The 72089-nt window shown below is 39.0% G+C and overlaps 3 protein-coding genes and 3 long non-coding RNA genes across 7 annotated transcripts in view; 3 read left to right on the forward strand and 3 right to left on the reverse strand.

The window, feature by feature from the left end:
* Nucleotides 1-23: 23 nt before the first annotated feature.
* On the reverse strand, nucleotides 24-796 carry LOC5571375 (cuticle protein 19). The gene is made up of 2 exons (XM_001659607.2): nucleotides 660-796; nucleotides 24-588 (listed from the first exon to the last, which is right to left on the reverse strand). Exons 1-2 carry the CDS (start codon nucleotides 666-668, stop codon nucleotides 148-150), a joined length of 450 nt encoding a protein of 149 aa, XP_001659657.1. The 5' UTR covers nucleotides 669-796; the 3' UTR covers nucleotides 24-147.
* Nucleotides 797-21714: 20918 nt separating this feature from the next.
* On the reverse strand, nucleotides 21715-23099 carry LOC110676229. Its single transcript, XR_002500192.1, has 2 exons — nucleotides 22620-23099; nucleotides 21715-22559 (listed from the first exon to the last, which is right to left on the reverse strand). It is a non-coding gene; the product is annotated as an uncharacterized LOC110676229 (long non-coding RNA).
* An 836-nt stretch (nucleotides 23100-23935) lies between these two features.
* On the forward strand, nucleotides 23936-25611 carry LOC5563964. Its single transcript, XR_002500190.1, has 3 exons — nucleotides 23936-24088; nucleotides 24226-24421; nucleotides 25553-25611. It is a non-coding gene; the product is annotated as an uncharacterized LOC5563964 (long non-coding RNA).
* Nucleotides 25612-30786: 5175 nt separating this feature from the next.
* LOC110676228 lies at nucleotides 30787-32171 on the reverse strand. Its single transcript, XR_002500191.1, has 2 exons — nucleotides 31692-32171; nucleotides 30787-31631 (listed from the first exon to the last, which is right to left on the reverse strand). It is a non-coding gene; the product is annotated as an uncharacterized LOC110676228 (long non-coding RNA).
* Nucleotides 32172-46235: 14064 nt separating this feature from the next.
* On the forward strand, nucleotides 46236-47117 carry LOC5571376 (adult-specific cuticular protein ACP-20). Its single transcript, XM_001659608.2, has 2 exons — nucleotides 46236-46313; nucleotides 46376-47117. Exons 1-2 carry the CDS (start codon nucleotides 46305-46307, stop codon nucleotides 46931-46933), a joined length of 567 nt encoding a protein of 188 aa, XP_001659658.1. The 5' UTR covers nucleotides 46236-46304; the 3' UTR covers nucleotides 46934-47117.
* A 21878-nt stretch (nucleotides 47118-68995) lies between these two features.
* The window catches only part of LOC110676230 (glycine-rich cell wall structural protein 1.8-like), a 3601-nt gene continuing 507 nt past the window's right edge, over nucleotides 68996-72089 (forward strand). The window contains exons 1-3 of one of the 2 annotated variants that reach the window (XM_021843275.1): nucleotides 68996-69153; nucleotides 69306-69666; nucleotides 70791-72089. The exon at nucleotides 70791-72089 is cut by the window's right edge and continues 507 nt beyond it. In XM_021843275.1, coding sequence (XP_021698967.1) covers nucleotides 69144-69153; nucleotides 69306-69666; nucleotides 70791-70854 — 435 coding nt within the window. In that variant the 5' untranslated portion in view covers nucleotides 68996-69143 and the 3' untranslated portion in view covers nucleotides 70855-72089. The remainder of the gene's footprint in view (nucleotides 69154-69305; nucleotides 69667-70790) is intronic. The other variant, XM_021843276.1, reaches the window with a different exon arrangement.

Genomic DNA, 72089 nt, shown 5'->3' on the forward strand with positions numbered 1-72089 from the left:
ATTTAAATTGAAGCAAATAATGATTTAAATAAAGAACACATATATTATTCTGGTTTCACGGCAGAATGGGCTACAAACTTAACAACATTCTTAATAAATATCAAGTCTTTCAGGATTGAGTATAAATAAGTTTGAATGCTCATCCGCTTATTCCGAATGCTTGTGCTCGTGATGATGCTTTTTCTCCGGCTCATGATGGACTAGTGGCTCGTGTTGGACTTTTTTGACGACTGCTTTGAATCCGTGCAAAGGATCCGCAGTGTACTCAACAATCCGAGTGCTGCCGTCGGCATCGAACAAAGTGTAAGCTCCCTTCACGACATCACCGTCACGCTCTTCCCAGTGGGTCTTGTGATCTCCGGTATGGGGGTCCTTAACTCCGTAGTCGAACTTGTACTTGGCATGTGCGAAATAATCGTGCGGGACGTCAATGTGATCTTCGTGATGGTGCTCGATTTTGTGATGTTCGACTTTGACGTGTTCAGCTTTGTGGTGTTTCTCCAATTCCGCATGGTGCTCCTCTTGATGGGGAACGTGCACTCGATATGCCGAAACGGCCACCGTCACACAAGCGATAAAACAGATAAACTGGTGAAAGAAGAAATAGAACAATAATTAGCATACGTGAATTGCATCGCAAATTTATGTATTCCACTCACTTTCAGCATGGTGGAAGCAGTTGAGTACAGTCCGAAATGAAACTATGCTAAATACTGTGCAAAGTGGTGTGTCTTCTTGGTACGTTGTCCGATGTTTGATGACTCTCGATCGAATGATATAATTAAAGCTCCACGGGTAGTTTTTATAGTGAAAAACAATAGATTCCGAACCGCCACCGCATTCGGTCAAACAGGGAGAAATGGTTCAATTCGTGCCGATTCTGTCTCGACGCCACCGACCGCCTCCGACCAGCATCGAGGCAATCCGTTTAGAGCTGTAAGCTTCGGCTAGAGCGGGAGAGGCTTCGACAGGTTGCTAATGTACCTAACCTAAGATATTACATAAAACATAAAATGATCGACAGGAAAATCGCTCACCACACGGATTAACTTGAGCTGGCTCACTATTGAACCGGTATACCATTGTTGGGGTCTAATGAAGTCACAATAATTTAATTAGCACTCGTTTACAATCAATTTATGTGCTGCAGAACGGGTGTCTGCGGCAGCATTCGCATCACCGAAGTAAACTGCACTGATCCGAAGAAAGGAGCCGAAAAAACGAGCATGAAAATTGAAAAATTACCAACGGCGGCGCCGGATGATGTGCATAGTAGAGTGGTTCAAAAAATCGTTTTTGCTCCACACCGCTCATTCGATTCAAGATCAAATTCTGAGTATCCTCCCAAAATTTGAGCTCATTTGGATGAAAACTGAGACTGCACAAGCCCTTTAAAGTTTATATGGGAATTACTATGAGAAAAGCAACCAACTCATTCTATCGGTCATAGTGTTTGCCCATGTGCTCTTGGAGATTAGAACTACGTTGATACTGTGAGACACATCCATCAGCTACAACTTTGCCGAAGACCGTTTTCAAATCGGACGCCTCAGTAATTAGTTATTGATTTATATCCAGTCACAGATTCTTCAGCAGTGCTCATTTAATTTCTGAACAGGCAACATTGCTGCACCTGGCGCGAAAGATAGCATGCACAAATCATGGCTACTATGTTTTACTGCATACATCCAGTGATGCCTGCAGAGCAGCCCAATAATTATAGCCAAAGTTTTACAACTCATTCGAAAATCAATAACTAATTACTGGGACGTCCGATGTAAAAACGGTCTTCGGCAAAGTTGTAGCTATTGGATGTGTCTCACAGTATCAACGTAGTTCTAATCTCCAAGAGCACATGGGCAAACACTATGACCGATTGAATGAATTGGTTGCTTTTCCCATAGTAATTCCCATATAAACTTCAAAGGGCTTGTGCAGTCTCAGTTTTCATCCAAATGAGCTCAAATTTTGGGAGGATACTCAGAATTTGATCTTGAATTGAATTAGCGGTGTGGAGCAAAAACGATTTTTTGAACCACTCTAGTGCATAGGTTTGCCGGCCCATTCACATTGCGAGAGGTAATCTCCTGCTCGGAGGGCGATGTGCAACAATGCAACCACGTGGGAAACGGTACATTATTTCGGCGGTATGCAACAGAACAATTTAATGTTGGAACTATACGGTAGATGTACCGGTTTGGTCAATAGTACTCGTATGGCCATTAGGGCGGTTCAAAATTTAAAAATGTTTGAAAATCCAATCTCCCATATGCTCCTTACCATCCTTACCATAAAAATAGTGTTCTGTGAAATTTTCAGCTTTCTAGGTGGTGATTTAAAAGTGGCCCAAAGACAATATACGTTTGTATGGAAATTACTATGGAGAAATTTTGAGATATGTTCCAAACATGGTAGTTCTGTAATATTAATACAAACTTATTATCCCATATTGAAAATTCGTTCTTCAAACCATAATGAAGAAATTGGCTGAAGAGAGAAATTCAATCCAAAGGATAGCAGCAGAGATATCCATGAGTTAGTTTGCTATTATTTAGCTTAATATGGGATTATAGCCCTGCAAACATGTACAAAAATCCCAAACAAAATTAGCTCAAAAGGGATTTGTTTCTTCAGCAACATCCTTCATTAGGGTTTGAAGAATGAGTTTTCAATATGGGATGATAAGTTTCTACTTACATTACAGTACTAGAGTGTTTGTAACATTTCTCTAAATTTCTCCATAGTAATTTCCATATAAACCTATATTGTCTTTGGGCCACCTTTAAATCACCACCTAGAAAGCTGAAAATTTCACAGAATACTATTTTTATGGTAAGGATGGTAAGGAGCATATGGGAGATTGGATTTTGAAACATTTTTAAAATTTGAATTGCCCTAATGGCCATCTTTTTGTTAGGTACTTCAAATAACACTATTGTATAGAAAAAAATGCATTTAGAGCTTTAGAATGGAACTTTAGACACAATCTGTCTGCTACAAAGTTATTTTTGTTTAAGGCCTTTTGGGCCTTTAGGTGTTGTTGAATTTAAAAGTGGTTCACATTTTCATTAAAATGAGCTATTTTATCGATCCTATTTGTAGAAATTTCAAAAAAGGTCGTTCTAAACCCGTATGAGCCTAAGTGAAAAAATAAATGCTAAAAATCTCACCCCTCAGCGAATAAATATTGTTAATATTTTTAAATATTGTTTGTCAGTATACTTTTACACATATTTAGTTAAAGTGGCCAAAGGATCTCGGGAATGTTCCTGTGTTCGGAATTATTCCGGTGTGTCACTGGGTCAGGTCGAGTGAAAAGCGCTTTGTGCTTCTGTGCCCCTGTAGATAGGCAAATTTCAAGTGATAGGTAATTTTCGGAATCGGTTATAATGTGGCCACATATCATGGAATTTTAAGAAAAATGCATCAGCATAAAGCTTTTGAGAATAGATTGGAGTGAATAAACATGTGTCATGTATTTGATGGACCCTACAAATGACCAATTTCGGGTCTCTGGTACGCACAGTGCGTTGCTCCATAGGCAAAAATCAAATTTCAAATTACTTTATCCGGTGATAATAAGTATCCACAAGTGTTTATAGACAACATCCGTTTTTGAAACAAGTATTGATAAGCTATACAAAGCACTATAACTACTACAACAAGCGTCGAAAGTGACAGTTGTAGGAGTAGCAGAAAAACTAAATTTTGTCGCATGTATTCGGCATGGAGGGGAAGCAGCTTTTTTCCCAAAAACACAATTTGACTCTGAACAGCTCCGAACACGTTCGCGAATCACTTTTTGCTTCGGTTACTCGGGAGCACGACGGATGCGAGTAAACCAGCGCTCTGACGCTCGGGAGCGTTTGGTTTTGTTTTTGTTCTAGTTCAGCAGAAATGTTCTCCACTTTCCATCACTGATTATCTTCCGCCGTTATCAAGCCGATTTTGTAAATACGTCGAAGACGAAATATCTGCTGGCTGGAGCAACCGAGCGCGATAGAGCTTACATTGGCAGACGCGTGATGATCGACGGGGATGAGTTCTAGGTGGTGGACGAATTTGTCTATCTCGGATCATTGATAACGTTGGATAACAACAGCAGCAGAGAAATTAGAAGACGTATCATTGCCGGAAGTCGTGCTTACTACGGACTCCACAAGACCTTGCGGCCTGGTAAACTTCACTTCCGTACTAAGTGTACCATGTACAAGACGCTGATAAGACCGGTAGTCCTCTACGGGCATGAGACGTGGACAATACTCGAAGAGGACCTGAAAGCGCTAGGAGTTTTTGAACGACATGTGCTTAGGACGATCTTCGGCGAAATATGTGAGAACGGCTTATGGAGGAGAAAAATGAACCACGAGCTTGCGCAACTCTACGGTGAACCCAGTATCCAGAAAGTCGCCAAAGCTGGAAGGGTACGATGGGCGGGACACGTTGTGAGAAAGTCGGACAACAATCCCGCAAAAATGGTGTTCACCTCAAATCCGGCCGGTACAAGAAGAAGGGGAGCGCAACGAGCTAGGTGGTTTGACCAAGTGGAGCATGATCTTGGAAGTGTGGGGCGATAAAGAAATTGGAGTTAGCTGGCGTAACATTGTGGCGCAGGTCATGTCTTGAAGGACGTAGAGCCAGCAAAAGTAAAGTAAGTTGTTCATAGAAAAACTTTTTTATCAAAAATTTCTCCATCATGAAACTTTATCCATCTGTTCACTAACACGATTCTATGGTGCAAATTTAAAAAATAATAAAAATGGGGTTTTCGTGTAATTTAAAATTAAAGTTGTTTTTTATGAAAATAAATAAAATATTTTTTCTCATAGTCCAAACGGTTCACTACAACTTCTTCATAGAACATTTTTCTCTAAAATCAACAGTATCGGAGTTAGAATTTTTTAAATAAGTTGCATGCAAAAATTTATAGGCTATTTTCGAAAGTTATTCTTGAGTCAAAATGATCAATTTTTCTATGGAAAACACTTATTGTATCATACTTTAAAACATGTGCAAAATTTAATCCAAATCAAAGACTATCGAGCACGATTTTTATTTTTTTCGGCTCACTCTGGATGGAATTCGTCAACAATACAATATTTATTGAAATAATGAATACTTAAATTTCAAGAATTACGCGGAAAACACCTAAATGTATGCAATTTCTTAAGGAATTTCCGGATATATAACAGAAATTTAATTATTTCGACCGAAAGTTGCAAATTGGTACGAGTTTTGGTGATAAAATCTGGTTTGGGGATATATCTTAAGCATCCTCACAACTTTTCAGGTTTATTCCATGCGCAAATCCTTTTTAAGGACTAGAAGATTATGGGTGTACGTCAATACTACACCGTACATGATTTTGAAAGTTTACATTATTTTCTTAGAAATAAAAGTTCTTCAATGCTAAAAAAATTACAACATATAGTTCGACAATAATTACGACAAACAACGTTCATTCACTGCAGGTTACATTAATATGTGTGCTCCATTATGAAGCAATAAAATCGTGTGACACGGTGATCAATTTCATCCGAATTTACGGTAACTCCTCAATCAAGCTGATGTCAGGACAACAGTGCCCAGGCTGCATTACCAGCTAAGTACACAACGCTTAGCTAGCGGTAGTTGCCACCGTTTGACCCGCGAAAGCGAGGTAGGAACCTGTGTGGACCGCTCCTTCCTAGCTGTCGATTCACCGTTCTGCAGCCCAAATGTATCATATTGACCCCAAATTTAAATCGTAATAACTTTGCGAAAATTTAACGGATTTTCGACTTTTCTGCAGTTTTGTGAAGAAAATTTATTTTTTTTTAGTTTTAGTTTTTTCGAGAATTAAAAGTAAATTCAAAAGAAGGATGGTTCATCACGGAGAGGTATTATTGTAAAATATGGCCCAGAAAGAGCGATATTTTTAAACTTTGGACGCTCATATCTCAGAAAACGTACCATATAATATTACTAATTTTCTTCGGTAAAAATTTGCAACAGAGAAAGGACCACCATATTATATTTTTACTTATTTAGTTTGATTAATATGCTTTTTATATGTTTATATTTATTAATTTATTAATTAATGATGTAGTGCTAGGAACTTCCATTTTGGATAATACACTCGTTGAATTCATGGAATGAAATGTCACAAATCCGAAACTAACATTGGAGTAATGATTTACAATACAAATCATAACTTATTGCTGATGTTAGCTACTGAACAATGTGTCACAACACTATTGCCGGAATCTACTCGACAATAAATAGGCAATCTAAAAAAACCGCAGCGTATGTTTTCACAAATACCTACCAATATTATTTACTTCACAAATAAATTGCTGTTCTAGTGATATAATCCATTATAACTACAGATCCAACAGACTGTCAGAAAGGGATTGTACACAAATGATGTCACGCTAAATTTCAACTTTTTCGACTCCCCCTCCCTTATCACATTTTTTGTATAAGTCCTCAAAAAAATTATAAGGCTTGACACCTTCCCCCAACCCCTTGGACCGTGAAATAACACTGTTCGACAAAAAAAGTCGATCTGAATGCACAGAGACCGGACACCCCGGGCTTGAAAGTATAAAAATAAACAAAAATAATGGCGTTTTCAGAATGTTCGTGTCTGCCCCAGGTCATTTTTAAAATATACTTGAACTTTTTGCATTTTTTATTTAAAAATCTAATCTAATCAATAAGTGTTTTATATTCAGGACAGCGGAATTCATGTGCCATATTATGTTTTCAACTTTAAATACAATATGAAGAGTTGTAATAAGATTTGCAGGGAGCCCTCCCACCTTTTTTTGTACCCTCCCCATTTTTAAAGCATCGCAAATGATGGAATATTTGATATACAGGGGGTTGTCAAAATAACTAGAACAGGCAAAAATTGGGCCAACTTTGGAATGCTGTAACTTTGACAAAAAATGACCGATTTCAATTCTTTAAGAAGTAATGGACGGGTCAACTGATCTAGTTTTGAGGTGCATCCACGGAGATGAACTATGACCACCGGATACCGGTGATAATCCGGATTTCCGGAAGCATGTCTTATGCAGTAAAATTATGTCGTGTTTTTAGCAAAGGTCTCGGCTAAAAAATCAAAATTTTACTACACATGAAGACAAAAGATCAAATTCTGAAGCGATTGGGGCGCCGAGTATTAGGATCGGTCCAGAAACAACCAAGATATGGCCATTTCCCTGGAATCGGTGCCGGTAGTGGATCCGAATTGGGATCAAATAATTTATTCACTCAAAATATGTCGCGCAATATTGTTTTCTCCCTAGCTTATCATAAAATACCCTATTATAAATTGAAAATGAGTCTTGTACAGATTTGGCCACTCATGGCGCCGCCAAGTGCCCCGGGGGAACCTTGCACAGGGGACATTTCGATTTTGACACCAAAACATATCATGCGACGGTTCATTCTCCATGCCTTGTCGTAAATAGGGCAACTGTAGACTCAAAATGGATAGTTGACTACAGTGGCCACTTTTGGGACCACTGGATATCCCTGAGGGAGGCTAAAGCTAAACGGAGGGAGGTGATGTTCGTTCATACATCGAACGAAGTTCTCCGACGATCGTCATAAACCGTCGTAAGTTCACCTCCGAGAGAGCGATCCCCGTAGGGGAACTGGGGGTAATATGCCCATAGGGGGCAAAACGCGCCACCATCGATTTGGACGAACGATGTGTTTTAGAATGCTTTTTTTGACCCTAGATCATAGAAAATGTATAAAAAGGCTTTTGCTAATATGTTTTTATGTGTTTTTCTCAACCAAATCGATAAAATCGTATAAAAACGTTTTTCGCTGTTTTCGTCGCAATTTTGGACGATTTTCAATGTCATTTTTTAGGTCGATAAATAACCCAATTTCTGAAACTATTGCCGAGAGCCAACTTGTGCACTGTCATAGTTTGTATTACGTGCAAAACATATGTTAAATTTGCCCTCAAAAAGCTTATTGAAGGACCTAAACTTTAATCAACTCTGGGGGCAAAATGCCCACCCCTCTTTCATAACACCATAACAGCCGTTTGAATTCAAATTCTACCAAACGTAATGCCACGTTGAAGTTACGCAAAAATTGGAACCTTACAAATGTACATTTTTCGCATCAGCATGGATACTATTATTGAACAATAACATCTGAACAACATATATTAGCTGATTTAACAATATCAAAAATTGATAATCAAACCATAGCAAACAATTAAACAAAACACTGGTCTTTATTTTCACAGTTCTTACAACTGACAGTGGGCGATATTCACTTATCGCCCGGGACATCCTGGCTACGAAGAACACTGTGTATCGATTTATGGTTGTCATGGGCCTGATGCGGTCGCTGTTGGTTCGTGAGCGTGTGAGCGTGAATCCTGCTTAGTATTGGTTAATTTTGCGCAAACGGCATGATTCTTTCCACCACTGCCGTACGTAGCCAATCGTCGTACGCCGGATCGGACCAAATCAGAAGGTAAGAGGCTTCATTTCATCGCGTGCGGTCAGAGCCCCCTAGGCAAACCTGGGAAGCACGAAAAGGAGGAGGAAGATCAAATCGGAAGATTTCCGTCCAGCCTCCACCTCCTCCGCAACGATAATTCGGCCATACTCTCCGAGCTCAATCCATTCATCGCTGCCGCCATCACAGCAGCAGCTTCAGCTGACAAGCTACATCCCCGCCATTGCTCCGAGGAGCGGTCAAAAACGACGACCGTCCTTTGCCGGCAACCGCCGGATGCGCCAGACTACGTCATCGAGTCTTCGTCACCAAAAACGCAGGTACCTACAGTGACTCAATTTCATTTTCGTACGGGGCAGTGTTTTCATATCAAATTGGTATAAAACTATTAAATGGTGCATGGACTTCGATATACTTTATCAATAACGAAGGTCATGGGTGTCATCTATTGTTTGGCAATGACAAACTGTATACATTTGCTTAGATCTTTGGAATAATGAAAAAGTATTGAGTTTGTGTCTATAATTGACCCAATTCCCCAATTCCATATGTGTACACCTATCAAAATATAAATATACAACATTCGAACTAATTTTTAATGGACTAGATGATTGCTCAAGTTTTTCGTTGTGTTGTTCAGATGTAGCAGAGTACATTTGGAAAATTTATAAGCGGATATATTTGAAACTTAAGTAAATTTAAGGAAAATTCCACTTTTCCCATGTTTTTTTTTTTTGCAAAAATACTCGATAAGCCGAACAATTACTTACATTTTTTTAAGATCACTTCCATAAAAATGATAACTGCGAATATTGCACAAGTTTCAAATAATTAGTATCAGTTTTAGAGTAGCTAGGAGTGGATATCGACAACTTATACTTTTGGATCTGAGGTAATATAACATTTATATATATAGAGATTTTTAGAATAAATATTTTTGGCATAACCGCAACACAAACGTTTTTTCAAATGATGAAAACTACATGATATATTCTAGTAACAAGTATAGCAATGCTCTCTGGTCCTTCAAGTTATTTTGTATATTTCTTATTAAATCAATAAATTGCATAATAGTGTGCTATTTTGAATATAATTTGAATATTAATTCAAAGATAATTGTATATTGCGATAACATCAAATATGTGGGGGTATGTACAGCGTAACTTAGGGTACTCCATTGTAAAACGAAGTTCGTAATTCAAATTATTTTTACATACAAGTTCAAAACTAACCTTTACCCGTTGTTTGGAATGAAAATTTGGTTAACATTGATGAAAAATATCATTTAAGAAGAGTTTTGAAGTTATGGCACAACAATTTTCTGAACTTAAAAGCAATAAAAACTGTTTATGATTTCTGTAAACTGTATACATTTCAACTGAATTTCTATCAGAGCTAACGAATATAATTAATAGATTGGATCCAATGACAAAAAATTGAACGTTATTGTTCGAATTATTGAACTATATAGCAAAATTCATTGTAAAACTGGCATTTATCATAATTTTACCTAAATTTCATATATGTCCGCTAATAATCCAAATGTACTTTATTACATCTGAAAATTATAATAAAGAACTTCAGCAATCAAATAGAGCTTTTAAATTTAGTTTTGAATGTTGTACGTTTGAATTTTGGTAGGTGTACGAATATGGAATAGGGTAAATTTTAGACACAAATTCAATACTTTTCCATTAATCCAAAGATGAATGTAAATGGAAACACTTTGTGATTGATAAATAATAGATGACACCTATTACCTTCAATGTGGATAAAGTATTTTAAATTCAATACATAATTTAATCCTTTTTTACTAACTTTATGTGAATACAGCATCCTGTACCAATATAAAATTGGGCCACTGTACGTGGAAACCTTTTTCATAGCCATGATTGTTTTTCTAACCATCCGATACCGTCAATAAATAAGTCCAACCCGAATGAGTTAGATATTGACGTTAAATAAAGTGTAATGATGATCCGAGGGCCCAGATAGCCGTAGCGGTAAACGCGCAGCTATTCAGCAAGATCAAGCTGAGGGTCGTGGGTTCGAATCCCACCGGTCGAGGATCTTTTCGGGTTGGAAATTTTCTCGACTTCCCAGGGCATAGAGTATCTTCGTATCTGCCACATGAACATAAGTTTCGTGGCAGATGTATTCCGGGATTCTGGGTACAGTGTGACGTTAAAATGTTCGTCGAGGTAAAAAATGTCAGTTTGTTGAAGCCGTAACGTAAGACAGAACAATTCGATAATCTTTCTCCAAAAACCAAATCCAAATATAACCTGATTTTTGCCAGAGAAGCACCCATTGAGCATATATTATAAGAACAGCTGAAAAGGCTGCATATAGAAATAAAAACATTGCTGCTATAAATCTTCTGAAGAAATTGAGAAATAAAGGTGAAACATGGGCAAAGGATGCGCTGTCCACATTGGAACGATATTAAGTAGCCAGGTCTGCCTCTGGGGAGTCATCTTTTATGCTTAAAACCCGGCTGAGCCTTTTGGTATCATGAAAGATGATCGAACACAGAAACCATATCATCCCAATTTCTTCAAGTCCAGATCCAAGAACAAAGGTTATTTATCAAGTGTTGTTAAAATTTGCGATTTGATTGAAATAGATGTGAAACGTATTTTGGAGTCCAATCTAAACTATGGTTTTTTCGCCAATTGTTGAAGGGCTAAAATCCTCGCCTATTGTAGAACAGTTCGAACATATGGCGTGATCGACATGAAGAGATCAATTATGCTAAATGATTAAAAATCATGGGAACGCTAAAAAAACAAAATTATCTCCCTGGTTATGCAGAATATAGTTGTTTTCAGAATATAGTTTTTTTTTAAGTTATCCATCCCACAGATGTGAATCAGCGGGAGATGAGGATTATTATTAAAGACAAAATCGACTCATATTATGTATCAGAACAGTATAACAGCAAGTTATCTGCAAGGTAAATTAATGGTGTGTTAGTAAAAGAATACTGTTTGGCGTTTGTTTTGAAATCGTCATATCTTTTATACGTAACTGTGGTATGGGAAGATTTAAATGTGACGTCCATCGTTTTTCGGGATTTCTAGACCCCCGTCCCCCCTCTGTAATGCTTTTTACAACACCTAATACATGCATTGTCACACTTTCATGGATGGACCCCCCTACCTTTCAATGCCCCACAGTTTTAAATCAATGCTTCTAGGAATATGGATGACATTTTATTTCCTACTGCTTAAGCATATTGATTGATGCAATGTTGTAAAGATTTACGTACACTCAGGAATAAGAAAATTCACAAAAATACTATTTTGTACTCATTTGCCATCTAAATTGAAATAAAACACAGTTGGTACTTGTTAAAAATAAGTTCTTTTTGTGTGTATATTCTAGAATCGAAATGCTTCCATGTTTCAAAAAAATATTTATCCTTTGTTTTATCTTTTATTGACTTTTTAGAGGACCAGATTGATATTGTGGATACGTTCCTGTTATTGACCCTGGATATGGTAATGCAGGGATTGGGTCTAAAACTTGGACCTTGGTTTCGCATTGACAGAGCTCAGCAGGTTCTGAGAAGTGAAGGCTCTTCAACAAAACCACTCCGAGACCTATCTAACAGGAATCCAGATGCGAACCAAAACAATGCAGAAAGAGTCAGTTCAGATGCCATCAAGGATATCATCGAATCTGAATTCTCCTGCTAATCCTTGTTATTCGGGAAACTTGCAGAAGGTCGCGCACTCCAGAAAAAAAGTGATAAACCTGATTTGTCGTACAATTTGTCTGAAAATTTTGAAGGAAGCCATGAAGGACGGTCGGTAAGTAGATTTTACAAAGTCTCAAGAATCCTTTTCATTGAATGTATTTCTATTTACAGTAAATTAATTCCTCTCGAGAAACGTAACTTGGCAAAAGCCAATCGTTAAAACTTACGATTATTTCCAAAGTTTAATAACCGCATGACTTTATCATAATGAGCTTTTATTGGCTTTTATCGGTGAAAGCGATACTACTCAAAGTTGATGGGAGCAAGGAAAGTAATGAAAGAATATGATGGATAGAATCGCAAGCGAGGGACGAGAGAAATGAATAGAAGTTGAAAACTAACAGAGGGCCATATATGAACAACACAATCGAAGCAATAAATCGTTGCCTATAGCTTTGGCAATTGAAAATGACGAAGCAGCACAAATAAGAAATGATAAATTGGAAACTAGCGATGAAAAACAATCGATATTCATAAAAAAAATTAAATAAGCAAAAAATAGCACTAGTCAAATAAAATTATCATTAAAAATTAGAATATTCGAAGAAAAAATAGCATAAATAATTTAAAAACAGTCCTATAAAAAAAAGCATAGAAATAAACACAAAAGTACTAAAAATAAAAATAAACACAAAAGTACTAAAAAAAATATTTTCTGAAAAATTTGGCTGATATTCCACCTTACGTGTTCTGCGGCACTTTTGATTTTGCAGAAGGGGTTTATCACGTTATGATTAACTGCAGTGCATTAAATTGCGGTCATAGTTTTTACCCGGTTTTATATGTTGCTCTTAAGTCGTACAAAGTGTTCAATTATCATGTCCCTTCTAAAGCTAAGAAGTGAATTTATTTATTTATGGCTTATTTATGATTCGTGAAAATTTGGCCGCACTGCGTCAGTTAACAATCTTAGTGAAACAATTCGTAAAGCAATGTAACATCCAGCTGATATGTAATGTGACGTCAACAAACGACAATTATTGAATTCAATTCTTCAGCTCGAAGACTTATTATGACGATTTTTCAGTTCATTTAATAACTAAAGTAAGACTAATAATAAAAACATTAATAGTTCCAGTAACAAAAACCGGATCAGTTAAAAATAGATACTTAAGGCCAATAATGTGTTTCAAAAGAAACATTCGTGTATGATTTTTTTTCAATAAATGCAGTGTAAAAAATGATTATAAGAATGCATTTCTGCTAGCATCTCAATTCCTTGCAGTTAAAAGCACATATTATGAATTAAATCATGACAGAATTCACGCGGGGAATTGTTTTGCTGCTGGAAAAGTGATGTTTTTAATATTGTAAGATGAAACTACGAAAAATATGCCAAATATAACTGAAATTGAGTTACAGAATGAATGAAATTTAGTTATTTTGAGCCTCTTCAAAATTTACACATATAGTAATGAATAATACTTGAAAGTATTCATTACAAAACTAAAATTCAGCTCCGAACAACTATCTACTATTTACGCATTTTATGCATGAACCCAATCAAACTTGAATTTTGCATGATATATAGCCATTAATGACTTTATTTATTTCTGAGTGCAGGTAAAATGTGTTCTGCGTAATTGCAACTCAATTTGATGAGATATTTTCCGTTTTATTCAACTCTGATCTATATCTGTGTGCTATCCATAACTGAGGGACGACTGTAGAAGGAGTCCCATTTTGCTTGTTCCCAATGCCGTATTTTTACCGTGTTCTTGAAACTTTTCTGATGAAACATCCATTGCCCACGTCAAACAAATTTTGGAAAAGTCCCCCTTTCTTATGCTTTTTCCAATGCTTGGGCTGTCCATAAAGCACATGGTCATTTAGGGGTGAGGGTGGCGTCAGGGTGACTGCTCAAATATCACGTTACATACAATTTTGAAACTTTTATATGGACGAAGGACCACGAGGGGGAGGAGTGTTTGTTTAAAAATCCATAAAATGACAACCACATAATGTTTCTGGACATCCTCTTATAGGGCAAATGCTCCCTAAGTGGAGGTAGTGTGTTTTGGCATGTTTCGCGCTAATAAATGATTATGTGATATTTTTCTGTTACGTACGATGCGAAAATGATACAAGTAATCGAATAATATTTATGAAATTTAACCGTAAAACTATTTAAAACAATTATTTTGCCTAATTTTTTTGCTCCTTTGCACCTATAGTGGTGCATCAGTACCCTTAGTGGAGGGTCCCATAAGAAATCAATGGATTGCGCCACTAAAGGAACCAATCTTAAAACATACCTCCACTAAAGGAACAGTGTTCCTATTATTGGTGCAAGGCTTTTTGCAGGGAAATTTCAAATGAATCGTGATTTGTATACGTTTGAATGATGGAAGAATATAAGATCTATCGAATGATACGCTAAAATAATTTATTTCATGATTTTAACACCATGTTTTAGTAGTTTTCCCTTAGGTGCACCACTAATGGTACACTTGCCCTATAGCTTGTCACATTTTCGCTTCCAAAAGCGTGACATACTTGATGAAGTTCTTTCCGAATTTAAAACAAATAATTACGCCCGTAATATTCAATTGCTTTATTGTTTAAGACAACATTTTATAAAAATGCGTAAAACCAACCCAATTTCAACATTACACTAAATAATAACATGGAACTTGCTGCCGGTGAAGGCGGGTGATCTTTTAATCCAATTATGATTTGTCTACTAGACGGTCTCCATACTCTTGAGCAGTGCAGCATGGCAGCAATGAAGAAATTCACAACCATTGAACTGAGAGCATTTTCCGAGCTTGTGGTTAGTTGATCTGACCAAGTCCAAACGTACAGTCATCCCACAGTTATGAATCAACTTAGAGTAACTTTGAATAAGAAAATACGATCCAAAACCTTGGTTATGATGTATAAGTCCGAATTATTTCCCCAACACTGAATAATGTAATTTTAGCGTTCAGTCTCATAATGATGATCGATTTCTCTTCATCGATGTTCAATTTATCTAATTAGTTAGCCGTGCGATTGTTTTCGACAGCTATTTTCGATTCAGTATAAAGAACTCATCGTCCTTCAACATGTTGTCTAGTAAAATATTACCAAAATCGATTAAACTTCGTAGAGAAGACTGCGATGGCTTGGTCTTATTTTTCTCAATGCGGCTGTAACTGGGCAAGGAAATCATAATTTGACGAGATTTCTGCATAAGCACTCAAGTACCTAAACATGTTTTCGAATATCATACATTACTGAATGTTTGAAAATTTCTTTAAGTATCTAAATGTTGGTTTTCCAACGACATTATGAAGCTTTTGGTTCGCCAAAATGGTAACGTAATTAATGGACCATCAGAATCAGATCAGAACACTACAGCAGCAATTTATCCGCGAGGTAAATGAAGGGGCAAAATGGTTTTTCGGGGTTTCGATGAATATTTTAGAGGTATTGAGACATTCCTGGAGCATTATAACTGTTCGGGATGCCGTGTTTGGTGCAACTAGGATGCCCTGGGAAGTCAAGAAAAAATCCATTACGAAAAGGTCCTCGATTGATGAGATTCGAACTCGTGAACCTCAGCTCGGTCTTGCTAAATTGCTGCGCGTTTGCCGCTACGGCTGTCTGTCCACTGGGTAATTGCAACCATATTAAGATTAGATATTCTCAGTTTATTTTAATATGATCCATATATGGCGGCTATGTTTCCACAACTGCGGGGCGACTGTACTATGACCTCCGCTATACTTGCAACTGGGTTCGCTAGATGGAAGTCACCAGACGGTTCGTGCGTAAAACCATTGAATGGAAAATCTATGGTGTGTCAAACGACGTCGACGGTAGGCAGTAACGCACATTAAGTCAGCACATTAACCATAGTGAACAAGTCGGGTCTGTGTTGTAGGTGCATGATGCCATGGATCATAAAAATCTCACGTTTCGAACAATCGTCTCTTCAGTATGCAGCTCTTGAGGAAACAAAATCTAGGCACGTAGATGTCGGTCACCATAACTTTATGTTGCGCATGGTCGTGAATTCTCAGATATAATTACCTACACACGCGCTGCTCTCTGATTTGCGTGACATCGAGCTCTGACGGGTTGACAAAGTGTGGAAAATGAATTTGGCGTGAATAAGTTGATTGGTGACAGTTCCGTATTATGGACATAAATTATCTGGGTCTGTTATCAAAGGCTTTTCGCTGGGTTCGTGAAGAACTATCTTCTTGGCGTTACGTCCCCACATGGGCAGTGTTATAGGAACATTTTAATAGTTATTTGGGAGCTTTGTTATCACAGTTTATGTAACAGATACAGAAATACTTAGCATGTCCATAAAACTCGAAGACATTTCAATAGCTGAAAGATCCTAAATTGTTCGGAATTCTAACTCAGATGGCTACAGCATGGCTGTGCTTCTGACGTAATGGTCGATTTGTGCGAATGGTCAAAAGCAATGAGTGTTAACCAAGTTGGGTGCGGTAGGGTGGAAGTAATACCAAAAGTAGCTGTAGTGGAACAAACTAAGGTCTGTACAGGAAATGAATAGCAATTTTAAAGCCAACAACACACAACTTATAACCTTAAATGTTACTTGATTTTGCATTTCATTTAACACTTATTTTTACAATTTTTCCCGTTGTTCCATCATGGGAACAGGGAATCAACTATATTCTCATAGTGGTTGCATATCAGTGTTTACCAGAGACAACTTTACCAAAGAGAGTAAACCATTTTTTTTCTCTTAATTTCTTGAGAAATAACGGGTAAATACGGGAAATCCCTATCCCAAGTAAATACTATTGATTAGTACAAACAATTCATAATTATAATATCTGAATTCATCATAGAACGGATTCATCTACAAAAACGACACACCATTACGATGAAGTGGCGATTTCCCGCTGCATGAAATTGGTAATCACCAAAAAAAATGTCATTAAATGGAGCCTGCAAAACTTACGGCATTCCTCAATCCACCGTTCGTTAGCGGCTGAGCTGCAAATGGACCACCAAGAAAGGTGCTCAGTGAAGGAAAGGAACAAACATTTGTGCAATACTTAGTTGCTATGAAAGGCTTTCCGATGGTTAAAAATTTGCTGCTGCACAAAGTGAAAATATTCTTTTTATTCTTTCTCTCGGACCAATACGTAAACGGGATTGGTGGTCATTAGGCTACCGCTTCTGTTACGCGTAGTAACCGCGTAACTCCCATCCTCAAATTGACCTGCATTCGGACGCAACCGGCCCCGTTATTGTTTGTTATAATAAGGAGATCACCAGCACTTACACATTGAGGATGCTACTGATCCTGAGTAGCGTCTGCTGGTTTCCTGTGTAAGGACAGCTGTTCTTGCAATAACGGAGTAGCAACTGCATGTTTTGGCGGCAAAGCGCTTAGTGAAACGCAAGCAGGCTAGTTCGTGTTTTTTGATATTGGATAACGTCTTACGGCAACATACTGGAATACAATTTCGAAAAACGAAAAATCGCTCGCGGCACGAAAAGTGGTTAGATTTTGACTGTGTATAACTTACTTACGCCCGGATAGATTTTCAAGATTCTTACACCAATCGATTGGAAATCTTTCTACGAATCTACTCCAACAATGAAAACTATTGATTCTCATGACTAAACTATTGAAAAATTGAGAAATATCGAAGCATGTCTTATTTTTCATAGAAAAGCACATTTTTCTTGTGTATTCCTGACACAGACATCATTGCGCGATGTCTTAACCACTTTCGTCGTTCGTTCGTTCGGAAACGCCCCTTTCGGTCTTCTTCCTACTTCTCTTTAATATCTCGTGTTCAGTCGAAGCCAATCAAATTCCACTTCACACGCACGCGCACGACCGCATTCTAATTCAATCGTCTTCGGTAATCTTTTGGTGTGTTTCTGTCTAAGAATGGAATGAAAACCCAGTTCGATCGATTATAACTACCACCAACCGTCCTTATCAGGACGACAATTTCATTTTGAAAGAGAGTTATGAGAATTTTACACCGTGAAGAAAAGGTTGTGCCGAGCGATCAAGACGTCCACCGATACGAAGAACAACATCCGAGTCAATGATTGGGTGGAACCAACGAAGACGAGAGTGTGGAGAAACAGTTTGTTTTGCTCTGACAGCCTTCAATTCCGCCTGAAAGCTGTCCTTCTGGACCAAACGAACGAGAGTCAATTCAGCGCCAAGAATCTCGGCGGTAGATAGTGGCAAGGAAATGACTCGTGTAGATTTTGGTAGACGTAGATTATTGAAGTACCGCTGCCAGTACGCAGTGATCCGCAGCATATGTTGGTAGTTGGAGAATCGACCAACGTAATCTTCAACGAATGTTGGCGATGGTAACGCAGTTGCAAATGAAGCCTTTCGTGCTTCCTTTGCCGCTTCTTCATCAATACTTTCACTGATATGAATTGGCCATGATTCTTTTTCGTGTCGGAGCCATGAAGGTCCTTCCCACCATCTTTGGCACTGGAGAAGCTCCGCCGCTGGCAGTCCTGTTGAAATTATATCGGCGGGATTTTCAAGACCAGCGATGTGGTTCCATTCACTGTTCTCAGTAATTTGCTGGATTTTGGAATCGCGATTGCCGACGAACGTGGACCATGTCGACGGTGTTGCCTTGAGCCAATTTAAAACGGTCGTCGAATCAACCCAGAAGTACGCCTTAGAAAAAATACGCAGCGCAGCGGAGACCTTAAGGTAAAGTTCAGCGGCTAATAGTGCACCACAAAGTTCTAATCGGGGAATGCTTTGTTGCTTGAGTGGTGCGACCTTTGAGCGAGACGTCAGAAGTGCTACCCTGACAGTCCCGGAGGTATTTGACGATCGGATGTAAGCACATGTTCCGTAAGCGGCTAAAGAGGCATCAGAAAAGATGTGCAGCTCAGCAGAGGTTGAATCTGGAACCAAGATGAACCTATCAACGCGCAATTCATTCAAACGAGGCAGTTCAGAGTAGTATTCAATCCAGCGGCGCTTCATGTTATCTGGTAGCTCAATATCCCAGTCGTATGGCTTGTCATCTTCGTCCTTCAGACTCCAGAGTGCTTGCATGAAGACCTTGGCTACGACTACGACAGGTCCCACTAAACCGAGTGGGTCAAACAATTTGGCGATGCTAGAGAGGGAACTGCGCTTTGTGATTACAGTATCCGTGTTGAAGGAGGCTTTGGGAGCAACGTACTTCAACTGATCGGAGCCGGGCTCCCAATGCAGACCCAGGGTTTTGATGGACTGGTCTTTAGCAAAATCTACCGACGGCTCTAAGGCACGATTAGCACGAGAAACGCCTTCTAGTACATCCGGACAGTTGCTCGCCCATTTCCGGAGTTGCATTCCAGCTGAATTCAACATGGCGTCCATCTGCTCACGGAGTTCGATGGCTTCGTCGACAGTGCTTGCTCCGGAAAAGAAGTCGTCGACGTAAAAATCTTCGCTGGCCGCCCGAGCTGCGATTGGAAAGTTTGTTCCTTCGTCGAGTGCGATCTGTTTCAATACTCTTGTAGCAAGATATGGAGCAGAAGCCGTTCCGTAGGTTACAGTCTTCAGTTTGTAGATCTGTATCGGGTCTGCTAGTGATCGGCGCCAGAAGATTCGATGGAATTGGCAATCTTCTGGAGACAGCAAAATTTGCCGATACATTTTGGCAATGTCGGCAATTAGCATGATCGGGTGCAAGCGGGATCGCATCGTGATTGCCCTTAAGTCTTCCTGTACGATTGGACCAACTAGCATAGCATCGTTCAAAGAAACTCCACTAGCGCTCTTGCACGATGCATCGAAGACGACACGAACCTTAGTGGTGGTACTCTCCTCACGAATCAGTGGATGATGGGGAATAAAGTAAGCAGGCTCGGACGCTGCTTCCACGTTATCAATTTGCTCCATGTGGCCTAGCTCCTCGTACTCATCCATGAATTTCGTATATTCTGCAGCAAGCAGCTGGTCTCGTCCCAGTCGATTTTCGATCAATCGAAAGCGATGAAGTGCAGTGCGCCTATTGCTTCCCACCTTATTTAGCACGTCTTCCTTGAATGGTATGCGCACCATGTACCGTCCGTCTTTACAGCGAACTGCAGTCTCAGAGAAAAACGTCTCACATTAGGCTTCGGATGGAGAAGGAACAACTGCCGAATCACCTTCAATCGTCCAAAAACGCTCCATGTTGCGCTGCAGCTCGGCAGTTGTAGCAACGTTGCAGACTACGGGGGACCTTAAGTGTTCTTGAGATGTTTTACCGCTAATTATCAAACCAAACACAGAATTAACAAGACAAGGAAGTGACTCGCCTAATGAAATACGTCCCGCAACGCTGAACAAATCGAAAAATTTGGGGTGGGTAATGTCTAATACATTACCGCGGGGTTGACGTAGAACTACGATGATTAATAATTTGATTTGTCATGTGTATGAATTTGTAAGTGTACTAGTTTTGTGTTGTTATTGATCGGATGAAGTTTTCAAAAGTTAACTCTTTTTGGACTCATTTTGTTAGTCCTGAAAAGAACCAGGGAAAGTGTACCAATTATGGCCATAGTGGTTCCCTATTTGGCCATACGTGAAATTTTGATAACTTTCACATTTTAAATATTTTTGAATGTTTTAACATCAAGATATATCTTAAATCTAACTACTACAGCACACAAAAGTTTTCAAAATTTGAAGACATTAAAGTCATCACGTATGGCGAAATAGGGAACCACTATGTCCATAACTGGTACACTTACCCCATTTGTCGTTCTGTGGTTTCGAGAACCAGTGTTTGGTGTTCCAGGAATAATCCCAGATGATTGAATTTGTTTGTTTGGTCGTTGCTTCCTTGTGTTGCTTGGTTGGGTGATCGGTTTCTGGCTCCAGCTGTAGTTCGCCAAACTCCTCCAGTAGATTAGATGTTTGACAGCTCGGGTGCTTCGATCGTGATAATCGATAGAATCGGTCCAGTGCTTTGGTCTGTAGCAATATCCATTGCATGAGCATTTAGGCTCTGTACATTGATACTCATCAATATGCAGGCTGGGCCGCTATGATCCAGTATTTCACGTCTCAAAGCGTCACTAATCGATGATTGCCTAAGCGCTGCAGCTGATTCCTCAAGTCAACCCTTGGAATTGCTGCCTTTGGCGTGATGGAACTGGGAAGAATTGGTTGGGTTTGTCAAAAATAGTCCTTGCAGTGAAGTAACCCGCGACAAACCAACATATGTAACGAAAGCTTTTTGCACTTAACAGCAGCAGTTTAAGCGCCACTCCCCTATGGAGAGACTGCTGTTGCTTTTTATAGAGGCCCGGCTTGAGACACTCGTTTGGGCGGGTCAATAGGCTCAAACAGTCGTCAATCTCAGCGTCACCAACAGACCAACAAAAATCTTTATACCTAACGGAATCTAAACGGAATGAAAAAAGAGGAAACTCAATATCGGGCAAGAATCTTCAGCATCAATATCCCAATCACCCTGAGTGGAGGCGTAAATTACTGTCTTAGCACAACTAAACTGTCTAAAATTCTGAATTCAACATGTTCTATATTCTAGTTTTTAAATTTACCTAAGTGACGTCACTTGCTTTACATGGAGTTTTTCGAGCTCATTATGGTTCATAAAAAAAATCAGATCTGACCTGTTATCCTGTTTTGGCGCAGAAGATCGGCAGCAGCAATCGGAAGCAGCGTGGCGGGAAGCGTCTTGGTGGTGAAATCGTGGTAGATGGCGTGGTACTCGTTAACCCAGATACCAATAGGACTGGGCCCGAGTCGGAATGGCGGGTTGATATTCAAACGAGCGTGATGAAGGGCATCGATCAGCGGGCACCATTCATCCAACTGAAAGAGCGTGGTGGTAGTAGTCGTAACGCAGCGACCAATGGGACTTGGCCGGGTGTCGGAAAGGCTGGCAGGTGATATTGGACTTGAATACGAAGACGGGCTTCGATCAGCGGGCACCGTACATCCAACTGAACGAGCGTAGTGTTGCACAATTCCTGCTCCGTGTGCACTAACGTGATGCAGACCCCTGGTCGGCGATTCCAGCAGATTCGGCTATCGAGCGGATCGGTTGATTATGTCGCGCTATTAGGTAGGCAACCCGTGTGACGTGTCGAGCAGTGAAACGCTTGGAGAATACTGCTGGTTCCTATGTTGGCCACCAGTGGCGCGGCCGTCTCTAGTAATGCGGTAGTAGACGATGCTCCCAAACGCTTCCACTCAGAATTTCCCCGGATGGGAGTGGGGTGGCTTGTCAGGAGGGAAAGCGATTAGGGTGGTCCTTCTGGATTGCTTATCGGATGTTTAACGGGTATCCGAACAACTTTCTGGTCCCAGACTGGCACCCACGTTGAGCAGTGGGGGTAATACCTGTTCAACGTGTCAATTTATGAATTTAAATCCTACCAACGCCATAGTACTAAATCTTACCAGCGAATACGGTTTTAGCCAGCTCGTCCTGTCTTTCCAGAACAGCTAAATCCCGATAGAGATCTTTTGGGCCTACATTGATTTGAAATCCAATCTAATCACCACTTTTGAATTCAAGAAACCAAACTTATTCTTACCCGTGAGTTGGGTTTTTCCAGCACGTGTTTTTCGCAACCCTATTCAATTTAAAGATTTGCCTATCACTTGGCTCTGCCGTACCTAAATTAATTTAATAATTAATTCTCAAAACGTTTGAACTTATTTTAATCACTACCTTGTTAAGATGTTCAATTCAACTTCACTTGGTATTAACTTTCAATACTCAGTTTTTTTCCGATGTGCACTTGTTCACGATCTCCACTCGAATAAATTTAAAAAACCCATGCCAACTAAATTCTGCATTCAAACAGTGACCTTGAACACTGGACGCTATTGAAATTCCCATCTTTTCATAAAAAATCTACCTAAATTGAGGCTGTCTCATTCTATGTATATGCATGATGGACTTATACATTTTTTTAGTCCGTTTTCCACTGGTTTGTTTTTGAGTGCCAGCCTATCTTTTTCTAAAAATTTTGGATGGTTTGTTGCAACGTTGTGAGATCGCAACGGTACTCACGCCGCAGCCAAAAAGCTTTTGATTTGTTTTTTTTTTCACAGGGAGGTGGCGCTACGCTTGTAAAGAAGCTAAATGCTTTCGTGCAGAAAGCTGCTCTAAACAGGGGTTATTCGATTTCATTACATTCTCGCCGATACGTGAAAAATAAAAATTTTGAAATTTTTAAATTTCAAAATTTTTATTGTGGGTCAGTCTGCTACTACTAATTTAAAATAGAATCAATTTATTTTATTTAATCTTTTAGGTTTTAATTTAACCCAATTAATTAAATTAATGCTTTTCTGAGCTTATCTATTAATTCAATCCAACAAACAAATTTTCGCTACGTCATTGCGCTCCAGCTGAATCCATTCAATAACTGCTTCATTCATTCTACATCTCAATATATCCGTAACATACACAATAATTTTACCTAACCAATAAACCTCAAACAAATTTGAGAAAATCATTTTAAATGTTCCTATATACTCCAGAGATATCTGGATAACAGTGTTCCAAGATAACCGAAAAACTCCAATAATGATTGGAAAATCAATTTGTTCTTTTGTACTTGTAATTCATACCTAGCTGCAATTCAATACAATACTCACTTCGAACCCTCGTTCACGCCCTCTTTCTCTGACACAAATAACATAGCGAAATTGACTGAAGCGTTTGTTGACAAACGCTTCGTATATTAATAAAAAGCTAACGGGTATTCCCTCGGTTCCAAACATTGCGAAATGTCAAACCGAAGCTGTCATACGTCTGGCTATGGAAAATCGAGCTGTGTGAAAACAAATTTCTAATTGTTGGAAAAGTGGAAAATTTATACTATTGCAGCTAAAAATTAATGGAAAATACTAAACCGGTAAGTTAATTGATAGGTAAACTAATGGATTTTGAACGTTTGAAAAGTGAAAGTGAACTGTAAGTGATGTAATTCAATCAAAATTGGAATGTTTACATGAAGTGAGTACCCATTCTTAACGTACAATTTACTTTTAGGAAAACTGATGGAATACCAACGCATTGACGAGTCGGGAGGAAATGCAGGTGCAACGTCTCAACCGAAGAGCTGATTTACTTGGGGATTTCGTCCTGAGCGATACAGGATCACTTGAAGGAAGTTAACCCAAATAAACCAACGACGTGAGGAAACAAATTGACATCTCGAACGCCGTGGCTGCCGTAACACCTCAGAGTGAGTATTTTGTTGTTAGGCGAACCCATTTGTTTATGCACAACACGACCGATGTGCCGTCATAGCTGTGTTTTTTACGCTCTTTTCAAGAACGAACCGTGGTATGTTCCCGATATTCGAGTGCCATTTAGGTCTTCCAGTACGTACGTATTGGTGCCTAAGGCCTCTCTGACGCGGACTTTAGTGAATTTTTGGCCGAACTTCCCAACATAATGTTTACTTTTGTCGGAAAGATTAACATTCTTCTTGAATACTATCTCACCGGGTTTAAATGTATGTTTCTATTTGCTCGGAGATTGTATGGAGTTGCATATCGTTGGTAGGCCTTCAAGAGATTTTCTCTGACCAGTTCAAAAAGCTTTTTCTGATCATCATGCAGGGGAAACCCAGTTTCTTGATCAGGATTCGTTAGATTCCTCAAGTGCTCGTATTCCCTACCCGAACTAACCATGTTTCTTCCAAAGTTCAGAAAATATGGCGTAAATCCAGTACTGTCGTGTACTGCCGTACGTATGGCCTGGGCAATTTGATGCACGGATTCATCCCAGTGTTTATGATCTTTTTGCTTGTTAAGGGCGCAACGGATAGCGGTCACGATTACCCTATCTACCCGTTCAGTCGGATTGGGACTGGGATGATATACTGACAAATTCCAATGTGTCACTCCATATCTATCCAATAACTTTTTGAATTGGTCGGAGTGGAAGACTTTGGCATTATCAGTAATGCAAATGGATGGGGCTCCAAAAAGTGTGAAGATATTTCCTTCTGTGAAAGCACACACTCCGGCAGCTGTGGCGGATTTCATGCATTGCACCATCACAAACTTTGAGAAAAAATCAGTGACAACTAACAACCAAACGTTACCATGCTTTGAACGGGGATATGGTCCAAGAAAGTCCATGGATATGAGTTCCCAGGGACGTGAACACATTTTAGGTTTCCCGCACTCAGGGGTCACATTTTGGTTTGGTGTTTTGGACTCTTTACATATGTCGCACGAATAACAGAAACGTTTAATTTCTGTTGACATACGAGGCCAATAAAATTTTTCTCTTATTTTAGCTAAAGTTTTAAGAAAGCCAAGGTGTGCTTCTTGATGTATTGATTGCATAATTTCTTTTCTTTCAGCTACGGGTACGACATACTTCCATCGAGATCCAGCATCATCGAACGGAGACAAGTTGGTGATATATTTGAAAACTTTCCCATCGCAAATACGGAAGTCCTTATACGCATCGGGGCGAGTTTCAATTTGGCGTTTCAATTGGGCTATGAACGCATCTGGAAATACAGCCTCAACCGTGAAAATGCTTCTGGAGAGCGCATCGGCTGGAATATTATCGGAACCTTTCTTGTACTGGAGGACTAGGTCGTATTTGGACAGCTTCAACGCCCATCGTGCGATCCTCGGGGACTTGGATTCAATGGACATGGTCCTCAAAAACGTGAGGCTCATGGCATCGGTCTGAACAATAAATTGGCTGCCTTCCACAAAATGACGGAAGTTTTCAATGCTGAGTAACACAGCCAAGCACTCTCTTTCTGTCGCACTGTATTTTCGTTGGGTACTTGACAATTTCTTCGAAAAATACGCGATGCATTTCCGAATTCCATTCTGCACTTGTACTAAGACGGCCCCAATGGCTAAATCGGAACTATCCGTTTCTATGATGAAAGGAAGACCGAAATCGGGATTCCCTAAGATGGGCGCAGTCACCAAAGCAGATTTGAGTTTAATCAACGCGTTATTTGCCTCTTCAGTCCAGGTAAATGTTTTTTTGTTTTTTCTTAACAGATTCGTGATTGGAGTTGTTATTTCGGAATAATTCCGAATAAATTTTTGATAAAACCCGGCTAATCCCAATAACCGTCGAATATCCTTAAGGGTTTTGGGAACCGGGTAATCTAACACCGGCTGGATCTTACTGGCATCTACTGAAAGTCCCTTCTCTGACAGGACATAGCCCAAGTAGCGAATCCTTCTCTGGCAGAACTTTGATTTCAACAAGTAAATGGTGAGACCAGCCTGTTGAAGTCTCTTCGCTACTTCTTGAATTAACTGTAGATGGTATTCGAATGATACCGAGGTGATAATTATATCGTCTAGGTACACATAAACCCAGGGCTCGAGATCATATCCGATCACTTTGGCCATTAAACGAGCCATCGTCGCTGGGGCGTTCGTAAGCCCAAAAGGCATCACAGTGAATCTGAAAAGACCTTTATTGGTACGAAACGCAGTCTTATCCTTCGACAGAGGGTCAAGTCCCACTTGGTAGTAGGACTCAGATAGGTCAATCACAGAGAAGTACCGTGATTGTTGGATTCGTTGTAAGATTCCGACCATGTTTGGGAACGGGAAATCGTCTCTCTTGGTACACTGATTGAGCCGCCTAGAATCTAAACAAATTCTCCACTTACCATTCGTTTTCTTAATCGGAAGCAATGGATTAAGGAAGTCAACGGGACCTGAACATTCTTCTACAACACCCAATCTCCTCATTCTTTCCACTTCTTCGTCTATGACCCTTTCGACAATGGGAGACCAGCGGTACGAAGGAAATTTTTGTGGCTTCGAACCTGGCAGCAATTCTATCGAATGTTGTATTAGGTCCGTACGACCCAGACAACCTTCTTGCGTCGCTGGCAAATGAGTGATAGCTTCGAATAACTCTTCCCTCTGGCAGTCGGTTAGGTCATGTTCAGTGATTATATCACTCGGTCGCTCAATAATGCGATCGGGTACTTCGATTGTCGGCATTTCTAGGCTGTCGTCAATTTCGGGTTGCGCAAGTTGCGGTTTGATAGTCGACGAGGGCGATAATTCAAAACAAACCTTTTGATCCGTCAACTTAAAGTATCCTTCAATCATGTTTAGACTAGCTGAATCAGAGTTTGGGTCTGAATCATGCTTGTTAAGTGATTCAGGTTTAGACATGGGATTGTCTGGTATTACTAACTGGAAACCGAACTTTTCCAAAAAATCCATACCCAGAATCAAATCTTTGGACACTTCTGGAACGATTACAGTAGGAATCACATAGGTTGCTGATCGGAATGTATAGGGTATGTTAACGTATCCTAAACAGCGATAGGCAGTACCATCTGCTGTGGATACTTTTAAATTGATTGAGTTTATTTTTAGACCTAAACGTTCAACCAGGGGTACTGAGCTTATGACAGATACGCTAGCACCTGTATCCGCTAGTCCTTCGACTTCTTCGTTTATTATTTTCACTTTTAAATGAGGACATCGATTGAAGTGGGTGTTAATATGAAATGTTCTGTTGAAATAGTTGAAGTTAGGGACCGAGTCAGGCTTGGGATTAGGAGTTTGGTCCTCATTACTCCTTTCCTCTACTCGTTTTTTGACTCCGACTCTTCCTTGCTTGAGAGATTATGTTGGTTAGGGCACCGAAAAGCTGTGGTATCGGCCTGACCACAAATGTGACAAAAGATTGTCTTACGCTTGTCACAATCTCGCCACATATGGCCAGTGCGGCGACAATTCCAGCACAACACTGAAATTGCATTGCTTTCCACTCCGTCGTACGGTTTTTCAACCACTTGACGATTTGAGTGAATTCTTTGCCCCGTTCCAGGCCGACTAGGTTTAGCTTTCAAGGCGAAGAGTTCCTCCTCGGTTTCTTCTTCGCACGATAGAGATTGTTCCTCATCAATATCTAGGTGGTTTAACGTACCCGGTTTGACTGGGCTTTTGGGATTGTACAGAGTAGATTCTAGCGCATCGAACTTGTAGCATAATTGGGCCAAATTTTCTAATGAATGAATCGGTTCAAGGGCCAAGCGACGTTTATAAGACACCTTCATGTTTTCAATGATGATGTCATATTTTTCCGTTTCAGCCATAGGCTTCATCATTCTCTTGGCCAAGGTCTCCATTTCCGTTAGGAAAGCACTAAATCTCTCATTTGGTCGCTGTTTTCGATTCCTCATCTCTTCCCGCAGTAGTCGATCCCGATTAGGGTTATCGTACCGCATTTTTAAGTGGAAGACCAAAGTATCCCAGTTATGGAAACGTTCCTCATAGGTGGTGTACCACACATAAGCATCGTCCCGGAATAGTAAATGAGCATGTATGCGTAAATCTTCCTTCTCAATCCCATAAGATCGGCACAACATTTCAATTTGCCTCAAGAAATCAATTACTGGCACAGAATTCGACTCACCCGTGAATTTGGGCCATTTTTCAATAATATTACATTGTTGATGAGGCAACCGTCTCATCGGAAGCCCACATCCAAAACTGGCTGGTGGTCCATTTTCATTTCTAGGCGTTCTTGCTATGCCTACAGACCCCGAGACAGGAGGTCGTGTGCTATCCATCGGGTGACTTTCAGATCGTCGTCCCATTAGCGGTTGGTTATTGAAACCCACCACCGGACTGAATTGAGAATTCAACGGGACTTCAGGATGCAACCGTGGAGTGGATACTCTCGCATCATGTCCACTAGATCTTTCGTAATTTCCTTCATTTGGAATACGAAAACCTGGTTGACCTAACAAATCGTGGGATTTTAATTGTAAAGGAGGGGTAGGTTGATTAATTCTGGGAGCTTGCCTCTCCAATGGTGTATATGCAGTACTGTGGTTCTGCAAATTGACATTTGCAAATTCTTTGGCTAAGTTATCCATGGTCACTTCCTGTGGCTCAACTCTCACACTCCGTGATTGTTGAAGCTGAGTAAGCACTTGGCTCACACACGTCTTGACGTAGTTCTCGATTTGACTGACGTGAATATAACTAGTCGAGTCGGCCTGCGGTTCAGGAATTGCATCTGGTTGTTCCGTTCTAGCGTTCTGAAATGTGCCCACTGAAGGGTGGTTTATTGGATTATGTCCCCTCAAGTTAAGTGGAACCGTTTGAGAAGCATTCTCGAAATTCGAATAAGCATTCGATTGCGCCGACGGTCTCCAGTTGCTGTTATCAGGAGCTGTAACGACACTTCCACGTGGTTGGTCGAATACTTCAGGAGATCTTACAACCGGGGCGGACTGAGCAGTGCCAGAGCTCGTCTGTAACGCAAAATCGACTCTGGGATCCAAATCAATCAGATCAGAACCCCTATCTGGAATTACGGATGCGGTCTGTTCTGTTAGTAAAAATGGATTTGCTACATTAACTGGATCCATCTGTTGGGAAGATTTATCCTTGGGATAATTTTCGAGGGATCTAGAGCCATGTGCAGTTTCATCGAATCGCGTTTCATGAACCGCGTTTCCTAGGGTGTTAGAGGACTGATTTCCAACTGCAGCATCTGTCAAGGATTGATAGGCACTGTTGGATGTCCCCGTTAGGCGATTAACCGGTACATATCCAGCCAAAAAGTTCAAATCTATACGAAAGTAACGATTGGCTAAATTGCTAATCAATTCTAATAACTCTTTCTTATTCTCGTGTTCCATTACGGAAACCGATACATAACGTCTGACCCGTTTATGGTAATGTACTAGACGTGATAAACATTCAGGAGCGGGTCCGTTACGAAGCTTTTGTTCGATCTCACGTAGTCTGTGAGGAATTAAAGCAAAGTCGTTTGCAATCGTCTGAGAGCATACTTGCATAACATTAGCAAAGTATTCTTCACTTTCCCGCAGCAAGTTACGTAAGGTACGCTGACGGGTATTTGGTGGACCATCCGTTGGGTGACCCCGAAGAGCCAATTCGTAATTCAATTCTTCCTCGTCAAGCTCGTTGGCGTTAATTCTGTAGTATTCCATCTTATTTCAAGTTAATAAATTATTATAAAAAAAATAAATGAGAAGCGAAAGGAAAAAAAAAAGTTCAATGTATACCCAAATTAATTTCAATTTAAAACTCCAAAATCCCAAACTTAAACCTATCCTACAATACTTCTAATAACTGAATATGAGCTGAAAATCTTGCTTGCTGGAAGTGAAAGTAATTTCGGAAACTATCAAATTATAGCAAAAATATGTTAAGTAAACTTGTATGTAAGGAACAATGCTTTTAAAACTAAATATCTATGGAATAGGAAAATGAACTCTATTTTGCGGGCCCCACGTTGGGCGCCAAATGTAACGAAAGCTTTTTGCACTTAACAGCAGCAGTTTAAGCGCCACTCCCCTATGGAGAGACTGCTGTTGCTTTTTATAGAGGCCCGGCTTGAGACACTCGTTTGGGCGGGTCAATAGGCTCAAACAGTCGTCAATCTCAGCGTCACCAACAGACCAACAAAAATCTTTATACCTAACGGAATCTAAACGGAATGAAAAAAGAGGAAACTCAATATCGGGCAAGAATCTTCAGCATCAATATCCCAATCACCCTGAGTGGAGGCGTAAATTACTGTCTTAGCACAACTAAACTGTCTAAAATTCTGAATTCAACATGTTCTATATTCTAGTTTTTAAATTTACCTAAGTGACGTCACTTGCTTTACATGGAGTTCTTCGAGCTCATTATGGTTCATAAAAAAAATCAGATCTGACCTGTTATCCTGTTTTGGCGCAGAAGATCGGCAGCAGCAATCGGAAGCAGCGTGGCGGGAAGCGTCTTGGTGGTGAAATCGTGGTAGATGGCGTGGTACTCGTTAACCCAGATACCAATAGGACTGGGCCCGAGTCGGAATGGCGGGTTGATATTCAAACGAGCGTGATGAAGGGCATCGATCAGCGGGCACCATTCATCCAACTGAAAGAGCGTGGTGGTAGTAGTCGTAACGCAGCGACCAATGGGACTTGGCCGGGTGTCGGAAAGGCTGGCAGGTGATATTGGACTTGAATACGAAGACGGGCTTCGATCAGCGGGCACCGTACATCCAACTGAACGAGCGTAGTGTTGCACAATTCCTGCTCCGTGTGCACTAACGTGATGCAGACCCCTGGTCGGCGATTCCAGCAGATTCGGCTATCGAGCGGATCGGTTGATTATGTCGCGCTATTAGGTAGGCAACCCGTGTGACGTGTCGAGCAGTGAAACGCTTGGAGAATACTGCTGGTTCCTATGTTGGCCACCAGTGGCGCGGCCGTCTCTAGTAATGCGGTAGTAGACGATGCTCCCAAACGCTTCCACTCAGAATTTCCCCGGATGGGAGTGGGGTGGCTTGTCAGGAGGGAAAGCGATTAGGGTGGTCCTTCTGGATTGCTTATCGGATGTTTAACGGGTATCCGAACAACTTTCTGGTCCCAGACTGGCACCCACGTTGAGCAGTGGGGGTAATACCTGTTCAACGTGTCAATTTATGAATTTAAATCCTACCAACGCCATAGTACTAAATCTTACCAGCGAATACGGTTTTAGCCAGCTCGTCCTGTCTTTCCAGAACAGCTAAATCCCGATAGAGATCTTTTGGGCCTACATTGATTTGAAATCCAATCTAATCACCACTTTTGAATTCAAGAAACCAAACTTATTCTTACCCGTGAGTTGGGTTTTTCCAGCACGTGTTTTTCGCAACCCTATTCAATTTAAAGATTTGCCTATCACTTGGCTCTGCCGTACCTAAATTAATTTAATAATTAATTCTCAAAACGTTTGAACTTATTTTAATCACTACCTTGTTAAGATGTTCAATTCAACTTCACTTGGTATTAACTTTCAATACTCAGTTTTTTTCCGATGTGCACTTGTTCACGATCTCCACTCGAATAAATTTAAAAAACCCATGCCAACTAAATTCTGCATTCAAACAGTGACCTTGAACACTGGACGCTATTGAAATTCCCATCTTTTCATAAAAAATCTACCTAAATTGAGGCTGTCTCATTCTATGTATATGCATGATGGACTTATACATTTTTTTAGTCCGTTTTCCACTGGTTTGTTTTTGAGTGCCAGCCTATCTTTTTCTAAAAATTTTGGATGGTTTGTTGCAACGTTGTGAGATCGCAACGGTACTCACGCCGCAGCCAAAAAGCTTTTGATTTGTTTTTTTTTTTCACAGGGAGGTGGCGCTACGCTTGTAAAGAAGCTAAATGCTTTCGTGAAGAAAGCTGCTCTAAACAGGGGTTATTCGATTTCATTACACATATACCAATTGCTGATCCTGGATTTTGTCATAGTCGTACACGACCTCGGGGAAAGTTCCACCTTGCGACTTATGAACAGTTAAAGCACAGGCACTAACCATCGGGAACTGAATGCGTTTGCATTTGATTATGCCGCACAGTTTGAAAGTAAAATAAAAATTCTCTATACAGGAATGAAATTGGAATTTCAAAACCAAGAGCCTTACGTTGGCATGAAATATTTTGAACTCTTATAACTGTTTGCTGGTTTAACGAAATTCCTTGTTCTCTGTTTATTCGACAAACAAGCTCAATATTTCATGGGTACACAACAGCAACAGGGTAGCGGATCACAGGGATTCAGTTGAAATCTGGAAACGTAGCTCAATCTTGAAATCTTGAGCGATTTCACAAACCAGATTCTGGATTAACAGCTCAGCAGGCTTCTAGCAGCGAGGTACTTCCCGCTAAGCAAGTTCGGAGGAGCTCTTACCAGCTCGAAAGCGGAAATGGAATGAAACTGAATCCAACGAAGGCAGCATGTTTTATAACCTTGGAATAGCAGATGATGCTCCTCCCTTTTGTGCTCTTCGCTTTCTGATCGACCAATCTGGGAAATGGGTATGTGCCAATAATGTGTTTTGCTTGGAATTACTTGAAAATTGCGGAGAATACTAATACGTAAGAAATTGGTCGAACATGAATTGCTGGAATGATTGGCATTCCCTAAATATTCAATACGATTATTGATAATTAATAGTTTTCGTTATTATGACGGTAAATTTCTGATCCATGGGTACCAAAATTATTACAATTGTTCAATGAGAATGTCTTTTCAAAAGCAATTTTGTCACATGGGATAATTTTCCTAATCAAAATGTTCCCATAAAATATGGAACATAAAAGGCGCTGTTGGAAAAGCCACTCTATTTTGCAATCGTTGTGAAATGTTGAGCACTCACCCCGACGCCACTGCAGCAGGGTCCGCGAGTACAATCTCAAATGGTTGAGTCATAAATTATTCACGACAAATGAAATTTTGTATGAGGCCGTGAAATTGATTTAGGAATACTAGAAGTTATAAATAAAGTCGGAAATATTTCTCTTTTAACTCTTTTCCACAAATTTGATGGCTCTGAAAAGAACCGATGGCTTTGTTAGCTTCGATGTTGTTACGGATAAATAACACTGCTCGGACCAGCAAAACTCAGGGGGCTTCTGGTATTTGCTCCTAACGGGATTGCTTCTTGATTACCAATTATGATTAAATTTTCATCACGAGTCGAAATTTTGAAGCGCGGGTCAACAGCTCCTCGGCCGATGAAATTTGCGGCGGTGATGACGATGGCTTGGTAAACGCAAACAAGCGGTGAACCACAAAGCGAGAATGACTCGCCCGATCGTGTTCACAGTTCGACAGCAAATTCACCTGTGGACTGCTTCCTCTTCTTCTTCTTCTAGGCGGCGGCAGTGGTGATGGCTTTAGCTTCGGACGGCATCTTCTCTCGCTCGCTCGACAGTTTGATTTGAGCGAAGCAAGACAAACGGGGGCGTCCTTCGCTATCGATGTCTGTGCCTGAGAAGCACGCCCGGTCAGATCAAGCCGATCTGTCGCCTGCTGAAATGCGAGCCAATCGGGGAGTGAAAAGCAAATGACGTCAAATTTTCTCTCAACGTTCTCTTTTAAAACAGTCATTAAACTATTTGGACAGGTATGTGGGATTCAGTAAGTAAACGACATGAAGCTTTGATGTCTTATCTTTCGATTGAGATGCTAATCAAGAAATTTCGTTAAGCCAGTGAAAAGTTATAAACGTTTAAAATATTTCATGCCAACGTAACGCTCTTGGTTTTGAAATTCCAATTTCACTCCTGTATAGAGAAGAGAGACGTACTTCTACGTCAAAACACTTCCGCTCCCAATACAACGTCGATGGTTCCGGATTGATAGAAGGACGGGTCGGCTAGCTGGATACCCGTTGGAAATGACCAACTCGACGCGTCGACAGAAATTGATGGCAAATCGATAGTAACTTTGGGTAGGACAAAAGATTCGATGGTGGCGCAGTAGTTAGTGATTCGGGATTTAATGGTTGACTGGAATTTATAGCGGACCTTGGTGGCCGCTTCACCGATTCCTGCGATTGGCAAATTAACCTTGCTCAAGCGCACTTGCATTTGCTGAGCTACACGCTCCGTTGCGAAGCAACATTCGCTGCCTGAGTCCAACAAGGCGCGTACTGGATGCTCTTTCCCGCTTTCGTCTACCATGATGATAATCGCTGTAGCTAACAGGACCTTCGTTCGGGATCTGTGCAGAGAAGTGCAGCTGGTGATGCCCATGTGTGCTGCGGGGGTGGATGACATTACTTCATTGTTACTGGATGACGGGTCTGACTGGACGGCGGATACAGATTGACTACTGCCCTCCGATCTTGAAGCGTAGCACAATAATGTGTGATGTCGACCTCTGCACTTACGACAGCTACTTTCTGATGGGCACTTCATGGCAATGTGTCCTCGCCGAAGGCAATTCCGGCAAAGCCTGTTGCGTCGAATGGTTTGCTCCTTATCATCGATTGTCATTTTGGCAAAATCTGTGCATTGGTATAGAAAATGTTTGCCAGAGCATACTAGACACTGCCATGATTCTTGCTGTGGTGCTCCATAATTTGCTGAACGATATGTGTTGGTTTTTTTCGCTGGTACTAACATTTCCGCTGATTTATTGCTCATAGTTTCCAGTACATTGACTCGATGCTGCAAAAACTCGATCAACTGCTGAAATTTGGTCGTGTCGTTTGCCTCAGCGTACTCTTCCCAATCACGTCTAGTAACTGCATCCAGCCTTGTGCTGAGTAGATGAATCAATAACACATCCCAGTGCTCTGTTTGCTCTCCTAGCTGCTTTAGAATCTTTACATTAGCTTGGAACTTGTCAATAAGCGTGTGTAAGTCTAAGGCGGTTTCTCGTCTCATACAAGGGAACTCAAAAAGAGATTGAACGTAAGTACGTTTCAGGCGTCGAGTGTTCTGATAGTGGCCCACTAACAGATTCCAGGCAACTGGGTACTGTTCATTGCTAATAGGAATCGTTTGAATTAATTCCAGTGCTTCTCCAGCCAACGAGGAGCGCAAATAATAAAATTTTTGTATAGTTGATAAGCTGGTTGAAGTATGCACAAGTGACACAAACAAATAGTGAAAGTTGAGCCAGCTCGCAAAATTTCCATCGAAAATGGGCAGCTTAATATCGGGTAGCTTAACATGGCAAACTTGATTTTGGTCTGACGGTCGTGCTGCCGGCAACGAATCGTTTTGGTTCAGTTGAAGTAATGTACCTTTTGCCTTATAGTATAACCGCTCTACGTCTGTGCGCTCTTTCAGGTACCCTTCCGAAATTTCATCAACTTCTTCCAGCGTCTCAAGTTCACCCTGTACTTCATTGAACTCGTTCCACAATGCTATGAGATTTTCTAAGCGCACTGGCACCTCGCGCTTATCCCGATCGGCTTGATAACTAGTGAGGAATGACCCAATCGCGGACAGGGATGCAAGGATGCTGCGTTTGCGGTTTTTCAAGCCTCGCAGTTTCCTCTCAGCAGCTGACATATTCGCAATCTTTGATGAAAATCTGCAACTAGGGAACAGCGTAGACCACACGAGACGATTTAAACTTGAAGGAACCCTAATTACCTGATATCAGGCAGTTGACGGAAAATTATGCTTCTATTGGTGTCGTCGTGGAAGTTGTTTTAGCTGTTTGTTGGTTGTAGAATATTCCTGCAGGCCACTGCGAGTCCTGATTATCAGTGGGTAAATTTCGTTGCTCAGCGCATCAATCAAACGAGAATTACAGCATCCAAACAGCAGAAAAGGGTACATGCAAAAAAGGATCACGGTAGAACATTCCACATAACGTTAGATTGCATGGAATTGCACTCACCTGGATGAGGCATGAAAATGCCTGGTATTAATTCCAATTAGAAACAGTGTGGACTGTGAGATGGCGCATTCGCCATACAGTTTGTACAAAATGACTAGCAGAATCTTAATCATTAGATGACCAATGGAGACAATTTCACATTTCTGGTCTGAGCGGAATTTTCTCGACGCTCAATCCGGCTCGAAGGACCAATGTTTAATCTTCACGGAACTAGCGGACTCTGCCTTCACTTTTCTTTGATGGTCTATTTCTATGGATTCACACTTTCAACACAGAATTGCTTGCACGGTAGATTTAAACAAAAGTTTTATTCTTTTATTTGGGGCTCAAATGCGTGTAACGCTTTACGGAGCCGAAGTTCATTTTTGTACTATTTACAATTTATTTACTTTTTCATTACTAAAGTTAGTATGGGATGGAGCCAGGGTACTCGTGGCAACTCGAGGTTAATGGTCACAATTTTGAAAGGGAAGGACATGGTAAGGATTGGGTTTAGGGTTCTCTGCAGCTCATCCGGGAGGTATAGCGTGGTAGCTCTATTATCGTGTCATGGCGTTGGTACCAATTTCTTGCCGGTATTCGTCTGCCGGATGGCCAGGATCCTCAATCCAACACAAAAGGGACAACACAGAGAAAAAAAAAACTGGAGAAGAGAACACAAGAGAATTAAACTTTTATACAAGACATAAAGTTTTATTCTTATTCACTAGCACTCGCGCATTTATTCTTAAGATTAAATGTTTGTAACTTAATTTATTGTTTTAACTTAGTCTAGCAACATAACAACGAGAATTTTGACATTGATCACAACAAACTAACGAAAACGTAGATTCGACACGATAACTGTGAGTAACACGCCTTACGACGACGGAGGATCGATCTGCACTGGTTCGGTTTGGGGTATTTGATCAGAGCCAAGAGTGTAGTGTCATCCCTCTCGTCCATGCCGGTCATGTATTGAGTAGATGTGGATGATGAACAACAGAGAACTTCGTCTCACACATGTAGGGTCGCCTGGTCTATGTGTACTGACCAATCGATGGTTGACCGTCGAGTGACTACGTTGGTGAGAGATGGGTGACAATCCACAGATAAGAGGACATGATATCCAACAGCGACATTATTGGTGAATGGATGTGATGGATTCATATTTCGGCCAGTCATTTGCCACATGCATGCCAAAGCGATCAGTATAAACTTGTCGAATTGAAAGCTAAAACTTATCAGCAACAGTTTTTTTGATGATTTGATTTGGTAAGAAATTTTGGATCGAAACTAAATAAAACGCACAGAGAAGACTGCAAAAATGCTACCGCCGCCCGACGGGAACCTAGGTAAAACTTTGTTTGCCATTTCACTCCGTTGGAAAACTAATCATCCGAAATATAAATTGGCAATTAAATAAATAAATAAATTAATAAAAATAGGTGAAATATCTTTAGCCGTAACTCTTTTACGTGGAATACATTGTTGTGGCTCTGAAAAGAGCCGTTTTGCTTGAAATTGTGTCCCAACTCGTTCGCCACGGATACGACGAGCCAGCTAGAAGGCCTTCGGCATGATGGTGACACGCTTGGCGTGGATCGCGCAAATGTTGGTACCCTCAAAGATAGGCCTCGCTCGCTTCCTGCAGGGCCATGACGGCCAAGCTCTGTAATCGCAGATCGGTCTTGAAGTCCTGAGCGATTTCACGGACCAGGCGCTGGAAATACAACTTGTGGATCAGCAGCTCCGTCGATTCTGGTAGCGACGGATCTCACGCGGAGCGACCGTTCCTGGCCGATAGCGATACGGCTTCTTGACTCCTCCGGTGGCTGGGGCGCTCTTGCGAGCGACTTTCTTGACCGGCTGCTTGCGAGGGGCCACTGGACGGATTGAAACAAACGAATGATTGAATTTGCGCGGCTGCCGGTCCCTTTTATGACCTTCTCTTGCGAGCGAGCGAGACGAACAGTGAACAGCGAGCGAGCAAGTAGAATTCATCCATCGCGTACCGTATAAAAGCAGCCGACATCAGTTTTGTTACAATCGTTGCCGAAGTTAGACCGGCCGCGGAAAAGGAAGCGCCAAGCGTGACAACATCCATTGCCATCCGCCGTCTGGCTCGCCGTGGCGACGTCAAGCGTACCTCCGGTCTCATCTACGAGGAAACCCGCGGTGTGCTGAAGTCATCCAGAATTCTGTCGGCTACGCTCTGAAGTGGCAGGGCCATACGCTGTACAGATTTGGAGGCTAAATCGTCCCCATCACCGACAGCAGAACTACCACTGAATTCACAAAACCTGAGCATGAAATGGCGATCGACAATATCCTCACCCAAACGTCCTTTTCAGGACGACAATTTAATTTTGAAAGAGTTTTGAAAATATTTCACGCAACATTATTGGCAATACTCACAGCAACAGAACTGTCGGTGAATAAACTAATAGTTTTGGCTAAATTTTTAGTGATTTGCGGTAAACATTTTATCAAAATCAGTAAAATTCCACCAAAATTTTACAATTATTAAGCTGCTGCAAATCCAGTGTCCGGTTTGTGAAATCGCTGGCTACGAGATGGCTGAAGAAAATCAGCCCAAGCCGCTTGTTCAAGCGCCCATCATCATCGCCACCGCAAATCTTATCGGGCGAGGAGGATTTCAACCTGTTCGCTGGCAAAATGTGTCCGCGTTACTCGATTCTCACAGTTCAACCAGCCCTTTTCAGGGTCAAAAAATGTGTCCTAAAGAGTTATTTGTGTTATTCCCAAGCTGAATGCTGCGGGTTTCGTAAAATCGCTCATCATGGCCATGGGCATCCAGCTAGCCCATCGAATTCTGGGAGAACGCGTCCAGAAACCTTGAAAATTGCCGTCGGATATTCGAGTAAACCATCAAAAACAAGGATGGAGAAGGGAACAAGGAAGCACAAAATTACCGACCGCATTTTAATGGAATCGTCTTCGGCAATATTTTGGTGTGTTTCTGTCTAAGAATGGAATGAAAACCCAGTTCAATCGACGGTGACTACCCCCAACCGTCCTTTTCAGGACGACAATTTCATTTTGAAAGAGTTATGAGAATTTTCCACCGTGAAGAGCAACATTACTGGTGATAGGATGTGATTGATTCGGATTTTGGTAAGTCATGTGCACGCAACCATAAATGGGAAATAAATTTCCCATTGTGCGCACGCGGGGCAATCGTCGACATGTGTGAGTGTATGAGTCGGATAAATTGAATGAAGAATCCATCCCGGTTTGCCTCGCATTTATAGATGATTAGCATCATTCAATAAAATAATTCGCAAACTATGCACGTGCTATGATGAAGGGCTGGGATTGTCAGATTATTAGGGTGATATCTACGCTGCCGAGATCACTATAATGAGTTGTCGGGCACTACTACTTTTCCTGTACATTTCCCGGATACCACGACGAAGCAGAAGAAGTTCTTCATGGCGCTGAACTTCTTAGAGTATTAAAAGGAGACCATCGCAATCTTCGTGACAGGCAACTTCAACATCGATTTGAGCAAAGAAGAGAACATGGAGTTAGTGGACTTCAACCTCAACCTCATACTGGCTTCGGAATCCACAAAAGCACTTATTCTTAGTGGATCATGCGTGGACTTAACGTTCAACCGGAATATTTGTTTGGAGAGCAAAAGTTATCGCTCATGCTTCTTCTTCCGGATCTATCGGTGTTGAAGTGTTAACCGAACCAACCAAATAATAACATACGATGTCCATAATAGATCAGAATTGACATGTAACAAATAGTGTGAAAATTAATCTGATTTTTATCAGTAGAAATCTTTCATTAGCTCTTGATGGTCTCAAGCCAGGAAATAGAAGATGCTAACATTATCCAACGTCAACTTGGCGGTCGTATCTTGGAAACAACTCCTTACTTTTTTTGTTATTTGCCAAAGAAATCTAAAAAAAATCCATTCATTCTTCCTGAGATATCTCCAGGGAAATGTCATGGATTTGTTAAGGATTTTTTTGGAGGGAATTTTGAGAAAAATTTGCGTGGAATTTGTAAAGAAAATGTTTGTGAGTTCAAAGTATGCCTTGATGAATCTTCTTGGGATTTTCTTGATAAAATGCTAATATAACTGAAAAACCCTCGAATCTCTGAATAATGTCCTACAAGATTTTATATAAATAATAAGCATAAGCATAGAAGACCGTACAATTCGTAGTTGCTACTCCGTGATTGACTAGACCAATCGAAATTGCACAGAGAACCAATGAATGGGGCTTGGGACTAGCGAACCATTCTCAATGTGCACAATCCGAGAGTTCAATTTTTAAAAAGTCAATAACGGCGCCGGCCACGTCCTTACGGTCATCGGGGAAGGGAAGGAATGTTGGTGTGACAACCATTGTTACTAGAAACCGAGATCACCTCTGCATCTCCATGATTGTTACAGGAGGGGGATTTAGTGGGAAGGGATAAAAAGTTACATGTTCAGGATTTACCTTGGTAAGTAATGTGATCCATGCAACCTGTACCTGTACTGTGTTATAAAACTACTCCATTCAAAAACGTGCCGTCATCTTTGATGGCGAACTTTACAATAGTTTATGTAAGTATGAAAATATAAAAAGAAGCAATAGTTCAACGCCGCCATTTATAATGACGAACTGTTCACAGTTTTTGGTTAAATTCAAAAATGGTTCAATAGGATGAGCCTGCAAAAATGTGCTAAATGCACCACTATATTTTCCCAATTAATTCGATACAATCTTCAGAAGCTCCTCTCAGATGGCAAACGCTCACCGCTGTCTTTGCAGGCTTCGATAACAGGAAAGAAATTTTAGGGAGTAGACAACACAACTCAGAAACCTTCTTCTCCAAACTATCCAACCAGCCGACAAAAACAAGGCTATCACCCTATATGTTTGAACCAGCGTACTTCTAAAAATGAATTAGTTTTACAAAAAAAAAAAAATATCGCAAACACATTGCATTTCTTCTCTTGCCTTGGAAGCTCTTCATCGATGAAATTATGATTTTTTATTTACTTCAAGCTGTTTTTATTTTATTTTTTTTTTTTAAACATGAGCTTACGATTGGCAACCGCAACGAATTTCAGCTTAGATTGAGCTTCAGACTATAAAACGAAACACGGCTCTTCCACGAGATATTATTAGCTAGTGCCCATCTACAATACACGAAAATCCGCTTCTTACGTGCAAAATTAGTTGCAACTTTCTTGCATCAGCTGTACTTGTCCGTTTGCGGTTTAAAGAGAATTCGAGCAAACAGCACTATGAATAATCTAGAAAAAATAGCTCACAAAAAACCGTTTGCTCGATATTTTCCGACGGCCATGCGAAATCCTACACGCACTCCGAGCACAAAAATCTGATTCCGGTCAAATACATACTGTTAAAAAAGAACAAACTCACCAGATGCCAGCCTCCTGATATTGTATTCCAATACAGTATTATACCGGAAAGGAAGTAAAACACTCAAGATCTTTACGGCTCATCACTACTAATCACTACCGTAAAAACTTGTGGAAATTTGTAGATCGCCATTCACTTTTAGAAAAACGAGGCATCCGAAACATGAATTACGCGAAAACGAGCAAAAACGTGACAGAAAACCGAAAGCAGCCTTTCACGCGCGCGGCTTGCTGCGTTCCATCTCAGAGTCCTGTTCACGATTCTTTCCTGAATAATGTCCTACAAGATTTTGTGAAGAAACTCGGAGAGACTCCCTGAAGAAATTTAAGTATGAATAATTGGAAAAATTCCTGTAAGAATGGCTGTAGTAATAACTGATGTGGAACCTTGAATGAAGTTTTGAAGAGTCCATGGAGTTTGAAAATATTATTTGACAAATTATAAGAGAAATCCACAGCAATAATATTTTGATGAAATACTAGAGAAATTCTGAAGAACTTAATGAGAAATTCCAGGTCGATTTTTTTTTTTTGAGGAATTCTTGGTTAAGTTTACAAAAGATTTCATTGAATGATGTCTGAAAGAATTTTCGGAGCAATTTCTGAAAGTAGTCGTGGATGTTTTTTTTATAGAATACCTATACTGCCGTGAATCGCAAGTCAGTCCCATCTGTAAAAAGTAGGCATTGAGAAAATGGGCTGTGAAGTTTCCAAACTCGTTTTCCATGAGAATATTCAAAAAATTCCAGAGGATTGGAACATGTTCAAATTTGAATGAAACTTTCTCAATTTGCTTTGCACTGCTATATATTTACGAGAAAAATATAAAATATGATTTAAACACGGTCTATTTTTGTATTACACGGTGCGGAAATCTGTAGTGGGACTGATATAAGGTTACTTTTCATTATGGGACAATTCGACTTGTTTTTTTTTTCTATTTTTTCCGAACATATCATATTATTTCATTAGTGCAGCTGAAAGAGCATTGGAAGATGTGTTGAGAACTATACTCAACTCAATTTTGATGAAAATGCAGATGGGACTGACTTGCAATTCACGGCAGTATAAAAATGAGAAAAAAATGCGTAGGAATTTTTGTAGGGTTTCTTGGAAAAATATCGAACCAACCAAATAAAGAGTAAACCTTTGTGAAAGAACCTGGAATAAACTTTTGTAGACGAACTTCATTATGATAGTGGTAAATCTCCTAGAAGTAACAACTGGAAAAATCGATTAATGAATCAGTGGAAAAATATGTGATCTTTGTGAAAATTACTGAAGGTGATAATGTTTCAATGCTTTACGATTTTTTTTTGACAAAATTTGTGAAGGAAATCATGTAGAAGGAAGTCCTCTATGGCCGGACAGCCTCTATGCCCGGACAGTTTGAATTTTCCAAAAACGAATAATGATATTAAGATTTTAGTATTAATGTATACAAACTACCCAACTAACAATTTTAGCGCTATAAGCTATAAGCTATAAGCGCAGCAAAAAATGAAATCTATCAAAAATAGAACGATTAGCGTTAATACAGCTGTAACGCAAACGTTTTGTAGCTACAAATCTTAGCTGAATAAATTTCGTCATTTATCGCTTTTGCTGCTTTCACTAAGCTGTAACTCAACAGATAAAAGATAGCAACCTAATGATGTGGAATAAAACTCGCCATCATCAATCCGGCTGCTTCTATACAATATGATTTGTTATGCTGCTCAATATATGTTTAAGAAGCGCTTTGTCGTTAGTTATACAGCGAGCATACAGCAGTATGCTGTAAAACAACAACTTGTGACGCATCTACTCAGCTTATTGGATGTAAACATTGCGTTTGACGTTTCGCACCCTTTTACAGCCTGATGAAGTGGTGTAAGCGCGGCTATGGCATCTTTTACGTTCATTATAAAATATTGTGTGAACCGTTTTCGATGTAGAACAAAACGGTGTGTTTTCTTTGCATTTCGATATAGACTGTGGTGGCAACAAGGACAGCGTCGAGACTTGTGGATGCAGAGATCGTGAGTTCGATTCCAAGCAGTGGTAGGTAACGTTGGGAACATTATATTTCAGATACTTATGATATGAATTCCGGAAGCTGTGAAACAGCTTGAAAATAATATTTAATCGATAATACAGCGAAGCTGTATAATAATTATTCAACAGTTGCGAAATGGTTGAGAAAGCACCTTCCGAAGATGTTACACAGCTACTTGTCGTATAACTGTCGAGATAGAGCAATGATCGGTATGAATAAGAGCTGCCAACACAGCTTAAAAGTAGCTGAGTAGATGCGCCAGATTTGTTGGTAAAAGAATCGCATAGAAGCTTTCGTTCAAAAGTACAGCGCCTTTACTCAGCATAAAGCCGTATAAAGAGGGCCTAGAGAATGTTTACATTTGCACTAAATGTTAGTTGGGTATGACGTTTTCATGTCCAAACGTAAACGAACAGTAGCTGTTAAAAGTTTCACTCTGATACAATCTACCAAAAAAATGTGAAACGATAAAATTTCATACAAGTATAGCCACAAATGTTTCTTATAATTTAAGCTGAATTGTCTCCGTACGTTGACTTCAGTAAGTTTTGCATCAATCACAATGCAAAATTTATTAGAAAATGTAGAATTTCAAAGAAAACAACTTATTTGTAAAATCATTGCAAGTCCTCTATGACCGGACATGTAAAATATTGACCTAATAACTGGGATCTTATTTTGTAATTCGCTTTTTAATAAATGTAGGGTACAAAAACAAACAGCCACAAAAATCAAGCATAAATAACGAAACTTTCGGTCCTTGGATGCCTTATAAAATGCTGTAAACATGATGCTTTTAGGGCCAATGAGCGCACGAGAAGCATCCACAAGATATGATATACAGTCATCTCACTATAATCCGATAATCAAGGGACCATCGAGTTAGGGAGATATCGTGTTACAGAATACTAAAACAGTGCAAATATGCGATTCAAGGGACTATTGAGGTAGCCATGAACACCAAATTTTACTACGGTTCTCTAACTATATATTGAGATACGGTGGTCGAGTAAGGGAGAGTTGACTGTACCTAAGAGCACACTTCAACCTTCGAGCTGACAAAGAAATTGTGAAGAACTATAAACGCGTAGAATTTTCGAAGACATGTTCATCTTAATACGAGCAACCGCTTATGCAACATAGACGACGACATATGGCGAATCGATCTATGGCGCTGATCAGGAAGGAGTTTATGGAACTGACCTATGATCTCGCTAATATGCTTCATACGCTGTACATCATGCAAAGATTGAACCCACAAGGCATGTGCTGACATACGAAGCACCCCTTGGCCATTCTGAGGGTTTGGTGTAAACTTTGATGGTGAAAATCATAGTGTCCGGCCATAGAGGACACATTTCAGTGCATACCATTTTTGGTACAAAATGTAATCCATCATAAAAATGAATTGTATAGGTTTATTGTTGTTCTCATGTGAGTTTTTACTTAAAATAATGTGATATTTTTATACTGTACAAAAATTACCGGTAAAACTAATGTAGATTTTGATTTATTACCAAAAACAAAAAGTGTCCGGGCATAGAGGACTTCCCCCTAAACATCTCTTGTAAAATTGCTGGTAGCATACCTGGAGAAATTCATAAAGGTATTCCAGAAATAATCTATATAATACCTTAAGCATTCCTTAAAGTTTCCTCCAGAACTTGTGGAATAGCTAAAAAAATCTTGTAAACAAATTTTCCCTTAACAACTTTTCAATCCAAGTTCTGAAATAATAAAATTCGTTAAAAATTCCCTGAGAATTCCAGGTTTTTCCAGGTTGAATGAAATTCCCTGATAATTCCAGGTTTTCCAGGTTTTTCCAGGTAGTAGACACCCTGTTGATAATCCGAAAGAATCCCTAACAGAAAGCCGAAAAAAAATCACAATCTCCAGAAAATAGAATCAGAAGGGGTTTCCATACAAAGATCATTTTCAAACTTACGTTCAATATTATCATTCAACAAAACATTGGAATTGCTCAAGTATGAACAAAACAAGACGGTCAAGTCAGCCACACAGTAAAGACACATTTTGTTCACCGCCAAGACAATGAATTTTCCCGTGATATACATGGCTGACAACTACTGTAAGAACGTGCGCCAATTTCCGCTATTATGTGCATGAACAATTAAGTGCAACTCGTACAGATTGATTTCGGAACTGCTCCGGTTGTTTGTTTTGCTTACAACGATATTGAACAAGACGCAGAATACTAATTCTTAGGGCCCCAGAGCTGATTACAGCTTTTCTTGCTATATCTTAACCGTGGCAGAGGTTAGACGCCCCCATGCTCGGGTTTTGGTTGTTTTGTTTTAGTTTTGAATTAAAATTACTAGTTCCCACAGAAGTCAGGCCTACCCATTTATGATTGGTCCCACGGTCAAAACAAAGAACACTATATAAACAAAGTTTGCCGCCGAGAATGGTATCAGTACGATAGTGATCTTCTGTTGATAAAGTTTAGTTCTGTGATTCGAGTTGAGTTTCGTTCGACAAATTTGTGAAAATGATTAAGGTAAAAAGTGCAAGAAAATATTGGAAGGATTAAGTGACTTAAAATATTTAATTCGATATCAGGTTTTCGCGATCGTTGCTGCCCTAACAACTACAGCCACTGCATATATCGTTGGTAATGGATACAACATTGTGACGAAACACGCTACACAGTATTACGGAAGTGGACAAGGATCTGGTGAAAACTACGGAAATGCTGGATACGGTGATACTAGCTATGGAGGCCAAGGAAATGTGGGCTACATAACACCAGGAAACTTGGGGTACATGAACAAGGGCTCTAAGTATGACAACTACGACCAGTATGATCATAAAGATTATTATGCCTATCCAAAGTACAAGTTCAACTATGGCGTTCAAGATTCGCACACCGGCGATCATAAGAGTCAATGGGAAATCCGTGATGGAGATGTCGTGAAGGGTGGATATTCTTTTTACGAACCTGATGGCACCAAGAGAGTGGTTGAGTACACCTCAGACAAACATAGTGGATTCAATGCTGTCGTGAAAAAGATCGGCCATGCTCATCACCCGCAAGTTTATGCTACAGAAAATGGAATCTCTGGAGGTGGATATGATGGGCACCATGATGAAAGCTACAGCTACAATAATATACACTGAAACGTTTAACGAATGGCGAACAGCTTGTAGAACAAATTTAATTTATTTAACCTGAATTTATCCTGAGATTATATCTTAATATCTGCAGAAACTTGTGAATGAAGTTGTATGACAGATTGTACAGTGTACAGATAACGCCTGAATGTGGATACTGCTCGAAAAATAAAAGATGCTTGTCGAAAAACTAGCTAACTGCTCGACTATTGAACATAGCTTCGATTTTCTCCTGTGTGCGCTCTTCACGATTTTTCAAAGCTACGGGCATTGATCGGTAAAAAATGCCGACATTACGTTTGCGTTTGTTTCTTTATAGCAGCCAGCAAAGAAGTTGAAATCAAAACAAACGACGCATAAATCTTCTCTGGTCTTTGCTTCCCTCTTTAGGCGCCGGTCAATCCACATTGTGGTTGATTCTTTTTGTTTTGGCTTTCAGCTACCGTTTCCCCATTGGCTACCGCAGCGACCAAGTTGTTGAACATTAGACAGTGTCAAGGTAAGACGCCGTGTGTTGAGCCAGTGTTAAGGTTATGAGTGGTGTCATTTGCATATTCTGTGGTCTCAATACCGGATGCTGCGAGCGGAACAAGAAGTGGTTTAAGCTAAAAATATTGTTTGTAGTCGAATTGGATTTATTTTCGAAATAACACAGGTTTTTGTACGGTGCAATACGCATTTGTTTGAATGTTTTCAACTGCCATAAGTTAAGAAAATACACTCTCAATTCCTCAGTGAAGTAAGTTCTTTTGTACTTGGGCTAAACGGTCATTTGTTCCAATATAAATGAATATATAAGAAAAATCTCAAAATTTATGCTTAGATAGTCAACTGACCTGAAATGAAAGATGCGAAATTATATGTTATGTGTTTATTAGCAAAAATATTATCTCACAAGGTTCTTTGCTGCTATATTGGTCTTATTTTGCTTATAATTTGAAAACCCTATAGAACATCACAGTAAAAATTAGATTAGGGAGCCAGCTATGCGGAAGATTTTTCAACAATCTGTAGAGAATGCTTCGTTATCGAGCTATTAATGTTGTTCCTTCTTGTTTTTCTGTTCTATTTGGATAATAAAATGGTTGTGAAAGTGTACATCGAAGATGGAAAGTTACTCCCAAGCTGTGCAACTTCGATTATTCTGATCAATCACGGAGTAGCAACTACGAGTTGTACGGTCATTCAAGCTTATGATTATACTTTATTTGGGTAATAAAATAGCTGTGTGTTTTTGGTTTTCAACGATTTGAATATTTTAAAAGAGAAAACTACTTTTTCAGTTCTGACTTTTGCATCATTTTTACTTTGGCCTTAAGATGCAAATCTTGCTCGCTGAAACATATACGAGATTCACATAAAGCTTTTGGCACATCTGGATTAAAATTCGTTTTAGATTTCTCAACATATACATTTTGTATTAGAAGTAGTAAATGCATTGTTCGTACACATAATACATTTAAATAAATATGAAAATGTTCTGCGGCTATACTTGCCGATGAGCAGATGCAAGAAAATCAATTCGAGAGCTGGCTCTTTACGAAACAGGCAGAGACATATTTAACATAACTCATTTTTTCTGTTTTGATTCCACCGTGATAAAAAAAAAACTGAGTTTTCATTCTAAAGTAGATGTCACACACAAACTATCCAGAAGTAAACTGTGCATTTTGAAGAAACAGTTCCGGAGGTTATTGGAAATATGGCTGTACGAATTGACGAGTGAAAACTCATTATTCAAACCATAGTAAAGAAATTTGCTGAAGAGAGAAATTCAATCCGACGGATAAAAGAAGAGATAATGTTTGTTATTATTTTGCTTACTATGAGATTATAGCCCTGCAAACATTTACAAAAATCCCAAACAAAATTTGCTCAAATGGGATTTGTTTCTTCAGCAACATCATTCATTAAGGTTTGAAGAATGAGTTTTCAAAATGAGATGATGAGTTTCTACTAACATTACAGTACTAGCGTGTTTGGAACATTTCTCAAAATTTCTTCATAGTAATTTCCATATAAACCTACATTGTCTTCGGGCCACCTTAGAATCACCACCTAGAAAGCTGAAAATTTTACAGAACACTATTTTTATGATAAGGATGGTAAGGAGCATATGAGATATTGGATTTCCAAACATTTTTAAAATTCGAATCGCCCTAATGAGCATTCATCTCTCTGATACCACACTGGACAACTAGAGATCTTGAAAACTTTAAAAAACCTTATATCGTAATTTTCAGATTCCTCCAATAATACTGAACCGGTTTGTATGATTTTTTTTTTTTTCAGAGTAGCACCTTAGTACCTGGCATTGTATAGTAGATATTTTATTTTTTTGATAAATTGACCAAAAACAAAATGGTCGCTAAAGATGGAGAATGTCGGTCCCCAATCAATCCATCAATGATTGATATCAACACGGATTCATAAACTAGAAGAGTTTTTTGATCTTATGAAAAAATGATGTAGAAAGAAAAACAAAAAAGTTATCGCTATTTGAATATTTTTTTAGCGTTCAAAAATGAAGCTGCCGGTAGAGGGGTTAAGCATATTTTTTCCCTCCGGGTCTGTAGGAAATAAAATGTCAACTATATCTTTAGAAGCGCTAATTCATAACAGGGACATAGGCACCCCTAACCCAGAGAATTTGTTTATATAGAGAAGCGCAAATTTTGAAACCAAAGGTTCCAATTGAACCGTCAAACGTGGTTCCAATTAGAGTTACTGTGCACGTGCTGTAGCCGTAAGTGCAGGAGCCGCATTACTTGCAAGCGCACGGGCGCGCTCTACACTGTGAGACCTTTTTTTGGTGCGCCTCATTTTTCTTGAGATGTGTCTCAATGCGATCTCATGCGCTCCGTCACATGTGCTGTTTAAAATTCAGCGCAATAATTGAAGTGAATACAAAAGTTTTCAACGAGGATCGAAATTGTAACTTTTGAATCTCGAGTCTTCAATCATATCATGTAGGCCATCTAGATACCTGCATAATGAGGCGAAAATAGTTATAGAGGCTCTTCGTTACTAAGCAGTTGTTTTATAACTAGGAGACCGTTGCACAGTGACGCATGGCCGGACAAAACCTCAAAAATTCATGTTCTCAAAATCACTCGTCAATATTTTTTATAGATTTCTATACTATTGAGCGACAATTTCTCAAAATTTGAGATTGATCTGTTCTGTTTTTGATTTTTGGCAGCATCGTAAGTGTGGGAAAGTCAACAAAATTGGATTGCTTGAAATTCATCAACTATGATTCACCTAGCAATCTTCAAACAGCTGTATCTCAACGGAATCATAACCGATTTAAGCTCTATAGGTTCCATTTGAAAGCGTAGTCATAAGCCTTAGTTTTGGCTATAGTTATATAAATTTTAAAATATCAAGTTGTTATTTGTAGCAAAAAAAGTTTCAAACAATCTTTCTCCAAAATTTTGTTAAATTTTCAAAACATCGTACGTTTTATGTGAATTGTTGCGGGAAAATGAGTCACTCACTATGAAGTAGCAAATCATCCATACTTTCAAACGTGCAATAGTTTTTCTTGCCCCTTTTTGCCCCTAGAGATGAAAATTCCATATTCATTTTTCATTATAATTTATCAATTTCATCATTCAAATCTTTATAATTTGTCATAATTCGTTTGAAACTTTAGTGAATTTACTAAAAGGAAGTTGAATTTGTACCTCTAGTTCAAGTTTATGCACAAATTTCTGCATTACAACAAAAAAAATTGTAGTAATAGCTTTTTTATACGATTGGATGAAAAAACTTAATTTGGACCAATTTCACTAGAAAATCGAATTTTCAATTTGACTGTTATTTCCAACGGGATGATATCAGGTATCCAAGATAATTAATAGATTACCATTATCAAGCAATATGAGACGTATTTGAGGTTTTGTCCGACCTTTGTATGAAGGACCGCCACTGTGCGTTGGCGAGCCGTAGCGCCGAGCAGCGCATGCGAAGAGTCTCCCCGAGAGCACATCACCTAGCGCGCGCTTTTAGAATTTTTGTGAGCCTCCGTCTAGCGCAGCACACTAGGATTCCGATGAGCTAGGAGACGGTTTGGTTGGAGGCTCGTCAGTACATTTATGTGCTCCTGAGAAATGTGTAACTCTACTTCCAATCGAGCAAAATCAATGGGACTCAAAAAGATGTTATGCAAAAGAGACAAATGGATGTGTGTTAGTGAAAAGCGATACGTAAGTAACGTGGGGCCCAGATAGCCGTAGTGGTAAACGCGCAGCTATTCAGCAAGACCATGCTGAGGGTCGTGGGTTCGAATCCCGCTGGTCGAGGATCTTTTCGTAAAGGAAATTTTCTCGATTCCCTGGGCATAGAGTATCTTCGTACCTGCCACACGATATACACATGCAAAAATGGTCAATCGGCAAAGAAAGCTCTCAGTTAATAACTGTGGAAGTGCTCATAAGAACACTAATCTGAGCAGCAGGCTCTGTCCCAGTGGGGACGTAACGCCAAAAAGAAGAAGAAGAAGAAGTAACGTCATTGAAAAGCTTGGTTTCTTATGGCGACTGACAGGGTGACATGCACACTAAAATATTGTTTGAATGACCCCAATTATTGATAGTCTTTGCAAATATTGTTTATGAATAAAGTCAAAATCCTCTCCGCGTTTCTCTAGTATACACGAAGAAATCAGACTTCCCAGACTTTTTACTCAAATTTGGGTAAACTGCATATAGTTTTTACCCACGGTTGGGTTGTTTTGCCTTTCTCGCAACAGCAATGTTGTCAAAAACAAAGAGAGAGAGAGAGACGCACCGACCCATCATGGAAGTTCAATGGAATAAGCCAAATTTGGGTTCTTCCGGGTTTACCTAACGTTAAGTTGTTTTAACCCATCACGGAGACTTCGAAAGCTAACGCTGGGTAGATTTTTTATTTGTACTGAGTTGTTTGTTTTGCCGCTGTCAAATGGAAACAACCTAATGATAGATATGTATCAGTTAACACAAATTTGGATTATCCCACGGAAGAGCCGAATTGCGTCAAAAGAAGTTAAAGTTGGGTTGATTGACGGCTCCGTGTAATCATATTCTCTGCCCATACCTACTAGCAGGGTTGCCACATTAAAATCTGTATTTTTTCCTTGTAATATCTGTATTTCTGTATCCTGGATAAAAATATCCGTATTTTAACTCTGTATACCTAAAAATTGATATAATCATAAGATTTAACAAGAAATTCAAGAAAATACAAATCATTTGTAACTTAACCCTCTAATACCCAAATTTTTGTTTTCGATCTAAATATAATTTTTCGTTATCTAAAATCATTCTAAACACGGTTTGGGCAATGATTTATTTTTCTTCGCAAATTTATGAATTTTGGTTTTTGATTTTTATTATTTTTATTTTTGAACATCCCTTTCCTTTTCAATTTTTTCTTGAAGCCTCTTCTGGTTACTGATTTTTGACAATAATAAAAATTTGAGTTTTTACTATACTTTTGAAAATATGATTTTTTCAATTTTTTTCTGGAACATTTTTTATTTTCCGTGTAAATAACGGAAAAACAGATTTGAAATCATTTCAATACCATCAGGCTCTTCTTCTGTGATAGGTTGATCGTTGAAAAATATAAAAGGTACGATTTTTTATAATACACGTTAAATGAATCCCAGGCATTTGAAGGTTATATAAGAATACAATTTTTCAAACAATTTTCAATAATACAAAAAAGTTTCAAAAATCATAAAAAAACTTTTCTTATATGCATGTTATGAGTCAAGGTTTAAGCCAAAAATAAAATCATTTTAATTTCCGAGCTACAAAAAATACACAAAATTCCAAAGTGTACCCCGTCTAAAGGCGGGGTTGGGTATTAGAGGGTTAAATGAAGAAAAGTCACAACTCTGCTTGAATTTTCAAAAATATTTATTTATATATGAAAATAAATATTTTTGAAAATTCAAGCAGAGTTGTGACTAAAAAATAAATAAAAAAAATCTAAAAAATCTGTATAATTCTGTATAATTTTGTCAAAATTCTGTATACAGAAATCTGTATATGTGGCAACCCTGCCTACTAGTGATCCTTTATAGAGAGATAAGCGGAAGTAAAATGGAATGATTAGGTAACAGACCAGCAGTGCTGATGTTGCTCGGCGTCGATAATAATAATGTAACACGGACATGACTTTTTCATTGCTTAAAAGTGTATTTTGTTTCGTTATAGATCTTTGAGCTACATATCCAAACTAACTACGGGGCCCAGATAGCCGTAGCGGTAAACGCGCAGCTATTCAGCATGACCATGCTGAGGGTTGTGGGTTCGAATCCCACTGGTCGAGGATCTTTTCGTAAAGGAAATTTTCTCGATTCCCAGGGCATAGAGTATCATCGTACCTGCCACACGATATACACATGCAAAAATGGTCAATCGGCAAAGAAAGCTCTCAGTTAATAACTGTGGAAGTGCTCATAAGAACACTAATCTGAGAAGCAGGCTTTGTCCCAGTTGGGACGTAACGCCAGAAAGAAGAAGATCCAAACTAATAAACAGCCGAAAAAATCAACTACTAAAAATCGCATTGACACCAACCCGGTGCTAGGCAGCCATGTTTTCGTGTTTAGCATCAAACTCAAGAGCAACAACGTACATTGGCCTAATCATATTAGGGATTTTTTCCTCCAAACTTAAATGTGTTTCTAGCTAATCACATCAACCCAAATTGACTTGCTGTACTGCAATCCAATAGTTTGCAACCGTTTGTTTGTTCGAATAGCTGTTGTTATGCGGGAAAAGAATTTTTTCGGAGAAAAAGATTTCGCCATCATAGATTGTTATTCCTCAAACGGTTATTTGTTTACAAACATTGAGCTGTCAGTGGGAACCACTTCCCAGTAGGAACCAGAGATGTTTGCTCGTTATTTTTCAATGGGGTTGTATAGGCAGTGTCAGGAGGCTGATTGACACAAATTTAAAATATTTCATATTTTTGCTTCATGCAAAATTACTTCTACCGAAATAATTTCAAGCGGATTACAAGAAAAGTTTGAAAAAAACATAACGCATGTTCATTTGGCTCACACTTTGACAGCTCTCGGTGCTCGATTGGCTCACTCTTTGACAGAAATTTCAGCTTCCGCGAATCTCTCTTATAAAGGATTACTAGGGTCGATGTACCAATAGTCGCATAGCTGAAAGCTTTTTATCTTTGTTTTGTAGGAAAAATATAAAAACTACGAAAACTCATATGTTTATTTTTATTATCGCTTGTGCCACTAAAGGAACACATGTGCGTCACATCACGGCGTTGGCATACAAATCAAAACCTTGTTTTTACAAAACATTTATATTTTTCCTTCAAAGTGTGGATCAAAAGCTTTCGTTTGTAGTTAAAAAAAAGTTCTTAATTCATCAATAATTTCGTATAATAAAAAATAGTTTCTCTCAGTAGTGCTATAGGAACAATAGGTTTACTATAGGCGCAAGGAAGCTCAAATTTTAAGCAAAACTAATTTTTTCGATCATTTTTTGAAAAAAATCAAGCTGTGTATCAATGGTATTTAGATAAATAGCTCCTGACCCTTATGTCAAAAAATATTTCGAAAGGATTTAAAGCGAAACGGCCGTAAAAAGCCACGACTATAGGGGACTGTCTACTAAGGGAACACTGACCCTAATACCTACCACATTTATGAACCAAAGATAAGACGATTCCAAAATAAACGCCAAAAACGTATGCTTTCACTAACACACCATTTATTTACCGCGCAGACAAATTGCTTTTATAGTGCTCTGATCCACATCTGTGGGATGGACAACGTTTAAAATTTCCTATAGAAATCAACATTTTCGTTGACAATCGCGAATTTTGAAGTGTATTGATAAAAAAAAACTATATTGTCCAGTGCCAGGGAGGTTATTAAGGTTTGTACAGCGTCATCATGATTTTAAATTATATTTTATTCTGAAAAATTACCCTTAGTTGATCCACAACTGTGGAGTGACTGTAGTGCTCGTTTGAAAAAAAAAACATTGTTTCCTATCATAAAATAATGTTTAATAAGGTGAAGATGAATCGAAGCCAAACCTAAAATTTTCAAGAGCACAAATCTGGAGAACTAGACATCAGTTTAAGTTGAAAACTTAATCGATTGGCCTCTAGCTGGTGGTGATCAATCGATTAAGTTTTCAGCTCAAACGTATGTTCAGCTCTCCAGATTTGTGCTCTTGAAAATTTGAGTTTTGGCTTCGATTCATCTTCACCATAAGACTTAAGAGGTCCACGTCTTGAAGAGAATTAGAACAGTATCCGTCATATTTTTTATCAGAATAAGCAATAACATTGAAAGATCTTCGTAATTCATCGCTTTCTACAGAAATACAAACGAAATTCTGTGTACGATGTGCCAAAATTTAATAGCCCTTGCTCTAAATGTCTTAGATTGTCTTTTGATGTCAATTGTTTTTTTCGTGTCAACTTTTAATATTCAGCATACTTCATTGATCCTTCCTTCAATATACAGCGTAGTTACATGTTGCTCTTTTGAGAGGCGCTGTTGACATATCCTTCAAACAAGTCGTACGTTATACATGGGGCAGCTCCAAAATCAAACATTTGAAACGTTAATCTAAAATACATTTTGCGTTAACATCTCTAAAATGGATGCTTTGCGGATCATTTTCGATTGTTTTCACATCAATCATGTGAACATCGGGTGTCCGGAGTTTCGCGGTATGGAGACAGTCATTTCGAAAGGATATACGCTCAATGTGCAGATGCGACAAAAGTATGAACTTATGGTGAAGCTCTCCATAAGGCTTTCTATTTGATGCGTCTCTAAGATATAATTTATAATAGTAAATAGGGTACCCGTCCTATTATGGAGGACTTAAGCACGGTGTTGAAATTTAAATCGTATTTCAGTGTCTAAAACCTAAATATTGTAGTATTTTGCATTTTGAACTGTTAAAACTATCCTTTTTCTGGAGTATAGTAAAGTAAAAGAGCAAATTTTGAAATCAAACATACATTTTTTAACATAAATCTGGAGCTCTTCCTCTGTCCTATTATTGCGGTATTTCGTCCTATTATTGCGGTAGTGCCGTCCTGTTATTGCGGTATACCAAAAATCATAGATTTTATTACATTCAGTATGCATTCAATGCCACACAATGTGCTAGCATTGAAATTATGCTCCCTCCATGTTAATGACACTACACGGTACTGTCAGTTTTTGTTACTTTGGACGTATCTATAAAGAAAACTAATTAATTACTTTATGTCACGATTTGAAAACAAATCAACAGAATCGAATGATTTTCTGCCGGTTTCGTCTCCTCTTCCGTCGCAGCTGGACAATGTTAATGCCAATAGACAAGGTTCTTCCATCTAAGATCACTAGTCGCAATATAAGAAATGATTTTTTGACTCAAATATAACCACAATTTTGGTGATTTTAAAAATATTTTTCACTAGTTTTCACCAATCCAATGCAATTTCAAAAAATTGCTTCCTTGCAATAATCTTGTATTTTAGTTTTTCAACGCATTTTTGCCATGTTTTCCGATTTTCAATCAGTTTACGTGATTTTTCGGTAATACATTGTGTTTATTTGCAATATATTTGTTAAAAAAGAGCAACTACAGGGTAAAGATAAACAGATATCTTATGTTTGACCAAATAAATGTGTGAATGACAAAAAATTATGTTACAAAATAGTACCCTAGTAATAAAATTAATGTTTCCAGCAATTACATTTAAAATGAGTATTGAAATATCGGATGTTTGAATGTGATTTACAGATACCGCAATAATAGGCAAACAGCTTTTTTCATTGTCCTATTATTGCGGTATATGCTTTTTCTCAAAAATATAGAACTTTTATTCAAAATTCAATATCTATCATGTGACTAAATCCATACTGAACTGATATACCCACTGCATATAATTGTTTTGATTCTTAACTTAAAAAATTCACGCTAATGAAAACCCGTCCGTAAATAGAGGGACTGGTTAAAAATATAGGCTTTAATTGATGCATCATTTAAAACCGTTCTTCCATCGATCAAAATCTTTTATTTTTCAAAGCATTTATCTGGCACAGCTTGGGAACACTATAAGCTTTCATCATCATCAATAATATCCATAGAAAATAGAGTTTTCGATTAATAATGAGTGTTTAATTCTAATACCGCAATAATAGGGAATACCGCAATAATGGGCAAATTACCCTAACCCTCTCTGGAAATCCTTCGCCAAAATCCCATCTTCCCCTAAAATCTTTGTATACGCAGTTAATCGTCGAAATATACGATCACTACCGAAATAAGTAAAATTCTTATTTTTGCCAAGGAGATTCAGTTGGATATGTTTGGTTTTATATCCAAAATGCGGATCAAGGTTACCAATTACCATGTACATACACAGAAATTTGTAGCGTGAACTTGCATTGCCAATCATTTCCGCTGCATCTTGATAGAGAAATATATTTGAATTAAAAAAAGCTAGAAATTGTTTCCGAGATACCGTAAATTCGGGTGTAATTGATCAGTAGGGTGAAATTGATCACCGTGTCAAGCGATTTTATTTCTTACTAATAATGCACCAAGCTCATTGCAACCTATAGTAAATGAACGTTGTTTGTCTTAAATAATATCTAATTGTGTATTGTGAAGTTTTTTGTGCCACAGAATGTTTATTTCTATGAAATTAATGTAAAATTCTAGAATCAAGTTTAGTGTGGAATTGATCAACAACTATAAACTTCTAGTTCTAAACAAGGATTTGGCCATGGTGTAAACCTGAAAGTTTGTTAGGATGCTAACAATATATCTCCAAAACAGATTTTACTATCAAAACTCTTACTAATTTGCTCGTTTTGTTGAAAAATTCAATTTTTGGCAACATAGTAGGGAAATCCTTTGGAAATTGCCTACATTTAGGCGTTTTTCGCGGTATTCTTGAAATTTAATTATTGATTATTTCCATAAATATTGTCTTGTTAAGAATTTGGCAAGCAGATTTGGATTCAGGAGGCCCAAATTAAGTATGTAAAGTTGATTTCGAAACTAACAATAATAACGTTGACAAGTGATCAATTTCACCCCGAAATGGGATTCCTCGATTTTTAATTTTAGACCAGATTTTTGGCACTAACATCACATTTGTTAAAAAATTTCGGTGCATGAGCTAATGAGGTTCACCGTCGTACTTGTTTTCCTGCATTTAGTTGTATGATATTGATAACATTTTAGAAATTATACCAAGAAAACAGTGAAAAATGATCAATTTCACCCGAAATTACGGTACAACCGCCAAGTTGACGTTGGATAACGTTAGTTTCTTCTATTTCCTGACTTGAGACCGTCACGAACTTTTCTACTGATATCCAATAAATTTTTATACTATTTGTTGCATGTCAATTCTGACGTATTATGGACATTGTGTGTTATTATTTGGTTGGTTCGGTTAACACTTAAACACTGATAGAATCGGTCGATGGAAGAAGTAGCATGAGCGGCAACTCTTGCTCCCCAAATAAATACTCCAGTTGAACGTTAGGTCCACGTATGATTCACTAAGATTGGTTGCTTTAGTAGGTTCCGAAGACAGTTTGAGGTTGAGGTACTTATCCATGAAGTCCGCGAACTCCATGTTCTCCTCTTTGCTCAAATCGATGTTAAAGTTGCCTGTCACGATGATTGGCATGATCTCCTTTTGATACTCGAAGAAGTTCCGCACCATGAAGTACTTCTGCTTCGTCGTGGTATCCGGGAAAATGTAGAGGCAAATCTGCGATTCCAGAGCTCGGCCGTCATGGTCCTGTAGAAAGCGTGTGGCCTAACAGATCGGTTTGTTTGAGGATACCAACCTGTGCGCGATCCACGCCAAGCGTCTGAGCATCATGTCGAAGGATATCCAACTGACTCGTCGTATCCTTGGAGAACGCGCTTAAATTGAATTGCAGTGCAATTTCAAACAAAACGGCCCTTTTCAGGGTCACAAAAATACATTCGACGTAAAAGAGTTACAACCAAAGACATTTGATCTATTACTTTTAATTGATCAATTAATTAATTTATTTATTAATTATAATTTTGGGCGATTAATTTTCAACGGAGATAAATGGCAAACAAAGTTTTACCTAGGTTCCCGTCGCTCGGGTCGGGCGGCAGTAGCATTTTTGCAGTCTTCTCCGTGTGCGTGCCGTAAAACGGGGTATCTTTGATAATGCGGGTCACTTTGATAGTGCGTTACCCACCACATACTAAACCAAATGTCATTATTTCTGTTTATCGGTTAAGTAAAACGAATGTCAAACTAAAGAATATTAGTATTACACTTCATGTAAGAGCTGTTTTCATTTAAATTGAGACCATTTGAGACTTTATAAACGAATTAAAAATTAAAACGATTTTAGCATTTTCGAAACACTTACAAACAATCTGTTCTACGATTATTATTTGATTCAGTTTTGAATAATTGGTCATTTATCATTGACAGCCTAGTTATCATAGAACTTGAATATGGTCTCAAATCTCTTAGCGAAAGGCATTTCACAAACTGGGACCATTTTTGTAATCTAAGTCAGAAATTTGCATACAACGCCTAGAGGTACGCAATGCCCTATAAATGTTGTTCGATGCATACTCCATTATCAAAGTTACCGTAAATTCGGGTGTAATTGATCAGTAGGGTGAAATTGATCACCGTGTCAAGCGATTTTATTTCTTACTAATAATGCACCAAGCTCATTGCAACCTATAGTAAATGAACGTTGTTTGTCTTAAATAATATCTAATTGTGTATTGTGAAGTTTTTTGTGCCACAGAATGTTTATTTCTATGAAATTAATGTAAAATTCTAGAATCAAGTTTAGTGTGGAATTGATCAACAACTATAAACTTCTAGTTCTAAACAAGGATTTGGCCATGGTGTAAACCTGAAAGTTTGTTAGGATGCTAACAATATATCTCCAAAACAGATTTTACTATCAAAACTCTTACTAATTTGCTCGTTTTGTTGAAAAATTCAATTTTTGGCAACATAGTAGGGAAATCCTTTGGAAATTGCCTACATTTAGGCGTTTTTCGCGGTATTCTTGAAATTTAATTATTGATTATTTCCATAAATATTGTCTTGTTAAGAATTTGGCAAGCAGATTTGGATTCAGGAGGCCCAAATTAAGTATGTAAAGTTGATTTCGAAACTAACAATAATAACGTTGACAAGTGATCAATTTCACCCCGAAATGGGATTCCTCGATTTTTAATTTTAGACCAGATTTTTGGCACTAACATCACATTTGTTAAAAAATTTCGGTGCATGAGCTAATGAGGTTCACCGTCGTACTTGTTTTCCTGCATTTAGTTGTATGATATTGATAACATTTTAGAAATTATACCAAGAAAACAGTGAAAAATGATCAATTTCACCCGAAATTACGGTACCCCAAAACAGAAAGCCGACTTTCGATTGTATGAAAAATTATACATCCATTCAAAATAAATCTTTTGGCAATCTATCAACCGCAATCGATAGCTACGATGCCAGTACTTATTTTAAAAATATAATCTATAATTCTTTGTAACAGCATGCATAAATTTTTAAGTTATCTTCGAAAAAACAATCAAAGTTACCCCGTTTTACGGTACTTCTGTTTAGATATAAGGGCTGCTATTACCCCTTCTACCGGCAGCTTCATTTTTTACCGCAAAAATAATATTCAAATCTTTCAAAGCATTTATTTGGGCCAATAGGGCGATGTTCAAAACGGCTCTTTTTCAGTTGTAGGCAGTAAAAACGAAATCCTGAAGCAAAGAAAGCACCACGGAAGATGAACTAAACACAAAAATTTATGTATTCACTTTGCACTTGATTTATAATCACTACTTTTTTGATCTAGTTTCATAATTGCAAGTAATTTTTCATTATTTTTCATACGTTTTGACAGTTCTCCGACTACCATTCTTACATGCGCTTGTGCTGAAAGTTCGAGAAATTTGCGAATCTAGCGTAACGCGATCAGTGGGTGGAATACAAACAATAGTGTCGTCGCTCGGCGGCCAGTAAAATAAACTGAATGTTCGAAAGGTTGTTGCCTGTAGGGGGACTGGGGGTAGTTTGCCCACGTTAAGGAAAACAACGATTTTAGATGTGAAAAACATTATTTTATGCTCTTTTTTAATTATGGTAGGATAAACAAACATGTTTTCCTTCAAATAGTAGAAACAGCTATCCATTTTAGCTTTTCTGGGGTTTATAAATTAATTTTAAAAAAATGCTTGCTTAACTGCATATGTAAACATTACAATACGGGTAAAATGCTCCGCATCAGTCCGGCGTTAGCGTTTGCGTTAATGTACGCACACAATCATGCTTGTTTATAGGTTGCATACATCCGGGCGTTTGTTCAGATGCTATTGTTCAATAATAGTATACATGTTGATGCGAAAAATGTACATTTGTAAGGTTCCAATTTGTGCGTAACTTCAACGTGGCATTACGTTTGGTAGAATTTGAATTCAAACGGCTGTTTTGGTGTTATGAAATAGGAGTGGGCGTTTTGCCCCCAGAGTTGATTAAAGTTTTTAGGTCCTTCGATAAGCTTTTTTAGGACAAATATAACATATTTTTTGCAGGTAATACAAGCTATGACAGTGAACAAGTTGGCTCTCGGCGATAGTTTCAATATGGTACCGTGGGGTAAGTGGATACAGAAAAAATCAATGGTCAACTTCATTGTTATGTACAGCTAACGTTAATAATGTAATTTAAACTTTTTTCTGTGTATGACAAATGAGGGACTATTATACTTCAAATCGTCAATTATTTTGATTTTTCTGATTGTTATCTATTGAGCATGAGGGACTTGAAAATTTGCGCCAAATGATCCACTTGCCCCACCATGGGGCCCAGATAGCGGTAAACGCGCAGCTATTCAGCAAGACCAAGCTGAGGGTCGTGGGTTCAAATCCCACCGGTCGAGAATCTTTTCGGGTTGTAAATTTCCTCGACTTCCCAGGGCATAGAGTATCTTCGTACCTGCCACACGATATACGCATGCAAAAATGGTCATTGGCACAATAAGCTCTCAGTTAATAACTGTGGAAGTGCTCATAAGAACACTAAGCTGAGAAGCAGGCTTTGTCCCAGTGGGGACGTAATGCCAGAAAGAAGAAGAAGAAGAAGTTCTTCTCATTGATTCGTTTTCTTCACACCTAGGGTAGAAGTACCAATTATGGCTATAGCACCAATTATGGCAATAGTGGGAACAAAAAGAGATTTTTCTTATTGTTTCACTAGAATATAAAGGCTAATATTCACAGGAATGATAAACCTATTTGTATTTGATGGTAACTAAACCTTGATGAGATCATTCGTGCAATAGGCTTCGAGAAATGAACATTTGAAAATTTTGCCTCACACATATGTCACCTTCTTAGCAGTTTGTTAAAGAACATCCGTTACGAAATTTATGTTTTCATCCGGAAAAACTGCTTCAGCCGATAAACGTATATTGCCTAGTGAAAACAAATGAATAGATTTAGCTGATGAGCAATCAAATCTACTGTTTTAAGTTGGAAATCGTGTTATTTCCACTATGTCGATAACTGGTACAAAGAGTGTATGAGAGCCCAATTATGGCTATACTCTGGAGGCAGTTTGTTTACATTTTTTGATCAGTGAAATAAAAGAAGTAAAGCTATTTTACGGGTGACTTCCACGACGGGACGGTTCGGTAAGGCATTATCTTCATGTTTTGTAGTCAATTACTAAGATTTTTCAATCACACGTTCGAAAACTTTCACAAGCGGAAGATGCTAATTTCATGGTAGAGAGGGGTTTTCAGCGACACTCGATTCTTGAATTTTCCCTACTTTTTCGTTAAAATCAGGCACTGGAAAGGTAAAATGAGTTCATTAATGCTGTTTTGTATAATAATTTGCATTTTCACTACATTTAGACTCATTTTCAAAAAATAATTTGCTCACATGGACCCATTCAAATAAATTGATTTAACATCTATTTAACACATTTTTTTTTGAAAATTTTATGTGAAATTACTTTATTACATATTAGCGTTGCATAATCATTCGCTCGGGATGGCATTTGAATTCATTTCGTGCAATTATTCGGTAGTCCATAATTGGTACACTTTTATGTCGAATGCTAGGAACACTTTTGCCATAATTGGTACAAAGACAACGTTTTTTAAAACCAATTTTTTGAAGCTAAAAGTAAATTTAGTACTAAAACTGTTTATTTCAACTGTTTCGCAAGGCTTCAAACTAGTAATTAACACCAACAAGTCATGCTTACGTTCTAGAAAGGCGGTTAAAACTTGATTTTTATCCATCCAGTTGACATATTGCATCCATAATTGGTACACCTACCCTAGTTCAACACAATGAAGGGCATTCTGAAGCGTTTCTACTACTGTCAATTATTAATGGAAGAAGTTGAGTGGATTACTATATTGTAATTTTTTATTTGGAATGCGTGGCGATAACTCTAACTACAGTCAACTCTCCATAACTCTATAATGAAGGGACCATCGAGTTAGGGAGGTATCGAGTTACAGAACACAAAATCAGTGCAACTGCGATCCAAGGGACCATCGAGGCAGCCATGAAAACCAACTTTTTGCAATTCCGTTGCAAATCAATTAACTTTTCATTGAGAAGTTGATCAACATAACGGCCTACTTTTCTACTGAAACAAACAGTGCTGAAAAGTGCTACTTTTCAGCACTCTTTCGCTGCTGAAAAGTAGCACTTTTCAGCATTGTTTTTATAGGCGTCAACCGGAGTCTTCATGTCATTTGTGATTATTTTGCGCGGCATGTGAGTCGGGACGAGTCGTTCTCACCTAGGGTGACGTGAGGCAACTAATCAAATGGGAGCGAATCGACACCTCGCCATACATTCCGAACAGAATAAGCATCTGATTCTTGGGTTTATTCTACGACGGGTGTGAGCTGAGAATAGTCGGTGTCGTATAGCGAGGTGACAATACTTGACTGGAGTGAAGCGACTTTCCATTTGGTTTACGCGGCGAGTTACTTCACTCGTTGTGCGATCTGGTTCCGACACAGGCTGGCGGTTCTGATGTGGGATCGAATCGTCCAGCATTTGAAGTCAGCTACTGTATGTGCTGTCTCACCTATTCTTTCCTGAACTGTATGAGCGAGAAAATTTGTGACATTCATGGGTATTACTATATCACAGCCTACATGATTGAGAAATACTGAAGCGTAGTTTCACGCATGGCTCTATGCCCATGTGGGTTCTCTTGAAATGTTTGTTTGTGCTCTATCAGTTCATCCAGCACGGCATTTTTCGAAATAACAAAAAAAGTTGTATGCAACTCGTTGCAAAACTAGATTTTTTCAGCACTCGTTGTAATGTACAACTCGTGCTGAAAATATCATCATTTTGCAACTTGTTGCATAAATAACTATTTACTATGGTTCTCTATCTCGATAACGAGATACGAAGTATCTAGTAAGGGAAAGATGACTGTAACTTTTATTCTTCTTTTTCAGCCGGAAGATGATATCGAACAATTCGAGTCCAGTTATTCAAGGATCAAACTTCCAGTTCTGACCATCAGAGCCATGGCAGTACGAGGTATACGTGTGTTCCAAGTTGTACCGATTGTAGTATCCGCCACGTAGAAATACATTCGGCTGACTCCGCCATCAGCCGAATAATTTTTCCGCTGCTGCGCACAACATCATCACTCCACAACAATATTCACTCAACTGACTCTTGTTTTACAAGCACCACCAAACCTGCATGATTTTGAACTGCATGCTGAGATAATCATAGGTAATAACTTGCTTATGTTAACCTTACTGAAGCACGCTCAGTAATGTACAAACTCCAGATCCTACACCGATGTACCACGAGCATTTTCTATTTTGATCCAGGCATATTTCGTCGTCAAATTGAAATATAATCCATCTCTGGAAAACTTCTATAGCTTATTCAATGGAGCTATTCAGAAGGTGGTTAAATAATCTCCAGTGTGGAGTTCCGATATATGCTCTCGGAAGCGAAGCACACAGCAGGGTGTTCCTGTAAAAGGTATCCGATGGATGCGTCTGCATCGTCCGATGGTCCAACGATGAAAGAGGACGTTGCATGGCGTTGCCTTCTCACGGTGATTGTTCGGTTGTTGTGATGGGTGAATGCGAGTTCATCTCGTCTGTCAGTGTGGGGGTTAAGACTCAAAGCGTAATGCACGGTAAACGGGAGTTGGTTAGTATTGTGTAAACACTACACCCCACATCCCACTTCTACTAAAAAAAATGCCTGCTGCAATCCAGAAACAAAACCCTTTGTGCAAATCCACCCAGTAAAGTGATTCAGACGCTATCACTGCTACCTGAGACATAGACTAGACAATACGTTTCAAAGTTTTGAGCCAAAACGATCAATCTCTGATTGGTACGCCAAACAGTGTTGTCAGGAATGATTTTTACAATATAGGGTGCAGAGCTACTTGGGCACTTCCATGATTCACTTTGGCATGGTTTTTTTCTCGACCGAATTATGTGAAAATTGGCAATAAAAAGGTAAAATTGGTAGCTTTGAAAAAGAAATCCACTGCCGAAGTGAATCAAAAGTGCCAACAATAGGATTCGGCACCCTACTCTTTTCTCTCTCTCCTTTTTAATTTTCATTGATGATCACACAAAAGACAACTAAGTGGAAAAGAAAATTAAAAAGAAACCTATTGTCATTTCCCTGTATCAGGCTGTTATACAACTTCGTAGGCGGAAAAGTGAAGATCATATAAGTTATGCCCTTAATTCGTCGTTAATGGAATGGTAGATACTGCAAAAAATCATGTTTAGCTCATGTTTTTTTCGGTCTATCCTGCTGGTCTGTTCTCGAGTCGAACACCTATCCCATTAACAAAAAATCCTAATCATAACTTCACTTAAATACACCCTTTATCATCAGTTGTAGTTCTATGTCCGCATATTTCTGGTAGTAAACCTAAACACGTACGCCCAAGGAGCCTCTTCATACACCTGGGACCGTACATATCGAACCCATCAACGCATGGACCAGAACCACCGGCCATACCTGCCTTGCGTAGAAAGACGTGAGAGTTTGTCTCAGAAAATCCCGACGGTGTAGACGAAAATTGATACCCGACTGACTGGGGTGCGAGGTAAGCACGCTCACCACTATATCACCGACGTTGCTATGCATTTGCTCAATTGTCAAATAAAATGATAAAGAAGTGTTTGACTTACATTCCTCTCATTTATGTTCCTTTACTTGCCTTCTGTACCGCACAATATGCTGTCGGTCCTTCGTTTGAAGTAGAATCCATTCTGCGCATGATCATCCCGAACATCACGCAACGCAAAAAAAATCATCTTGGTCGTCCCGATCAACACATGATTTTTTTTTATACAGATTTCGTTCTATCCATGGTCGTCCAGAACAACATGCCATATCTCAAACGTGATCGTCCCGATTAACTCGAAAATTCCCTGGTTCAGAAACCATTATGCGCATGGTCGTCCCGAACAACATGCCATAACATCACAAACGTGGTCGTCCCGATCAACATACAAATTCTCTGCTTCAGAAACCATCCTGCACATGGTCGTCCCGAACAACATGCAATTTCATTTCATACGTGGTCGTCCCGATCAACACACTAAACCTTTTCGTTTTGAAGCAGAGTCCACTCTATGCATGGTCGTCCCGAACATCATGCTAAATTTTATATCGTTGTCGTCCCGATCAACACGCGATTTTTTTTATATTCAGAATACGCTCTACGCATGGTCATCCCGAACGATATGCCATACTTTCTCAAGTGTAGTCGTCCCGATCAACACGCAAATCTTTCCTACTTCGAAGCATATCGAAAATGCTATGCGTGATCGTCCCGAACAGCAGGCAATATCGTGACATGAGAAGGGCTGACATGTTTCAATCTCAGTACTCAAAGCGTTCGCAATTAGAATTATGGAAAGGCCACATTTCGATTTATTTGAAATTGTCCAAGTTGCGGATTCGTAACCTTTACCCACCATTTGAAGATTAAGGCTTTCCGAAGTTTGATAAAGCTGAGGAATCATACAGAATTATTCATTTCATATGCTCTATGCTTTACTTTACTGAGGCCATACGGACACAATATGAATCAAAACGGTATATTAAACCGTAGTAATTTCTATCATTCACAGACTGAAAACTGAGGAAATTTAGAACTTTCAAACATTAGCATCAGCCCACCACGTGTGAGTGAGTGCTCTTGTTTATCTCTCTCCCGCTCTAAACAGCACACGGCACAATCAGAAAAAAAACGTGGACAATGAAAGAAGAAGAACATCACAAAGTGGTGTTGAAATTTTGCAACATTGGTCTTGAGTGGCCGTATTTCAATATTTCTATAAGATACTCAATTGTAAAGTGTGTACAGTACATTTCCGATTGGCATGCCGTGTTGTACGTTTTCATAACATTTCACACATTTTGAAATGTTTTTCCTACAAACCTTGATCAAGATTTGAAAAATACTAAACATTTATTAATTTCATTCACATGTCACTAATGTTTTAAATCGCTCAAATCACAGTCAATGGTAGAATCTGCAATCACCTATCATGAAAAACGGGAGAAGTTATTTTCATCGTGAAACCCATAAGAAAACACTATATTCAATCCCTTATGTGTTGTTGTCCGCATCGTCTACCAATTGAACAGTGAACACTGGTATTATACCGTGAAATCATTCAAATTGGATTCTATTGTTGCTTATTCCGCCAAGGTCAAAATGGTCAAAATTCTAATGAATGGAAATCGCCCGGAGATGTTTTGTTGGCAGTCTGCGAATGAAATAAGAATCGCATGCATTTACAACATATTGCTCGTAACAAGTTAATACAATCAGCAGTTCCATAGAGATAAAGAATGGAAACACGCTTGAAAAACGAACAATAAGTAATGGCCAGGCTACTTATAGCAATGACCGATTTGTTTACATTTTGGCTTTTCACCTTTTTCTCATGGTGGTCAAAATATAATGTCAAAGCGAATATTATCGGCCGTTGAAAGCAATGAAAAAAAAATCTTCTTGTCAACTAGCAATCTTCGAACATTTTTTTTTTATCAAAATCAACTTTATATTACCGAGTGGTTCATTTTCAATGTGTTTACCCTACTCCACCGACAGCATGGTAAAAGAATACCCGGAACGAATAAAACACAAAATGGTTCCATTTTTCTTTCCGTATGCTACTTCCGCAGTGCTGCATCAACGTTTGTGATTTTCCGATTGTCAAAAATGAATCAGCTTCAGCGCTCACATTTACTAATCACTACAGCGTCGACAACCATTTTGAATCTTCCTCACGCGCTACAGTCACCAACTTTACTCAACCCGTCTCAACCGAAATCTTTTCTATGCACTTACCAGACACTGGCCAGTTCGCTCTCGCTTCCGCAAGTTCGTCAATTTTATTTTTGTTACCGCACAACAAAAACCTGGTAGGATCGCCAATGTGGAGTTCCGATATATGCTCTCGGAAGCGAAGCACACAGCAGGGTGTTCCTGTAAAAGGTATCCGATGGATGCGTCTGCATCGTCCGATGGTCCAACGATGAAAGAGGACGTTGCATGGCGTTGCCTTCTCACGGTGATTGTTCGGTTGTTGTGATGGGTGAATGCGAGTTCATCTCGTCTGTCAGTGTGGGGGTTAAGACTCAAAGCGTAATGCACGGTAAACGGGAGTTGGTTAGTATTGTTTAAACACTACACCCCACATCCAGGTAGTTTTTAAAACTGCTCTATTGTTAAATTATTGTTTAATAAAACTAAATAAAACTGCTTTGAATGAATATTTTGTTATTTAACTGATTTATAAAGCTACCAAAAATATTAAAGTAGAACAAAACTAAAATTTGCAGCATTTTGCTAAATTTTATCAGCATTGTGCTGTCTAATCTCACGATAATTCAATTCACTGCTTTTCAACAATCCGTCAATGAATACTGACTTTTTCAATTAGCTTCTGTCAATGGAGATTACAAGATTCTGCGCTTTTAAAAGATTCTGCGCTTTTCTCTACCCGCGAGAAGACGCGTGTTAGTTTTTTCTATCGCCAAAAAGTATTAAAAACCCATCAGTTTGCTTGGAAAATTAGCAATTCCAACGTCGTTTTGTGCAGTTAATCGAGTGTGATCGAAAGCAGTAAAGAATGGCTGACCGTAAGTGTTATTTCCTCGTGAATTGTGGCTTTGCAAAATTTCGCATCCGCGGCTGCCGCACGGCAGCTTGTCCTCCATCTTGGAAAAAATAAGTCCCGAACAAAAATCCTGATTCGTTGCTCCTTTTTCTCATTCCATTTTCCGGTGTGCAGAATATTCCGGCTACGGTGCTCCGCAGGATTTCGGCGGTCCGATGCAATTTTCGGTTCCTCCGCCGTCGCTTTCGTCGGCCAATTTCAGCCAGCCTCCTCCGATGGGAGGGGGTGGTGGCGGCGGCGGAAGTGCCGGTGGCTATAATGCTCCTCCCCCCTCGGTCGGCGGCTATGGCAACCAATCCCAGAGCTCAGCAGGCGGCGGCTACGGTGCGCAAAATGATTACAAATCCGGTGGCCGTGACGGAGGTTACGGCGGTGGAAACCGCGACGGTGGCTATGGAGGAGGAAACCGCGGAGGTGGTGGCGGTGGCTACGGAAACGGTGGACCTCGAGGTGGTAACCAATCCGGTGGCTACAGGTGAGGAACCCATTCCTTGTCTGACATTCAAAAAGAGACGACCTTGTTCACAAAATCATGCACAAACACACCCACACACACACATATTTGCAGTAGTTGCCCATCACATTCTCTGTATCCTTTCAATCTATCATTGAAACCGTTTTTAAATTCCTTAAATTTGGAAGTGTAGCAGTAAACTGGCAATATATTTATATATACTCAACCAAATTCTCTTATTAGGGTCAGGTAATTTACATTTTTATAGTTTGCCAGTATACTTTTACCTAATTTGACTTATTATAAATATAAAAAACCTCTGTTGGTAAGATCATTAGGATAATGTCTGTCCTGGTTAATCGCTTGAACGCCTTTGAAATCTTCTCTCAGAGTATCGCAAACTGTAAGGTTAAAATGAAAATAACCATCATAGTTTTACAAATTTTCAAAACCAATTTTTTCTCAAAATTGAAGCAATGTTCATGAAAATCTACAATTGCATTGCTCTTGCTATCTGTACGACAGCGGGTCATTTGTTATTTCAAATGTAATTTATGCCAAATAATCTCAAATCAAATGGCTTTATGCCAAATGACCCAAACTGCCCATAAACGCATAATTGTCTCATGTGCATAGTAAATGCAGCAAACATGGGACTGACATGCGTTTATGGGCAGCAAACCCATCTGTACTATGATGATAGATATTCATGAGGATTTCTCTAAATTTGAACGAAAAAACTGGTTTTTAATTTTTGATGATTGCAGATGATGGGATGATGAATTCTTGAGCTTTAAGACGACATTATCCTAAACAATACAAACCATGTTATCCTTTCCAAATATTGTTCTTTTCCTATTTCCTAATCAACAAATATCTTATATAGAAATCGTAATTTTTCCATAAATCCCGCTAACAACCAACACAGAGTTTCCTTCTCACAATTATCTACTGAAGTAGCTTTATTCACTCATTAAAAACCCACCAATATTTGCAACTTCTACTTTCAAACGAAAAAAAAAATGTACTCGTGTGTGTGTATCAAACGTTCATCCTTTCAACAACTGACCCTACCTACAATCAAATGACCACAAATGAAAATTCGCAAAATGTGTAACGCAATGGTTTGGTTTCGTGTGTTATAGCAGTGGCGCCGGCAACAAGGGTGGTTATAATAACAAAGGTAAACACCGATCGACTGTTCGGTGATAATATTATCTATATATTTTTTTTTATTTTACTTCACTTTTCGCTGTTTGAGTAATAATTTGGTTCAAAAGAAGAGTTAGATACAAAGTAATAGTAAAGCAAAAATAACATATTCGTCGCATTCGAGGTCATGTCTTGCGTGTGTTTTCAAAATAATATGAGATTTTAAGTTGCTATACAAACGTGGTTAACTGCGCTTCGTAATGTCGTCGAATGGTTAAAATAGGTTATGCAAATCGAAGAAATTTTTTACTGGTTTCAAGTAGAGAATAGGTTTAATGCTACAGGTTATTGGTATATGTCGGAAAAAGTGTGTAAAAAGAATTTGTGTCAACATGTTTGGTGCAAAGTCATGGTTTGATAGCTTCACAAAGCAGTGTTTTGCAAAGGATACTTGAAAAATCCATTGAATTGTCTAATTTTTGTAATCAAGCGTGAGTTACGTCAAAGAGCATTTTTCGTTCGGTCTTGGAATGTTTTGGGGCTAAATACTCTGGATTTCGGATCAGCAGGTGTCATTAAATCTTATAAATGAGAGATCTCCAAATGTAAATTGGCTACACATTACATAAACTTTCAATATTCGAACGACGGAAATATAAAAAACACCATCTTGATCTTGGTTAGCTGAGTTCACTCAGCAATACACCTGCAAATACTTAGGTCCTATGAACATTATCATCACTTTCTAAATACATTCACTAAGAATGATTTAAAAAAGATATATGGTAAATTATCCAGGGTGTCGACTATCTGAAAAAAAACCTGGAACGTCAGGGAATTTCACTAGAGATCAGGGAAAAATTATTGATTATTTTTCCCTGATCTCTAGTGGAATTCCCTGACTACAACATCGAACGAGTTGATTGTCTGCAATGTTATCGATTAGACCAACTCAGCAATACAATTATCATGATGTTTAAACTTAATACGATTTCGGCACGAAATAAGTAATTCAAGCGTTGAAAATAGCTGCTTATCTTTTTTATGCTTTACTAGAGTAAACTGTACTTTACTACCTAATACAGGGTGTCTACTACCTGGAAAAACCTGGAAAACCTGGAATTATCAGGGAATTTATTTCAACCTGGAAAAAAACCTGGAATTCTCAGGGAATTTCAGCTACACTCAGGGAAATTATTTTGAAGCAGTAGTACATGGTAGAATATGTCGTTTTTGTGACACCAAATCTTCTCAACCAGAAAATTTTTGGCTGCGCTGCTATCAAAACGCTA

The sequence above is a fragment of the Aedes aegypti genome, chromosome 2 (genome assembly GCF_002204515.2).
Source record: "Aedes aegypti strain LVP_AGWG chromosome 2, AaegL5.0 Primary Assembly, whole genome shotgun sequence".
Taxonomy (NCBI): Eukaryota; Metazoa; Arthropoda; class Insecta; order Diptera; family Culicidae; genus Aedes; species Aedes aegypti.